The sequence below is a fragment of the Oenanthe melanoleuca genome, unplaced genomic scaffold (genome assembly GCF_029582105.1).
Source record: "Oenanthe melanoleuca isolate GR-GAL-2019-014 unplaced genomic scaffold, OMel1.0 S008, whole genome shotgun sequence".
Classification (NCBI taxonomy): Eukaryota; Metazoa; Chordata; class Aves; order Passeriformes; family Muscicapidae; genus Oenanthe; species Oenanthe melanoleuca.
The window spans coordinates 92,309-156,411 of record NW_026612657.1 but is presented as its reverse complement, the minus strand read 5'-3'; the positions used below and the strand labels follow the sequence as shown (position 1 = coordinate 156,411).

Below are 64,103 nucleotides of genomic sequence, written 5' to 3'. Positions count from 1 at the left end.
GGCAGGGTGAGGAGTCAGTTAAAACACTAACTTAGGACATTTCACTTTTTATTTTATATTGTGATTATTGACACACGATTGGGATATACACTTATTAAACACAATATGAACATTTTTTTTGACTTGCTTAAACTTTTAACATTTACATATTTTTTTTGTTTCATTTTACAGTTAGATTTTTTTGAGGTACACAGCGGGTTGTTTTATTTTTTTGCATTATTTACTAAGTACATTTAGGTCTTTGAGCAAAGGCAATTTTTTGAATGGGTTTGCTTGTACTTGAGGCAGGATTAATTTATACTGTCTTTTTTAGCAATTTTTTGATATGGGCTGCTGGGACTTTGTTTTTATTTACTGTATTAAGGTACTTAGATTGGGCAGGACTTGTTTGGTTGGTGGAACTTCGAGTGTTGACTAACTAAGTGGCTTTTGCTAAATGCTGCTTTTAATTTTTAAAGGATTTTTTACTTAATGCTTTTAAGGTGGTTTTTAACAATTTATTGTACCTTTTTACTTTACTTGCAGCTGGTGCATGGTAAGGGATGTGGTACACTTACTTAATACTGTGTTTTTTAGCTTAGGTGTTGACAAGGTTATTTTTAAAATGAGTTTTATTGTTTGACTTGATTTTTTTAGGAGTACTATGCTTTTAAAGGACTTGTTTTTTTAGGCTTAGGATGGTGTTGCGGGCAGTGGCGTGAGACACAGGGTAAGTTTCTAACTATTTGGTGGTGGCTTTTACTATGGTTAGCACATAACGTTTGCCCTGGCGGGTTTGAGGCAGTGTGATGTAATTAATTTGCTAAACTTCCCCATACCTGTACTTGGACTACTGTTTTCCATACTAGAGGGGCTTTATTTGCTTGGCTTGCTTGATGGCAGCGCAAGTGTTACAATTATGAATAACTTGAGTAATGCTGTTTATGGTAAGATTTACTTTTTGGTTTCGTGCCTACTTATAGGTGGCATTTTTTTTTTGATGGCTTGAGGCATTATGGGCCTATTGAGCCAGGAACAACTTTTTTTTATGTTTCTAATTTAAATTTATTTTTAACTTTTTTATTTTTGCTGCTTGATTTACTCGATGGTTATTTTGCTGTTTTTTGTTAGCTTTACTTTTGGGGACATGGGCGTTTACATGGCGAACTTTTATGGGTAGCTTGTTTAACCGAGTAGCGATGTTTTTTTACTTTTTTGCAGCTTAGATTGGTTTTCCTCTGCGCTGCTAGCTTGTTTTTTTTTATTTTTGCAGCTATTTTTACAAAGCGTTGGCTACTATTTAGGAATTAGTGTAAAGATAGAGCTTTGGCTACCTTTTTTTTTTGGCAATATTTAAAGCTAGTTGGACAGCTTTGAGTTTAGCGAATTGACTAGACTTTTTTTTTTTTTTTTTTAGTAGCTTTTGCAACTTGTCGTGTAGGGCTTTATACAGCTGCTTTTTATTTTTGATTTGTCCTTACAATGCGACAGGAACTGTTGGTGAACAGGGTATAACGGATTTCCTCTGCCGGTAGCTGGTTGTAAGGTGGTGCTTTTTTAGCCCGGGTTACCGGTTTTTGTTTTTTGTTTGTCACACCAAAACTTTTTCCCTCTGGCCAGCTGGTAATTATTTTTAAGATTTTTGGGCGATTTAATTTTTTTATTTGGGCGCGCTGCGTAATGAGGGCTATCCACTTGCTTCATGTGGCACTGGTGGCATGGTGGGTGGAGGGAACTTTTTTACTGAACATTTACTTTAGCACTGGCAACCGGGGTGCCAGAAAGAGTTGTGCTTTTGTGCCAATTACTTTTGAAGCAGCTTGGACTTTTTTATAAGCAGCTAGGATTTTTTTTTTTGTTGGGGTATAATTACTTTTAGACTTTTTGTAACTTTTGCTTCAGAATTTTAGGGGTTGGCCTTGGGTTTCACCTGACACATTTTGCTACAGACTTTAAGACAGACTGTGGTTTTTAGCTGCAGAATAGAGCACATTTTTTACATTTGGCCTTGTCTTGACGGGACTAAGAGCTACTGCATGGGCGATTTTTTGTTTAATTTGGATGAAGGCTTGTTGTTGTTTTGGGCCTTAATGAAAATTTTTTTTTTTTCGAGTAACTTGGTAAAGAGGGCTTACAATTTGACTGTACTTGGGGATGTGCATTTTTTAAAAGCTTATAGCACTTAAGAAAGCTTGTGTCTTTTTTTTGTTAGTAGGTGGAGACATAGCTGTGATTTTATTAATAACATTAGTAGGAATTTGACGTTTTTTATTTTGCTACTTTACTTTTAGGAACTGGATTTCATGAGCAGGTCTTTTAACTTTATTTTTTTTTGATGGCAAAACCGGCTTTTAGGAGAATTTGGATAATTTCTTTTTTTTTTAAACACTTCTTTTGCTGTGTTTTTTTACACAATGATGTTATTGATGTACTGCAAATGTTTTGGAGCAGGACTGGTTCAAAACCCATTTGCTCAGCAAGAGTGCTGGTTTCCTGCCTTTAATGTAGTCCCATTTCAATTTCCCCCAGGATAAAAGCTGAGATTTTAGTGTCATTTGAAGGCTCAGTTTTCTTATCTGGACTGCAAAAGCTAGACACAACTTTCAGCAGTTAAAACAAATGCCGCCAGTCTGCAAATGAGATACAGCTATACATAAACTAAGCACCAATGTTTACTTTCTAATCTAATGTCGCTTCTATTCTAATTTTTTTTTTTTTTTTAATTTTTTTTGCCTAGGATCTGTATGAAAACCAGGAAAAACTTGGCCTGAAATATCATCAAAGCTTGAACGAAGACTGACCTGTTCATTAGCTGAGGCTGGAAAGAAATATGCGTGTGTAGTCCCGATCTGGAAGCCTTATTCATCAGCTGCACAAAGCCACACTGCAAAACTCGTATCGTCCTTTATAGGAAACATATTTGTTAGATGAGTGCACCCCGCAAACCCCTCAGCCCCTCCCGCGCAACCGGGATGCCAGCGGGGTGAGCCGGGGGGAAGCGGCCTCAGAGAGCGCACACACCGCTTCACGGCCCCAGGACCCCCGCCTCACAAACAGCGCAACCCCCGGGTGCCCCCCCCCGGCCCGGTGCGCCCCCCCCGGCCCGGCCCCGCTCGCTCACCGCCCGGCCGCGTCCGGCCGCGGCTTCTTTCCGAATGGGACCAATGGCAGAGCACGGCACCGCCTCGGCGCGGGGCCCGACGGGAAGTGTAGTCCGCGGGGGGGGGGGCCGCCCGGCCCGGTTTGCCCTCAGGCGGCGGCCGCGTCTCGCTGGTTCGGAGCGCCCGGGGCGGCTCGGTGGAGGCTGCGGTTGTGCAGAGCTGTGCTGCCACTGCCACACGGGGCAGCTCAGCATCTGCTGCTGGTACAACAAGGTGAGGGGGGTCCCCAAAAACCCCTGGGAAAAGGGGGACCCCAAATCCAAAAACACCCCAAAAATACACACAGAGCACCCCAAAAACACCTGGGAAAGGGGGGGGGACCCCAAATCCAAAAACAGCCCAAAAATAGAAACACAGAGCACTCCAAAAACCCCTGGGAAAGGGAGGGACCCCAAATCCAAAAACAGCCCAAAAACACCTGGGAAAGAGGAGGGACCCCAAAAAGAGACACAGAGCACCCCAAAAAATACCCTGGGAAAGGGGAAGGACCCCAAAATCCAAACACATCCCAAAAATAGACACAACTCACAAATAACCTCAGTCAGGTTCTATTACCCACAGATTGACAGACCTGTGAGGAATTGGCTGCCACAGCCTGTCACACACTCACCAGAGCTTAAGGATCAGTGAAAAAATAGGGACAAATATTGATGTGGTCACTCATCATGGAAATGAGAAGTGCCCCAAAGCCAATGTCAGTTTCAAAGGGAAATTTATCACAGATTGTTTCAACTGCCCTGCTTATATATGATGACCAATTTCAGTTCACAGATGGCTACAGAATGGCACAACTCTGCTGACTCTATAGATAAAGACAGAAATATCCATTTCAGTTCCCACAATCAAGTATGTTCCAAGTCACTAAGTACTGCCCACATATATTTCTATATATGTGCATATATGGATGTTTGTATATAAAGTACCAAATGGAATGATCTGGAAATCCACGGAGCAGGAGTTCTTCGCTCACTGGAGTCCCGGAGTTTTCTCAGCTGCCTTTGCCTGGCAGTTGTCAGCCAACGTGTGGCTCTGCTGCCATCCCAAATCTGCGCTTCCCTTGCCCAGCCTGAGTGCACGTGGGGCACGTGCTGGGCATGGCTGGAGATTTCCATGGCCAAAATCCCCCAGCACCATCACCTTTACATCTGCTCATTGCTTTGGATAGCACAGAGCACACAACACCCATCTCAGCTGGCAAATGTCATTTCTTGCAGATTGCGACAGCCCCACTGCTGGTCGACAAATGTAAGAGAATCCATTTCAGTTGAAAAATATAATTTACTACAAATTGCTACACCCGCGCTGACAATACAGAACTATACAAATCTCAGTTCAAGTTAAAAAAAGAAATTTATTACATGCGTACAACAATGCTATGCAAAAATAAATAAATATCCACTTGAGTTAACAAAAACTTAATTTATTGCCAAACTCTACAACAACTCACTATTACACAAACATCAATTAGGTATTAACAACTTAATTTATTACATATAAGCATAGAGCCTATATAGAAACACAGAAATATGCATTCCCTCTCTAAATAGCCCTACACTAAGAACTTGATAGTTATACATGACTTCATACATCTTTAAATAGAATTAAATACATATGTATGCACATATAAATAAATACATATACAACTGTAACAATCTATAAGTGTAAATATAGATTAAACATTACATATTATATGTAAGTAGATCTATAAACCAAACCTATCATTATACAAATATCACTGCACAAATCTAAATATTCATGCAACTGCATCAATACAAATATACAGCTATACATCTCCACACAACTGTTAATGCAGTCACACAGAGAAATTGATCAATATACATATAAAAATAGAAAAACAAAATACATATACCTATGGAAATACCAATATACGCATTTAAAATTACACACACACACACACACACACATATATATATATACACACAAATATACATATATATATTTATATATATATATATGTATATTTGTATATATACATAGCACATCCATAAATATAAAAGACATATGGAAATTCTCCTATGCAAATAACAATCTACACATATAAATATCCATCTAATTATCCCTCTCTATGTGCAGGTCCATATATCTTTAAAGAGAACTCTAAGCAGAAAATGGGATTCCAACAGCGCCATCTTCAAAGCTTCTCCCTCTGGCTCTTGGTCCTGTGCAGAGCAGCTCTCCTGGACAGGGACAGCAGATGGCACATCTGGGAAGCAAAGGGAACACTGAGTCAGGAGCAGGGCCTTTCCCCTGGCAGCACCTGCACTTCCCTCAGCACAGAGAAAATCTCAGCGCCTCCCCAGGAGGGCAGGAAAGGAAAAGCAGGCCGAGCGGGCCAGGGTGTGGCGAGCGCAGCGCGGCGGGACCGTCCCGCAGCCCCCGGCAGCCCGGCACAGGCGGCACAGCTCCCGGGCCCTGCCGGCACAGCTGCCTTGCCCCAGGACAGCCCCTGTGCCGGCCGGGGCAGCTGCGCTGAGCAGCCCCAGCACGGGCAGGGCCGCTCCTGCCCCTGTGCCGGGCACTGCCCACGGCCACTGCTGTGATTTGGTTGGTAATAAATTCCCTCCCTGTGCCCAGGCTGGGTCTGTTGTTCCCTGTCGGTGCTCGGGACGGGATCTCTCCTGTTCCTTCTCTCAACTCCCGGGCCTCTCCTCAGCCAATCAGACAATGCGATGGAGAAGTTTCAGCCAATCAGAGAGAGCAGCTCTGATGACTCACCGGTTGCCGGGCAGACCCGCAGCACCCAGTGTTCCCCACCTGGACCCCGCCCTCCCCGCGCAACCACGATCCCCCCGCGGGGTCCCCCCAAGTCCCTCCCCAGTCCCGCCCCACAATAAACGGGACCGGGGCGCACTGGGAAGCTTTATTGGGAACACTGGGAGCAGCTGGGCGGGGGCAGAGTGACAGTTGGGCTGGAGGGGACACTCGACCTCCTCCAAAATCAGCGCGGGGACAGAGCCGGGGATCCTGGCTGGATTCGAGGCCACGGGAAGAGGCTGCAGCCATTGTTGATTCAGGAGCTCTCTGGGCATAGGAAGGTGAGTGACACCGAGCTGGGGGCCCCAGGGGGAGCACACATGCTCTGGGACCCCCCTCACCTTCTTGCACAGGTGGAAGCCGAGCCTGAGCACCAGGAAAACAAAGCCTAACACCCATCAGCACCTGGCTGCGGGCAGCGTCCAGCAGCACCTCTGGGAGTCCACAGGGCAGGACCCCTCAAAACCTCTCACAGACACTCCAAGCCCCTCCAAGCACCCTCCCGTTCATCTCCAGCCCACCCAGGAGCCCCCAAAGCTCCTCCCAGTCTCTTCCCAGCCTCCCCAGGACCCACCAAAGACACTCCTGTCTCTCTCAGGATCCCATAACCCCTTCCCCGTTGCTACCTACTACCCCAGGACCCCCAAACCCTCTCCCAGTCCCTTCCCAGCACCACCAGGATTCACCAAGATCCCCCCAGTCTCTTCCCAGCACAACCAACCTCATTCCAACCCCTGATCTCCAATCCCTGGTGTTTTTCCATCCCCTCCAGGCTCACTCAAATCCCTTCCAGTTACACCCAGCACCCCCAAACTCCCTCCCAGTGCCCACCAGGACCCCTCGAACCCCATCCCACTCTCCCCAACATGCATACAACCCTTTCTCAGCCCTTCCAGACCCCTGAACCCCTCTCCCAGTTTGAACCAGGCTCTGTCAAACTCCCTCCCAGTTACTCCCAGCACACTCCAACCCCTCTCCCAGCCCCCCAGTGCCTCCCCCACTCCCTCCTGTACTGTGGGATCCAGGCCATGCCCCAGTGCCAGCTGAGGAGGTGTTCCAGGCTGACGTGCTCCACCTGGCAGCTGGAGGTGACCCCACGCTGAGGGGTTAGTGTTTCCAGCAGCACCAGGAGCTGGTGGGTCCAGCCCCACTGGGGACCAGGTCGGTGGCCACCACATGCCCTGAGAGTTCCTGCTGGCCCTGGAATCACCTCATCTGGATCTTGGCAGGGTAGAAATCCATCACAGAGCAGAGCTTGCAGCCAAGGCCGCAGGGCTGGTGCTCACAGCCAGCTTGGCCCCATCCCATCCCATCCCATCCCATCCCATCCCATCCCATCCCATCCCATCCCATCCCATCCCATCCCATCCCATCCCATCCCACCCCCTGCGGACATGCTCCCCCTGCGTCTCCCCTGGGGCTTGCCACACGGACACCTCAGCACTGAGCGCTGCCTCGGGGTGCTCTGTCTTTTGCAGGAAACTCTGGTGCTGTGAGTGACTGTCCACGTGCCCGAGTGGCACCACACAATGGTCTCTTATTCTGCCTGTGTGTTCGTGGCTCTGCTCTTCCAAATTTTCAGCACCACAGAGCAGATGCCACAGGATGCTGAGAACTTCTGGACAGTGTGCTGGGAGGAGCACCGCCTTCCCAGCAACCCCAACAGGTGCCAGTCACCCTGTCCTTCCCATGCCCTTGTGGCCAGGGCCAGAGCTCCCAGCGTGACCTGGCCTTTGCTCTGCACACAGGTTTGCAGTGCAGACCATGAAGGCTCTGCTTGCCTACTGGGCTGTGACAAGAAGCTGGTGGTTCTGGAGTGCAGGCAGGTCTGGGACACCCTGCTCTGTGCTGACACCCAGCACTGTGCAGTGGGGCTGCTGGCCAGGTGAGACCCCCTTCTCCCCGCTGCCAGCATTGGTGCCCTGAGCCCAGAGTGCCCCACACAGTCCCCGTGGTTGTGGCCAGAGAGCTTTGGCACCGAGAGACGGCTGAGCAGACTGGAAAAGGCTGGGAGAGGAGGAATCCCAGGAGCAGCCGCCTCCCCAAGGGCCCACGTCCCCTCAGAGAGTGCTGGGCAAAGGTCACTCTCCTCTGTGAGTCAGTCCTGGCAGAGGTTTGCCCGCCTGGCTCACGGCCTCGGTGCCTTTGTCCCCCTGCCAGGGAGATGTGCCATGGCTTGAGCCCCTTGTGTTCCTGCATCGCCACGCACCTGCTCAGCCTGCCCATCTGGGGGCAGCCTCGCTGGGATCTGCCGGCCCTGGCGCTCTTTGTGGAGCTGAGCCTGAGGGCCAGCGCTGCCTGGCTGAGCTGCCTTCCAGCTCTCTGGCCTCTGGGAGCCGCAGCCGCCTGGCACGGTGCGCACCCGGTGCCGCTGCCTGGGCCTGGCCCTGGGCGGTTCCGCGCTCCTGCCGGCGGGTCCCTGTCACTGCCCTGTGCCTTTCAGGTCCTGCAGTGTCTGCACTTGAGCAAACACGGGCACAGTGCCCTGTCGGTCATGTCCAGGCAGCTGCCGAGCGAGAGCAGGGACGGGCTGTGCCTGGAGCTCAGAGGCCTCATGGTGCTCAGCAAGGAGCCCTCACTGGTGAGAAGGCAGCAGTGGCTGAAGCTGCACTGGCAGCTTGGGGCTGGGCAACACAGTCCCTTGCACTTGCTTCGGATTCGGCAGCTGAGGCAGCTGCTCCCAGCTCTCCTGCCTCCTGCTTCAGCTGCCCGAGTGCCTTGGCACAGGCCTCTGGCCTCTGAGCCCTGAGGCAGCTGGGTGGGGGTGCAGGGCCAGGGCCCTGTTGGTGCTGCAGCCCTCCAGGGCTTCACAGCACAGCCTTGTGTTGCACACAGAGCGGAGGAATATGCGGCCTGTATCAACACCTGGTGGAGCAGCTGGCTGATCCAGATCGAGAGATGGTTGGGATGACCCTCTCTGTGCTCGCCCATATGCTCCAGGAGAAAGACCTCAAGATACCCAGCGCCACTGCCCCCAAAGCTGGCTGAGCCACTCCTGCCACACTTTGAGAAAGTAAGGCTCTGTGCCCACGGGCACTGGACACTGCCCGGAAACTTTGTGCCCTGGGCAGTTTTGGGCCTTTGCCCCCCTGAGCCTGGACTAGTCAGTGCTGAGCTCTTCTCCTTTCCTAACTTTATCTACCAACAGATTTACAATTTATTTGTAAAGACAAATGTAACATTCTTCTCAGAAAGAAGGAGGAGCTGCAGGCCCTCAGTGAGAGTGAGTGAGAGCAGCCGCCCTCGGGGCAGCGGGGGCCGCCAGGGGCAGCTGCAGGTGCCGGGCACGGAGCTGCAATCGCTGCCCGGGCTGCAGAGGGCTCTGCTCCCTGTGCGGACGAGGGGAGATGGAGCTGAGTGAGCACAAATGCCATCAGCCCCTGGGGCCAGCAAGGGCTGGGGATGGGAGGGAAACCACTCAGATTTGTCGTGGCCTCTGCAGTCAGCCAGAAAGTTTGTTCCTATAAGCTGTGAGTTTCCTGTCCCCCTGCAGACATCATTCCTTAGAGCCAGAGCTGCCTGGCAGCCACCCTCAAACTTCTCTGAGCATTTTCCTTGTGTTCACCTTTGCTTTCTTTACTTTTCCCTCGTCCAGATTTCTTCCTATTTCCCATCTCTGTTCCGTCCCCTTCAAACAGCCCATCCCTGCTTGCCCTTTCCTCTTTAGCCCCACTCCCCATTTCATTTCCTGAACTGGCACCATGGGAATGTGCCTTAGGGAGCAGGATCATGCTACAAGTGCTTCAGGAATTGTCTGCAGGCTCCTGCAGTGCCTCGTGCTGCTCCCTTGCCAGAGGCACCACAGGCCATGGGGGCACATCTGGGCTGGTGTGTCTGGGTGTGGGGTTCTCTGTTCTGGGCAGTGAGGAGGGGCTGGAGAGGCTCTGCAGGACTGACAGGATGGGCTTTGGGGCCTGTGTGGAGAAGCTGAGGGACCTGGGCTGCTGGACCTCTTGAAGAGGAGGCCCAGGGCTCATCCTGCAGCTGCTCCAGGGCTGGTTTCAGAGAATCCCAGAATCAAGCAGGCTAGAAAAGTCCTTGGAGATCATCAAGTACAACCTGTGCCCTGATGCTATCTTGTCTCTCTTGAGCCTCTTCCATGACAAACAACCCCAGCTCCCTCAGCTACTCGTCAAAGGATTCGTGTTCCATAACCCTCACCAGCTTTTTTAACCTTCTCTGGACACACCCCAGCACCTCCATGTCTTCCTTAAATTGTGGAGGCCCAGAACAGAATGAAGAATCAAGGTCCAGCCTCAGCCATGCTGAACACAGGGGAAGAACGACTGCCCTGGTCCTGCTGGCCACACCATTCCTGATCCAGGCCAGGTGCCATTGGCCTTCTTGGCCACCTGGGCACACTGCTGGCTCATGTCCAGCCTGCTGTCCATCAGTGTCCCCAGGTCCCTTTCTGCCTGGCCACTCTCCAGCCACTCTGTCCCCGGCCTGGAGCTCTGCAGGGGTTGTTGGCCAAAGTTCATGACCCAGCACCTGGTCTTGTTAAACCTCACCTTGTTGGATTTGGGCCCTGGATCCAGCCTGTCCAGGTCCCTCTATTCGATCCACACTCACAGCCAGCTTGGTGTCATCACAGTTCTGTATGGCCCTGGAGTGTCATAATGGTCTCCATGATTCCATGAGGCCGCACAAATTCATGAGGTGTCACAGTGTCCCTCTGGTTCCATGGGACCCCGTGGTGTTACAAAGTCCCTTGTATCCTTGGGCCCTGCAGTGCCACAGTGCATCCCTGGTTCCATGATGTCTTGCAGGGCAGCAATGCTCTCCTTCGTTCCACAGTCTTTCCTGAAATACTTCCAGTCATGGTGACTCACCCACTTCTCTGGGCAGCCCATTCCAATGCCCAATCACACTTTCAGTGAAGAATATTTCCAGGTGTCCAGCCTAATTGTCCCCTGGTGTAGCTTAAGGCTGTGTCCTCTTATCCTGTGACTGCTCCCTGGAAAAAGAGCTCGACCTCCACCTGCCTGCATCCTCCTGTCAGGGAGTTGTAGAGAGTGATGAGGTCTCTCCTGAGCCTCCTCTTCTCCAGGATAAACATCCCCAGCTCCCTCAGCTGATCCTCACAGCACTTGTGTTCCAGACCCCTCACCAGCCTTGTTGCCCTTCTCTGGACACGCTCCAGCCCCTCCATGTCCTTCCTAAATTGGGGGCCCAGAACTGGACACAACACTCGAGGTGCTGCCCAAACAGTGCTGAGCACAGGGGAAGAATCACTGTCCTGGTCCTGCTGGCCACACCATTCCTGATCCATAGGAGTCCCAGGGCTGGGATGAGGGAAATGCTGGAAAGGGGATGGGGACAAAGTGTTATTGATTGTCAGCCATGAAGGGTCTTAATTTTCATATCCATTCAGACTGCATTAAAAGATTCTAGGGGTCAATATCATTTGGACATGGCTGATATCCTTCTATAAACAGGAAAAGACAACAATACAAAAGTTGTCTCCGCATTGTTTCCAATAAAATATATTCACTTGCAATACACATCTGACGTCTTCCTAATTAACCACAGAACCGCCTCGGGCAGAACTGCGGCCAGGGCCGCCCAAAGCACTTCTGTTTCCCTCTCACAGCACCAATCGGCCTTCAACCGCGTTCAAATACCTGCATTACCGAAAGATCATCCCAAAAATATTCTGCTCATTTTTCCACTTTAACTGCTCTTCATCAGCTCTCTGATCAAATGGTGCCACTCTTCCTCCTTGATTTAAAGGCTCTATGAAGTAGCATCCTCATATTTCTCTTCTAGAAGCCTTTACTTTGTAACTGGAGTGCCATAAGGATGATGAAACAACAATAAAAAAAAGCATTCAGCAAAAAAGAGCTGAGGTTGAGGCAAGCGATTTTTCGAATATCTTAGAAGCATTTAAGGATATACAAGTATCAATGTGCAGTCATTTCTTTTCACTCAAAGTCAAGGTAGATAGGCTGTCTGAAAAAAAGAAATTTAAACCATTCCATGCAGGCATAGCTCTTACTGAACAATAAGTAAGCTATGAACGCTTCCAAAGGCACTGCTCCTACTAAACAAAAAGTTTCACACACAAGGTTTTTTGAACTTCTCAATTTTATTGGAAACAGAATAATCGTATAAAATTATATACAGATTTTAAAACACAATTTAAGCATTTATTGCTTCCTATATAAAAGCAGCCGGAAAAATAGAAGGGTAATATCTCCGAGCTCGGTAATATGAACACAAGTTTTGCAAGTTTATTTTGGCAGCCTTGGTCGCAAAAAATACTTGATTGTATGATCACTTTCTTTCTTTTTTGGTTCTACAGAGATCTGAAAAAGATGGATTAAAAGACAATTATTCAGCATTTCTTCAGAAACAAATGACATTCACTTTACAGACCTGTGTGCTCAACAGAATAGTTTTTCCCAGAATCTGTTTCCAGAGTTTACTTGAATCACTCTGGTGAAATGTAGTCATTCACTGAGAGGGTGGTCAGTCAGTGGGACAGATTAGCCAGGGAAGTGGTGAAAACACCATCCCTGGAAGTGTTCAAAAAATGTGTGGATGTGGCCTTTGGGAATATGGTTTTGTAGAGTTAACTCAGTGGTGTTGGGTTAACAGTTGGCTCAACGGCCTTGGAGACTTTTCCTTAATAATTCTATGATTCTATAACTCTTTTTTGTCAGGGGTATCCAGGATAGACAGACAATCTTAGTGCATCATAATAAGCAACACGTTCCATAAATATACAAAATCCCATTTTTGCTGGAACAAATATCAAAGTCCAAAGAAAAATATCATCTGAATGCAGCTCTCACTTCTAGTCTCTAATATCCATTTTGTGATACAGGAAGAGTTCAGAAAACATTTAAGCTTAGATTTCTCTAGCTTTCTCTGACTTCCACAGGATTCAGTCATTCACCCTTTCTTTCACTTCCAAGCTTCATAGCTCATTTTTTTGCTCAGCACTTCTGTCATTTTCTTCTTCCTCCTATGGACAGCATTTTGGGTTCTGCTGCATCCATTCATACAATTTACAGGAAATTCAATAGGCTACTTTAGTATGGGCAAATGCTTATCATAGCAGAGGGAAGAAAGGATGAACAGAACAAAGAGATGTACTTCCAACAGAGCAGAAGAATGCTCAGCACTACAGTTACTGCCTAAACCATAAAGCTGGATTTCTGAAACAATACATGAAAACCTGGCCTGCAAGACTCTTAGACTGGTTTAGAAAGAGAAGTAAAACACATCCAGAAGGCTAATAGACTGTGCTTTGAAAAGCATGGATGTATCCACATGCTATTATGCCCAAATATCACCTGGGCATAAATGGAATCGAAAAATACCTTTTGTGCTCACCTGTAAAGTTAATTGTATGTGCAGACCTTTACTGTGTTTCAGTCATGCAATTCCAAATCTGTAGTTGCCTTACTGGTCTCTATTTCTATTTCTCCCTTTATGCTAAACTTAATTGAAGTGCAACTACTGGAAAAACAAATTAGGACTTCACTGCTGTAGCCGAGAAAAAGCTGCAGACACCACAACTAAGGTATCTGTGAACCCAGATGTGAAGGTATGTCCAAAGAAAACAGTAGAAAGAAAAGACCAAGAGGAATGGTTAAGTAGAATAAATATATAAGTCGGTATTTTCAAACCTCTTCTGCAACTCAATTAGACCTTCAGATTTGTCTTTTTTCCCCTAATAGTTAATTTTAGGATTACAGCAAAACATTAGTGTGGAGAAGAAGGGAATCTTCATCACTTACTGAAGAACCAGGGCTATCCAGAGGGCAAGAAATGTCAGTTGTACGCAGCCTTCTTTTAGCTCGTTTTGGCCTGAGAACATTTTCATTCTCTTTGACATTTTCTGGTTCTGTAGACTTGGGAGAGCTTATTGTCTCAATAAGCTTCTTGGCTAGAAGACAAATTTTATTATAAATACATGTGATAGTTTTGTGAGCCTCAAAATTAAAGATCAAAGTAGGCTTTATTAAAACAGTTTAAAAATTAAACTAGTGTAGACCAAAGTCCAAATAGAACAATTCAGAAGTGGTATTTGATTACCAGTTTCCTGTAGCTGGAAGCAGTTTTCTATATCTTCAGGTGCAAAAGCTTAAAGGACACATTAAATATTTAAATTAATGTGCTTTTATACTATTTAAATTAAATGATGTGCTACTTAAATAGCACATTAAAAATCAATTAGGATTCAGATCTCACCGAAATCTCACCTAAAGACTACTAAGTTGAACAACAGGCTTAACTTTTGTGCTGACAGAAGCACAGTGTACAGTCAATTTTTTCTATACCTTTTTATAGTTTTATGAAACTAGTACTAGCTCTATAAAGAAAAGAGTATGTGCACTAGAAAAAAATTTTAAAATAAGAAACAAGCAATACTATTATCCAAAGAGTGAAACCATACAGGACATGGTAATGAAGGTTACAAAGCAGAACTCATCTGCTCAAATTAAGTATTCAACTTTTAAGTGGTCTGACTTTGGCTTCCATTGATAATAATAAGTACTGTCCTCCTGGAACCAATATGACAAACATAGAAATGTTAAAACATTTCACACAGTTATTATCTAAACTGTATTATGTCAGATAATTTAAAATGTACTCTGTAGCAGGACAAGCTTTCAAGTTGGTACAGGAGTTTATTTTAACTGTCCACCAAAATGACCAACTTTGTTTTAAACAAATAATGTCTTTCAGAATTAAATACTGGTGAATCCTGTGCTAATTTTAATTTTTTTTAAAAGCACAGTCACAGTAACCCAGAGATCACTCTTACTGTAGGAAAGAATAAAAAACATATCCTTCAATGGAAAGTCCAAGTAATTAATCTTCCCCAAGGCTATACCTAAACTTAACAAAATCCATTAATTGCTCTATATTCAGTTTAATGAAGCCTTCCAAGTATTTTCATTAGTCACCGGCTTTCACATTCCATAGAATTAATGTACATCAAAAAACGTTAACCAAGTTTCCACAGCAACAAGGGATTGCTGTGAACAAGGTAAGATTTGGAGTTTGGATTCAACCCTTGAATTTTTTAGAGCAGCATGACAAGTTTCTAATACTGCCTTCAGATGTAAGTACGTACAGAGTAACAACATTTTGGGTTTAACAGTTATTATTGCTTTTACGATAAATATGCATATATTTCACACTTCATCTTTCATTCCACCTGGTTTATATTTCACACTTAACCTAAGTTTTAGAATAATGTGGTCCTCACAACCAATATAATCTTTTCTTCTCTGCCATTCTAAAACGGCCAGAGAACAGGAAATAAGCCTTATTTAGAGTGTACAAAACTTTAGAGTAAATAACAGTACTGGAACTTTGGAAAAAATCACCAATTTTCTGTAGTCTCCCTTGTTTCTTCTTAGCTGACTTTTTATTTCGAGAATCTTGCCTTCTTGAGGGGTATTCTTTTGTAACAGATTGTGAAGCAGCCATCTGTACAGAAATACAGGATCATTGTTTAAGCTGAAAATTGACTTAATCCTCAAGTTTCATTTAATTTTATTGTACTTCAATGTTATTTTCAAGCTGACACATGGAGTTTCACTACAGACACCTTTGTTCAATTTAGTAATGATATCACTATACCAATCACAACAGTTAGTTACTAAAAGGGATATTTAGGGCAGACATAAAAATACCAGAGATGCAGCTTGATCACTGCAAGGCCCATCTTGTGATTCACTTCTTTCATCTGCATTTTCAGTGGAACTACTTGCATGCTTCTTGAAGATTTCCAGATGTTCTTCAGAATTTTCTTCAAGATGTGCTCGTTCTTGAGCAAGGCACTCTCTAGAGTAGAAAAAAATCAAGTCAGCTAAAAGCTAGCCATGACAGAGGCTAAAAAGTTATTAGCACAGTTGCCTATAAACAAAGATTCTTGCTTCTTTATTTTGGCACAACAAAACAATACACTAAACAATGCTCCTTCCCTAAACCAGAAGTATATTTCACACATGCCAGAAGAATAAGAGGGATACAAGTACACATTATGGAAAGCACTTAACCAAAAATATTTTTTCTAAGCTGCTTGAGACAGTATGTTTGGAGTATCACTAAAACAGAAATGAACCGAAGAATTTGTACATGTCACTCTTTCTACAACTTACCAAAGCAACTCTTCCCTTAGAAAGACTTCTACAAGAAAAAAACATTGCTTGCAAATTAAACACACACTCCTACCCATCCCACATGAAAACCAAAGTTTTCTAAAGAGCATTTTTCCTGCACTCATAATCCAAACAGAAACCAACATATTAACTGATGCAGTAGAAGATCAGATCCCACAGAAGATTGTGGTCTCTTACAACCACGAGAGATTTGAGAAATAAGTAAATTTACTCTCACTTTCCTAACAAGTAACTTTAAAACTACTTAAAGCCAGCTTACTTGAAATCCACTTCCTGCTGAAGAAAATAATGCATGTATTCTTGAACCACTTCTTCACGAATTTTCATTTCCAGCAGTAGATTATTTTGCTTTTCAGTAATAAGTTCGTTCCTCAGCTCTTCTACCAGATTCACCAGCATCTAGAATTACAATTAGTATTATGCTTTTCACAAAGAAATACTTTCCCACAAGTGAGATTTTTTTCCCATTTCTCAAACACTACGACACTTTACTCTGCAGCTGCAAAAAGTTTTTCTAGGTCTTTTATTAGCTTATTCATAAACAGAAGGATTTATGAGTAGATTGCACTACCTCTTTGGTACTAACAGAGCAATTTAGGTTTGCACAGAGTGGCTATTTCCAAAGAGCACAAAGTTTATAACAAAATTCCTAATGTTATCTTTAATGACAGGCTTAAGAGCCACAGAATTTGGCCTTTTATTTTCCATATGTCCCTTTTCGGGTATTAATGAAACCTCCAGGAAATGGTCTCCTAGTCCTCTGTTCTCCTACTCCTTCTCTTCTCCAGAAATGACTAAAACTGCTGTTTCTTAAAGAACAGTGTCCAGAGTTTTCTTGTGCATAAAATAACAAAGGAACAATCTTGTGTTGCTCAAAAACAAGTAAAGTCTTCTGTATATTGACCATAGGATGCCAAAAAAAAAAAAAAAAAAAAAAAAAAAAAAAGCAAGATGGAGGAAACCAGAAGAATACATTGTTTCAAGGCCCCATGCTATACTAATTCGTAAAGTAGCAGCCCTGGCACATACCATGTATTTTTCTTTTGACATAACAACGTTATGTTCTTGCACTGCTTCTTCTTTTGACATATTGCACTGTTCCTCCATCTCTTCATCACATTCATACACATCTTCCAAGATAGTATCTCTTTTCCTTGGGATTTGCATTCTACGGACATTAAGCAGTGATGAGTCTCCTGCTGATTTCTGGCAAAATGACAGATCTTGAGGAAGAACAGGTGTTTCCATAACTAAAACCTACCCAGAAAAAAATCAAGAACAAAAAGTTATTGGTATTTTTTAAGCTCCACTGGCACTTTGAAGACCTGCTGCACTCTCCTGTAGGTCTCTTGAGCAGAGCACTCTCCCAGCTTATCTATCTATCCTCTGTTCAGAGTCACTACTTAGACCAGTATCCAGCTAGAGTAGAATTTGTCACCTTATAGCCTAACCCTTCTTTGGATCCCAAGAACACCAAGTTTCATTAACTGATAACCTACAAGGGGCAGATTGTTAATTTCCTATACTTTGAGTTTCCAGTTATATTACACAAACAACATACTACAAAATCTATTTCTTTAACAACTCTATAACCATTACAGCCTGCTCCTTTTGGTATTGCACTTAACCTGCCCAAACTCCAAAGGCATGGACTTAACTGTCAACAAAACTTTTCCATGGCTTCCATTAAAGCTACAGCATCGATCCTCCACACACTTACATCTTCCAACTTTGCCAAAGTTACATCACTGCACTTACTCCTCCTCTGCTTCCACCTTCCCACTGAAACCTCTGTGAATGTAAAGACTTTTCACACTCTTTAGTGCTTAATCTATTTTATCAGTACTTCAGATGAGCAATATTCCAAGCTAAGATAGCAGTAGTATATGGGACAGCTAGAAGTGAGAGCATGTTGTATCTGCAGCAGAAATTTACCCAGATCTCAGGGAAATTCTTCCAAATATAGTAAGTCTCTTATTACACTGGATGTTTCATAGGAATCACAAATTTTCAGTAGATGCTTCCACCCCCACACTCCAAAGAAAAAAAAAGTCCCAATAAAGTATTTTTAAAAGCTCTAGGAGATAAAGCTCAGTCTGTTGTAATTAGAAATATGATTACAGTATAAAACAAAAATCCAGTAACTAAATTCATATTTCTAAAAGTGAGAGAATCTGTTCTTTTTAATGCAAATCAAAATTACTGATCAACAAGATAGACTAAACCACACTTACTTTTTGTGCCATGGCCGAGAACTTTAGCACATTGAGTGTTTCCTCATATGATGATGAACATTTGCTGATGTTCACTATCATATAGACCTTCCCTTTTCCACTGAAAAAGCCTTGAAGGAAATGCGTTAGCTTGCTTTCCCGAAAGGGTATTTGCCGCTGCAACCTTTAAAAGACAAAAGAACAGATGATCAGAAGTTTAGTAAATTTCAGTCAGCCTGAAGACTTAAAGTTTCACTCTTACTATGGCACTAGTGGCAAGGGTGCTTTAAACATAAATTTAAAATTTAAATTTTTTCCAAAGCTTCTTTGATAAGCCAAGCTCAGAACAAGTAAGTAAAATCACTAACTCTGTGATAGCATGTTTAAAGGATGTTATAATTTAAATGATTTAATTAAAAAGCAAAACAAGGCAAGTTTAAAGATAACTTCACTACATCAACAAGACCACAGTATAGACATCAGAAATCTCTATTTTTTTCCTACCAAAAACTTAAATGTTACTATATATATTTTAAACAACAGCTTTTAATCACTGTAGGCAATATCTAAAAACCACAACCAGCTGGTAGCTCATAAAAGGACTTACTTTGACTGCTGCCTGTTCTTGAGTGCATTAAGACACTTGCCTAGAGTCAGGAGAGAGGTATTTATATTTCCACTCTCTTTCAATCTGTCACCCTCATTGCAGGTCTTGGTATATCTTTCAGAACCAGCAAGATCACACAACGACAATCTGAAAGCAGACAAAGAAATATCACTGTAATTACCTTAAAGAGGCACAAATTATCCACTTTTAAAAATTATCACTTTTCCTCATCCTTCTCAAGTTTGCTTCCCTAATCAAATTTCCCACTATTTTCTGCTAAATATTTGCTCTACATGCTTCCTACCCCACCCCACCCACTGTTCATCCTCTTCCTTCTGGGGACTTGCACAGTTCAGGAGTAAAGAAGTCTGGCAGAACCTTGTGCTGAGCAGAGGTGACAAGACAGAACAGCACTGACATCTGATGCCTCGAGGGAGAGGGCCAAGTACTGTATGAGGCTGGAAGTGGGGAGCCACCATACATGCAGGAGGCTCTGCCAGTGAGCACTGGGTGCAGTACCAACACATCAAAATGGAAGGTCATTAACAACTGCATCACATGAGACAGACTGTTCTGAACTTACTCATTGACTCGGGTCACCCTTGGTGTTCCTCCTGAATCTTCAATTTTTAGTACTTTAATTGTGAATATTCTGTGACTAAAAGGAGAAATTGAAATCAGCAGAGAAATGATAAAGTAGATCAATACTTTCAATATATTTTTAGGCTCCACAACATCTGTTCAAAATGTTGCTTGTTCTGTCACTATATCTAAGCATTACACAATCAGATACAAACTTTTAAAGAGATCTTTATGTAGCATGTATTTTGCTTTTTCCTCTGATATTTAGATGGAATAAAGTTAAGTATGTTTGTACAGTATTTGATAAAATACTGTGAGCTTTAGTACATGTTCATCCTACTAAAGGATTGAATCCCTTTGGCTTAAACCATTGTGTCACACACTGCTAAAGGACACCAAAACTGAAACCTAAAAATCTAGACCTTGTAAAAGCTTCTTCTCTTCTCTTCCTAAAAACCATAAGCCATGTTTTGGTTTCTCCTTCCTCCCACTCACCATCCTATGCCCAATGCTATTCAAAATGCTTCTTACCTTCTGCTGGAGCAATTATTTAATTTCGTGCTTGCAATACTCTGGTGTTTCAACCCCAGTTTTAGAAGTCGAAAAGCTTCTTTAGAGTCTGAAATCTGAACCCACCGCAGATCTTCAGGAAGAGCAAACATGATAATTTTTAAGATAACATTACCAAAATAAGTATTATGGGGATAACATAGCAAGGACACTACATTTCCTTGAGGCATAGAAACATTTTACTACTCCTGCTTCAGACAGATGTGATGACAAATCAGATCAAAATGCCTCCTCTCATAGGAAAGGAAGGGTAAGTAGATAACATTTCATTATTCTGTTAGCACATTAAATATGTTTCATTCAAATTTAGCAAGCAACCTTAGCCTGAGCACAGACAAGTCAAAAAAGTAAGGTGTAATATGAGTAGAAAGCCCTGTAGTCATATTCAGCAAGGCAGAACCCTACCTTCTAAATCCTAAAATTAAGAACAGTTTATTCAATTTATACCACAGTCAAGGAGGGAAAGGGAGGAAGGGGAAGTCATATGGATCTCTTTCAGGGCCATCAACTTAACTGAAAAAAACCCAGCAAAATTTTGCCTGCAATATGATAACCATATGTCTGAAATATGCTTCTCTACAGAGAATACTGAAAAAATCCCAGAAACGACAATTTAAAAACCTGTTGAGCCAATTATAAGAACAGTTAAGAACTACAGGCCTCTTTTTTTAAGAAAATAGAAAAAAGCAAAACTCTAAAAAAAGTCCATTTTTTCCAGTATTTCTTCCATTTCAAAGAAAAATCAAGGCAGTGAAGTGCAGAGGCTTTTAACAGTTCCAGTCAATAGTAAAGAAAAAACAAGATTAAAGGTAGAGATACTTCTATTTATGTAGATTATTGTAGTAATTTGTTATTGAGTCTAATTTAAACATCATTACAGGCAGACCAAATTTTTCAAATTACATTTGGCAATTTGCAATGTATTCTATTCACCTTTTACAAAAGGACATCCCTTGATGTCTTGAGCGAGGCGCAGTGTTTTTCTTTTCTTCTCATTTGATGTAGGAATTAAGAGATCATAAAAGCGTTCATTGTAAATCTCAAAAAATGAAATCCAAACAGAAAACTTGATGTAATTTGTTGCAGCTGTGATAGATTGCTCTGAGTGTTTTGAGATATCTTCCAAATCTGCCAAGAACAAAAATATTACAAACCAATATAAACCTAGTAAAGTGAGTTTGGTTAAAAAAAATTAGTAAGTAAAAATTGATATAACAAACCACCCAAGAACCACTCAAAATCTAAAATTCATTAAAAAAAAAAATCCATTGAAAGTCCCACCCAATTTCCTAAATATCTGGAAGTCATATGGTTAACATATCTGCAAGAGAAAACTCACTACTACTTCCTTTTCTACTTTTAAATTCTATCAACCACATAAAGCTTGGTTAGAATTAGTCAAATCTGTGAAACATCTTTAGAAGAAAAAACTAAACTGACAAGATACTTCATTTTCACTTTTTAAAGTAAACCTAGTATTCAGGTAGCTTTTTAAATGCTAGCATCAAGTTTAGATAATTACATAGAAGTACTCTAAAAGTCTGTCAAGATATCACTAGGACCCACAGGATATAACTTCAGCCCATTTAATGCCAGATATTCTAACGATTTCATCCTTCTGTTTTCTGCCCAGATTATTTGCTCACTATCCAATTCACAGGCATATAAAACTGATAGGAAGTAATTTTATTAACATAGGCCAGAAGTCAGTTATTGATCTTAAGAAGGCTTATTTGCCAGCTTTAACTGCAAAACTTTCATATAAAACATACCCTGAGAATCTATAGGTGCTTTGTTGCTAGTGTTAATCTGGTGGTCTACCTGCAAAAGAAAACAAACTTTAAGACATATTGTTGACAGTACAAGTTATTTCTAATACCTCCACTGTGTTACTAGAAGGGAATACAGAGGGTTGCGATACGCCAATGCAAAGATCCTGGTTACACACTTGGTCTAGTTCAGTGCACCTGTATGCTGCTATTGACAAGGCTGTTCTTACCTCATACTCACCCCTGCCACTTCCCTTACATCAGTATACAAGCATTTCAGCTTGCTGAATTGGAAACAGTCTAGCCACAGAAAACTAGAGAGGTAGAAACCCCTCACATAAACAGGGCAATTCAAGAAGATTTCAGGACTCCAGTTACAGTTTAAACATTAGTCTTAACCTGCTAAATCCAAGGAACTCTAAATTCTTTTATTATTGGTATTTTGCTAATACTGGATTTCATATTTTTCCAGCTTGCTTGGCTAACCCCTGGTAACAGAGGTAAATGTAGAACACTCATTCATTTAAAAACTGAAATAAGGAACCTATTGCTTCATGATACATGTTTGAAATAAATTACACAGTTGAAGAAAAGTCCAGGTTTTAGTAAGAGAAAGACAATTTTCTTCTGCTATTAAAAAAAAAAAAAGTAAACCAAATATCTATAGCTAGAGCTTAGAAGGTTCATACACACACTCCCTTCCCAAGTCGTAGTTTTGGTTAGTCATGTTTTTTCAGACACAGAACTGAAAGTGCAAGTGCCTGAAGACATGAAATCCATCTATTAAAAATGTATGCTTAAGAGAATTAACATGAAATAGGAAAACTGGTATGTTTTGGTTCAGGTTTTCTTTAGTGTTCTGCCAAGAGTCTAATTTAATAATAAATTTTTCAAATAAAAACTTTAGGTAATAGGTTTTACACATATAAAACACCTACACAAACCTCTGTTGCAGCAGATGCAAACTTAGCCAGCAAATTTGTAGCTTTAAGTGTTGTTCTTATATAAACAGTGTCAGAAACTAGAAGGTGCATTCAAAAACACACGAAAGGTTTTTCTGAAGTCCTTTCTGAAGGCAGACAGAGCTAGATTCAACTTACTCCTGTGCTTCTGAAGTGAGTCACAGAATTTTGCTGCCACCTACCTTCCACACTGGAGCCCAGTTAGCCAACAGATAAAAATCAAGGCAACAGATACATACATTCCTTTTTCCTTTCAACACTAGCTATTACAGCCTTGCATACCACAAGGTAAATGCTTACTTTTTATCACAAAAGGAATTATCTTACTAGTTCCAAATCCTTGTATATGCTCAGCTGTATTTTACATTATTTCACTCATTTCAGAATTAGAAGACAACAAGAAAAAGGTATGGTTATATAAAATACAGATTCCCCATAACTGTAACTGGACTAAACAGCTTCAGAATTTCAGTCAGCTCCTAAAACTGGAGTGTAATTCTGGACTGCTCATCAGTGAATTGGGTTTCTGCTAGGCTTTTTTCTGACATCTTTAATTCAAACCTGAAGTCCACTAGCTCTATAGTCCTGCTGCTTCAAACTGATCTTTACTTCCTTTAAGGATATTTGTCAAACTGAAAGGGCAATGACCTCAAAACTATAAATTTCTTTCAAGTATCCTGAAAGACAGTACCCTCTTTAAAGGATCAGACCTACTAGCATCCTCATAGGTAAAGAAAGGACTATTTACATTCAGTTCTTATTAAGCATCAGTTATCCCAGAGGATAAATTATAAAGCTACAAGATTAAAAAAAAAAAAAAAAAAAGCTTAGTTTATATGCCCATGAAGCATTAAGCCACAAGACAAAAATCCCCAGAAACAGGGTTCATCAGCACTATTGCTGACTTTGCTGCTAATCTGAATGCTTGGCTGCCAGCAAATAGACACATCCATGGTTAAATACAGCCAGTCTCTTCCAACTGCAAAGAACATGGAGCTATCTAAAGATGCATGTGCCCATCAATATAGAAAGAGGTGCTCCTCTACCTCTTTTATGAGACGAAGTAATGAAGTTTTAATAGCAGTTTCTTCTCTCGCTTGTTTTTCAGTGAGCTTTATATAATCTCTACACCGATGGGGTTTGAGATTCATTTCTGTGTACAGCCTTCCTTCAAAACTTTTAAACAACATAGCCAGAGTCCTTGGCAGAATTCCAACATTACCTTCTGTTCCTGAAAGAACATACAAAAGAAAAATCCAGTTATTACAAGGTATACGGATAAATGAGGACAGAAAGGTAACACATCTCAAAGTATACATGAAGAGTTTGAAGACAACATACAGCAAGAAGTGGAGTTTGCTTTGTATTCTCAAGGTAATAGAAATACCATCACAGAATTTTGAAAAGTATTTGGCTTTCAGGAACAGTTCATGCTCTCTATCAGTAATGGGTATGACAAAACAAAAACTGCTAGAGTATTTTGCGTAAGTTTAGCCTTAAGGGAAAACAAATAAAAAACCCATGGCCAACAGACATGTGATAGAGACTTGCAGTTTTTCAACAGTACTTCGTAAACAGCCTTCACTGTCTCAAAGTCATGAGATCTTAGCTGCTGTCCTGTACTAAAAGCCACAGAACCTCCAAAACAGTTTATGCACACCTTGCAAAGACTCTTGAAACCCCACACAATATACCCCCAAACTAGTCTGATGCCTGGAAATGCTGAGCTGGAACAGAGACCAGACAGAACCAAAAGAATAAAATATGTATTTATTGAAAGGATATGCCTTGGGCAGTGCAAGACCCCAGCTGGGGATACACCCAAATCAAATCCAATATGGATCCTGGCCACAAGTTTTTACACTTTGATAAGTTTTGGTTCATCTCCATGTTGGGGTCAATTATCTAACCACGGCCCGAGACCATGAAGTCTCAGCCCCCTGGCTTGCCCCCTTTTCCTCGTCGTTATTTCTCCTTTTTGTGTACCAGTTGTCCTTGATTCTCAGGCTAGAAAGGAATTGTTTTGTCAAACTACCCTGTGAAGAGACCTTACTAACATATAACATGAAGTTTCAGAGTTACACACTAAGCAGCAGAGAATCTGCTAACATAATACATAAAAGCTAAAATCCAAGGCATTGGTCAAGCACAGGAGACTGTACACATAAAGAATTGTCGGGTTTTTGTGATTCATCTTTATTTATTAGGAGAGAAAAGAATATCCCATTCTTGCCCCAGACAAATGATAAAGTACTGGAAGTAGTCTTTAATTATAATCCAACAGAAGATTGCTTAGAAAAGAATGTCACTTCAATAAAGATTAGTTTCAAGTGACACACAACTCACTGTCCTTCTACTATTTCTTTGCATAAAATAACTGGTATTGCATCCAGAAACTGTTTCAATGTGAATCAAATCACCTCATTTGTTAAAAGGCTTTTAAAACTAACAGAAGAATGACATCTTCTGACCAGAAAGGATATAGAGCTTTGACAAAACAGAAATAGTGCACCAGGAGACAAGGCGTCCTAGGATATTATTAAGCTTGGGAACTCAAGCTAAGGCAGAAATACATGAAAATAATCAAATAAGTTTCAAAACATTTATTCTCTGCCTATAACTGAAACACTCAAATATTATTTCTTATTTATGCATATAACCTTTATAATAATAATAAAACTTCAGAAAATGCTACTCTGGTGTAGAGTGACTTACACTTTTCAAAATCTGTTATATATAAGATGTATTTTTTCCAACTCCCCGGGGTACAAGATACTTGGAGAAAAATAGAAAGATCACATACACCTGGCTGAAATTATAGAGCCTTCCAAAGTAATAAGACTGTTTAGGTTAACTCAGGTAGTGACTGTCTGTTGGCTGTTAAATTTGTTATGGAAGGAGACCTTTTGAAGACTATTAGAGAAGCAAATGGATAGAGACTTCCTTTTAAATGAAGGAAGAAGTTATGTTTCTGCTAGAGCTAATTCTTACTTAAAAAAAAAAAAAAAAAAAAAAAAAAAAAAAAAAAGTCTTGCAAGAAGAACTCATTTCTACTTTTACCTTGAAAAGTGTAAGTTTTTCCAGAATTCGTAACACCATATGTAAAAACAACACGATTATATCCATCTAGGAAATCTTGTACTTGTTGGTTCATGGTACCTTCAAAGAATTCTGCTTGAGTTGTTTCAGGGCCAAACACCTAAGTATTACCAAGAAATATTTATACTTTGAGTAATTATTACAGACTTTTAAAGAACCTTTTAAATTCTCTTAGTTTATAATCTTAAAGACTATAAAGGTAAAAAAATACAGTGTGCTTGATATTCAATAATGTAATTTAAAACAACCTATACCAGAAATAATTTAAAAACATTTGAAGACAACTCATTTACTTGCGAAAATGTGAATCTCTGTAACATCGGTCCTGCAGTTTTCTCACTTGGGCGATTCAAAAAGTGTTGGGGGGTCTTAAGTATAATATTTGTCGAGTCTTCAAGTGAAACACAGTCCTATTAAAAGGAAACAAGAAATGGAGGCATGAAGAGATTTAAAAGGGCTCAGCTTACAGGAAAAACAAACAAACAAACCCCCCCACAAAACCAATGCTAAGTATTTTTAAACGAAATGAATGTCACACCTTTGATCCGTTTTCTCTTTCCAATGATGTAAATGGCCTGACGCGGAGGAAAACTTCTATGCATCCCTTAGACTCCAATCTGCTCCTCTTTAAAAAAAATATTAAAACAGTTAGAAATGTGGTTACTGTCTTGAAAATTAGCACATGAAACCAGTTTAATTTCATAAGGCTGTTTTAAACAGACTTATATATCAGCTTTTACAAGTGCTTAGGCCCATGCAGAAGCTTGCTATGGTAAGTTAATCTTGCAGCACATTTATACAAACACTGCATTCAGGCCAACAAAAACATTCCATCAACTGGCAATCAGCCTCATTCATAGAAAACTGAACTGCCCCACAGCGCATAAATGTAGTGCCAAACAACTTAGTCTAAATCCTATGCACCTCCTTCAAACTAAAAAATAACAAAGAAGCTTTTCATCTTCTCTGTAAAATTCTGACTATTCTTACCTATGAAAGGAATAAGATTATGCTTTGAAAAATAAATATCCAAACAGTGAAGTTTTCTTAACTGGCTTGTGTTCGAGCTTGAAGAAAATTCAGAGGAGAGGTCTGTTTCAGTATCTTCAAAACTTACTTGTCCTTCTGGAGGTGGTTCAACGCTAGCAATATAGGATGATCCATAAAACTGCTCAGGAACCAAAGCGGATTCCATTCTGCAGGATAAAATAGAACTATTTTGTGTCTATTTTTTTTTCACTCTATTAATTTTTCCTGTGATAGTATGGATGTGATGGGGCAGGGATTTTTTACAGATTAAGTTTAAAATAAATCACTGGGCAATTGCTATTAGACTGTGGCAGCAAGGGACCTGGCAATCAGACACCACAAAACTTGTATTTTAAAGCTTTGGACACAACAATTCAAGGGTCTTCTAGGGCTACATTGCCATGTCTAGGCTACAGCAAAACATATAAGTTGTTTTACTAAGTAATAGAGAGAATGCAGTGCTCATTGAAGCAACAGGCAGAGCAGATGTTTTAGTTTGGACAAACTTAGGGGAAAAAACTTTTAGAAGAGCTTTTTAGGGAATAAACTTTTAATTTTTTATTTTACTGGACTTAAGAAAAAATATTTTACTTAGGGGGGAAAAGTGGAAAAAACTTATTTATTGACACATACAAGGGAAACACTTTTTAGCACATATTTAGATGACAAAAAAAAATTTTTACTGAGAGAGAAAAAGAGACGTGGACGATTTGATTTTTACTAGAAGGACGAGATGCTTTTTTGGCCGGTGTTTAGAGGCAGGCTGCAGGGTTTCTTTGGAGCGAGCTGGTGCTGATTTTCGGGAGGTGGGGGAGGGGGGGAGAAGGGAGAGGGAGAGAGAGAGAAAGGAAAGAAAAAAACAGCTAGCAAGCTTTAAACAACAGCGAGCTAAAACAAATAATTTAAGCAATATAAAGCTAAAAAATTAAGAAGAAAACTAGCTAACTAACAAACTAGGCAACGAACTATTACTACAGCAGCAAGAGCTACAAGCAGCAGCAGCTAGAGCTAAGCGAGCCACGGCAAGAAGAGAAAAAAACTAAGGCCAGTTTACAGAGCTGAGCTCAGGCGGCCCCTTCCCCGGGAGCAGACAGCTTCATGGCCAAGGGGGGCAGGGTGAGGAGTCAGTTAAAACACTAACTTAGGACATTTCACTTTTTATTTTATATTGTGATTATTGACACACGATTGGGATATACACTTATTAAACACAATATGAACATTTTTTTTGACTTGCTTAAACTTTTAACATTTACATATTTTTTTTGTTTCATTTTACAGTTAGATTTTTTTGAGGTACACAGCGGGTTGTTTTATTTTTTTGCATTATTTACTAAGTACATTTAGGTCTTTGAGCAAAGGCAATTTTTTGAATGGGTTTGCTTGTACTTGAGGCAGGATTAATTTATACTGTCTTTTTTAGCAATTTTTTGATATGGGCTGCTGGGACTTTGTTTTTATTTACTGTATTAAGGTACTTAGATTGGGCAGGACTTGTTTGGTTGGTGGAACTTCGAGTGTTGACTAACTAAGTGGCTTTTGCTAAATGCTGCTTTTAATTTTTAAAGGATTTTTTACTTAATGCTTTTAAGGTGGTTTTTAACAATTTATTGTACCTTTTTACTTTACTTGCAGCTGGTGCATGGTAAGGGATGTGGTACACTTACTTAATACTGTGTTTTTTAGCTTAGGTGTTGATAAGGTTATTTTTAAAATGAGTTTTATTGTTTGACTTGATTTTTTTAGGAGTACTATGCTTTTAAAGGACTTGTTTTTTTAGGCTTAGGATGGTGTTGCGGGCAGTGGCGTGAGACACAGGGTAAGTTTCTAACTATTTGGTGGTGGCTTTTACTATGGTTAGCACATAACGTTTGCCCTGGCGGGTTTGAGGCAGTGTGATGTAATTAATTTGCTAAACTTCCCCATACCTGTACTTGGACTACTGTTTTCCATACTAGAGGGGCTTTATTTGCTTGGCTTGCTTGATGGCAGCGCAAGTGTTACAATTATGAATAACTTGAGTAATGCTGTTTATGGTAAGATTTACTTTTTGGTTTCGTGCCTACTTATAGGTGGCATTTTTTTTTTGATGGCTTGAGGCATTATGGGCCTATTGAGCCAGGAACAACTTTTTTTTATGTTTCTAATTTAAATTTATTTTTAACTTTTTTATTTTTGCTGCTTGATTTACTCGATGGTTATTTTGCTGTTTTTTGTTAGCTTTACTTTTGGGGACATGGGCGTTTACATGGCGAACTTTTATGGGTAGCTTGTTTAACCGAGTAGCGATGTTTTTTTACTTTTTTGCAGCTTAGATTGGTTTTCCTCTGCGCTGCTAGCTTGTTTTTTTTTATTTTTGCAGCTATTTTTACAAAGCGTTGGCTACTATTTAGGAATTAGTGTAAAGATAGAGCTTTGGCTACCTTTTTTTTTTGGCAATATTTAAAGCTAGTTGGACAGCTTTGAGTTTAGCGAATTGACTAGACTTTTTTTTTTTTTTTTTTAGTAGCTTTTGCAACTTGTCGTGTAGGGCTTTATACAGCTGCTTTTTATTTTTGATTTGTCCTTACAATGCGACAGGAACTGTTGGTGAACAGGGTATAACGGATTTCCTCTGCCGGTAGCTGGTTGTAAGGTGGTGCTTTTTTAGCCCGGGTTACCGGTTTTTGTTTTTTGTTTGTCACACCAAAACTTTTTCCCTCTGGCCAGCTGGTAATTATTTTTAAGATTTTTGGGCGATTTAATTTTTTTATTTGGGCGCGCTGCGTAATGAGGGCTATCCACTTGCTTCATGTGGCACTGGTGGCATGGTGGGTGGAGGGAACTTTTTTACTGAACATTTACTTTAGCACTGGCAACCGGGGTGCCAGAAAGAGTTGTGCTTTTGTGCCAATTACTTTTGAAGCAGCTTGGACTTTTTTATAAGCAGCTAGGATTTTTTTTTTTGTTGGGGTATAATTACTTTTAGACTTTTTGTAACTTTTGCTTCAGAATTTTAGGGGTTGGCCTTGGGTTTCACCTGACACATTTTGCTACAGACTTTAAGACAGACTGTGGTTTTTAGCTGCAGAATAGAGCACATTTTTTACATTTGGCCTTGTCTTGACGGGACTAAGAGCTACTGCATGGGCGATTTTTTGTTTAATTTGGATGAAGGCTTGTTGTTGTTTTGGGCCTTAATGAAAATTTTTTTTTTTTCGAGTAACTTGGTAAAGAGGGCTTACAATTTGACTGTACTTGGGGATGTGCATTTTTTAAAAGCTTATAGCACTTAAGAAAGCTTGTGTCTTTTTTTTGTTAGTAGGTGGAGACATAGCTGTGATTTTATTAATAACATTAGTAGGAATTTGACGTTTTTTATTTTGCTACTTTACTTTTAGGAACTGGATTTCATGAGCAGGTCTTTTAACTTTATTTTTTTTGATGGCAAAACCGGCTTTTAGGAGAATTTGGATAATTTCTTTTTTTTTTAAACACTTCTTTTGCTGTGTTTTTTTACACAATGATGTTATTGATGTACTGCAAATGTTTTGGAGCAGGACTGGTTCAAAACCCATTTGCTCAGCAAGAGTGCTGGTTTCCTGCCTTTAATGTAGTCCCATTTCAATTTCCCCCAGGATAAAAGCTGAGATTTTAGTGTCATTTGAAGGCTCAGTTTTCTTATCTGGACTGCAAAAGCTAGACACAACTTTCAGCAGTTAAAACAAATGCCGCCAGTCTGCAAATGAGATACAGCTATACATAAACTAAGCACCAATGTTTACTTTCTAATCTAATGTCGCTTCTATTCTAATTTTTTTTTTTTTTTTTTATTTTTTTTGCCTAGGATCTGTATGAAAACCAGGAAAAACTTGGCCTGAAATATCATCAAAGCTTGAACGAAGACTGACCTGTTCATTAGCTGAGGCTGGAAAGAAATATGCGTGTGTAGTCCCGATCTGGAAGCCTTATTCATCAGCTGCACAAAGCCACACTGCAAAACTCGTATCGTCCTTTATAGGAAACATATTTGTTAGATGAGTGCACCCCCAAACCCCTCAGCCCCTCCCGCGCAACCGGGATGCCAGCGGGGTGAGCCGGGGGGAAGCGGCCTCAGAGAGCGCACACACCGCTTCACGGCCCCAGGACCCCCGCCTCACAAACAGCGCAACCCCCGGGTGCCCCCCCCCGGCCCGGTGCGCCCCCCCCGGCCCGGCCCCGCTCGCTCACCGCCCGGCCGCGTCCGGCCGCGGCTTCTTTCCGAATGGGACCAATGGCAGAGCACGGCACCGCCTCGGCGCGGGGCCCGACGGGAAGTGTAGTCCGCGGGGGGGGGGGGCCGCCCGGCCCGGTTTGCCCTCAGGCGGCGGCCACGTCTCGCTGGTTCGGAGCGCCCGGGGCGGCTCGGTGGAGGCTGCGGTTGTGCAGAGCTGTGCTGCCACTGCCACACGGGGCAGCTCAGCATCTGCTGCTGGTACAACAAGGTGAGGGGGGTCCCCAAAAACCCCTGGGAAAAGGGGGACCCCAAATCCAAAAACACCCCAAAAATACACACAGAGCACCCCAAAAACACCTGGGAAAGGGGGGGGACCCCAAATCCAAAAACAGCCCAAAAATAGAAACACAGAGCACTCCAAAAACCCCTGGGAAAGGGAGGGACCCCAAATCCAAAAACAGCCCAAAAACACCTGGGAAAGAGGAGGGACCCCAAAAAGAGACACAGAGCACCCCAAAAAATACCCTGGGAAAGGGGAAGGACCCCAAAATCCAAACACATCCCAAAAATAGACACAACTCACAAATAACCTCAGTCAGGTTCTATTACCCACAGATTGACAGACCTGTGAGGAATTGGCTGCCACAGCCTGTCACACACTCACCAGAGCTTAAGGATCAGTGAAAAAATAGGGACAAATATTGATGTGGTCACTCATCATGGAAATGAGAAGTGCCCCAAAGCCAATGTCAGTTTCAAAGGGAAATTTATCACAGATTGTTTCAACTGCCCTGCTTATATATGATGACCAATTTCAGTTCACAGATGGCTACAGAATGGCACAACTCTGCTGACTCTATAGATAAAGACAGAAATATCCATTTCAGTTCCCACAATCAAGTATGTTCCAAGTCACTAAGTACTGCCCACATATATTTCTATATATGTGCATATATGGATGTTTGTATATAAAGTACCAAATGGAATGATCTGGAAATCCACGGAGCAGGAGTTCTTCGCTCACTGGAGTCCCGGAGTTTTCTCAGCTGCCTTTGCCTGGCAGTTGTCAGCCAACGTGTGGCTCTGCTGCCATCCCAAATCTGCGCTTCCCTTGCCCAGCCTGAGTGCACGTGGGGCACGTGCTGGGCATGGCTGGAGATTTCCATGGCCAAAATCCCCCAGCACCATCACCTTTACATCTGCTCATTGCTTTGGATAGCACAGAGCACACAACACCCATCTCAGCTGGCAAATGTCATTTCTTGCAGATTGCGACAGCCCCACTGCTGGTCGACAAATGTAAGAGAATCCATTTCAGTTGAAAAATATAATTTACTACAAATTGCTACACCCGCGCTGACAATACAGAACTATACAAATCTCAGTTCAAGTTAAAAAAAGAAATTTATTACATGCGTACAACAATGCTATGCAAAAATAAATAAATATCCACTTGAGTTAACAAAAACTTAATTTATTGCCAAACTCTACAACAACTCACTATTACACAAACATCAATTAGGTATTAACAACTTAATTTATTACATATAAGCATAGAGCCTATATAGAAACACAGAAATATGCATTCCCTCTCTAAATAGCCCTACACTAAGAACTTGATAGTTATACATGACTTCATACATCTTTAAATAGAATTAAATACATATGTATGCACATATAAATAAATACATATACAACTATAACAATCTATAAGTGTAAATATAGATTAAACATTACATATTATATGTAAGTAGATCTATAAACCAAACCTATCATTATACAAATATCACTGCACAAATCTAAATATTCATGCAACTGCATCAATACAAATATACAGCTATACATCTCCACACAACTGTTAATGCAGTCACACAGAGAAATTGATCAATATACATATAAAAATAGAAAAACAAAATACATATACCTATGGAAATACCAATATACGCATTTAAAATTACACACACACACACACACATATATATATATACACACAAATATACATATATATATTTATATATATATATGTGTATATTTGTATATATACATAGCACATCCATAAATATAAAAGACATATGGAAATTCTCCTATGCAAATAACAATCTACACATATAAATATCCATCTAATTATCCCTCTCTATGTGCAGGTCCATATATCTTTAAAGAGAACTCTAAGCAGAAAATGGGATTCCAACAGCGCCATCTTCAAAGCTTCTCCCTCTGGCTCTTGGTCCTGTGCAGAGCAGCTCTCCTGGACAGGGACAGCAGATGGCACATCTGGGAAGCAAAGGGAACACTGAGTCAGGAGCAGGGCCTTTCCCCTGGCAGCACCTGCACTTCCCTCAGCACAGAGAAAATCTCAGCGCCTCCCCAGGAGGGCAGGAAAGGAAAAGCAGGCCGAGCGGGCCAGGGTGTGGCGAGCGCAGCGCGGCGGGACCGTCCCGCAGCCCCCGGCAGCCCGGCACAGGCGGCACAGCTCCCGGGCCCTGCCGGCACAGCTGCCTTGCCCCAGGACAGCCCCTGTGCCGGCCGGGGCAGCTGCGCTGAGCAGCCCCAGCACGGGCAGGGCCGCTCCTGCCCCTGTGCCGGGCACTGCCCACGGCCACTGCTGTGATTTGGTTGGTAATAAATTCCCTCCCTGTGCCCAGGCTGGGTCTGTTGTTCCCTGTCGGTGCTCGGGACGGGATCTCTCCTGTTCCTTCTCTCAACTCCCGGGCCTCTCCTCAGCCAATCAGACAATGCGATGGAGAAGTTTCAGCCAATCAGAGAGAGCAGCTCTGATGACTCACCGGTTGCCGGGCAGACCCGCAGCACCCAGTGTTCCCCACCTGGACCCCGCCCTCCCCGCGCAACCACGATCCCCCCGCGGGGTCCCCCCAAGTCCCTCCCCAGTCCCGCCCCACAATAAACGGGACCGGGGCGCACTGGGAAGCTTCCCAGTCCCTTAAAGGCATCCCACCTTGATAACTTTACTGTATCTGTCCAACAAGGTACTTTATTTGCTTTCTGGCACTCAATTTCCAAAATTACCGTCCTGCAATTTAGCTTTCCCCTAATCCCGTGTTGGTACAAGTGAAACCACTGGATCAACTCCGGTACAATATTATTCAATTTGGTGGCAAGTATTAGAATTCGGTCAGTCAGAGACAGCTCTTTCTCAAGGCACTTAGTACAGAGACCTCTAGGCCTGATTCTCCATATACAATGTGTGACCCAAACCTCACGACAAATCTGGCACCTGAAATGAACAAAAGGAAAAACAGCTGCACCCAGGAACTGAACACCTTATCTGATCTAAGGTGCTCATTTACTTGTCCGACGCAATTTTAGCTTGAGGTTTCCAGGGTGGGAGATCACTTTCCACTCGGGTGTCTCCTCTCTTGTCTCGATCTTTTTTGCTCTGGAGGCGTGTGTCCAGCCCTTTTCTGCTGTCCGGACTGCTGTGTCTGTGGTCAAAAGGACAAGAAAAGGACCCTCCCAGTGAGGAGAGAGAGAAACCTCTTTCCAGGTTTTTATGAGAACGTAATCCCCAGGTTGGATTTTGTGTATGGCGAACCCTAGAGGAACATTTTGTGTGATAATTCCCTGCTTTCGAAGATCCTGTAAATTTTTATTTATGGTTATTAGGTATGGTTGTATTTGTCCATCTTCTATTTTTGGGTGTCCCACGGGCATGCCATGATCATAGGGCATACCGTATAACATTTCAAAAGGAGATAACCCTGTCTCAGAATGAGGCATAGTCCTGATATTTAATAATGCTAAGGGGAGGCATTTTGGCCAGGACATTTTAGTTTCTATCATTAATTTTGATAACTGGGCCTTCAATGTCTGATTCATCCTTTCAACTTGTCCAGAACTCTGAGGATGCCATGGGGTATGGTATTCCCACCGAATTCCCAGAGCCTCCGCTAATTGTTTAATAATTTTTGAGGTGAAGTGTGTTCCTTGGTCCGAGTCTATATGATTGATTATACCATATTGAGGGATGAGTTCTTCCAGAAGGACTTTAGATACTGTCTGGGCAGTAGCCCTAGAGCTTGGGTAAGCTTCCACCCAATGAGTTAATTTGTCCACTAATACTAGTAAAAACTTATACCTCCCAACCTTGGGTAATTCAGTGAAATCCACTTGAATTCTTTCAAAGGGATGATAGGCTATAGGGCGACTACCCCAGATTACCTGTCGTGTCCTGGCTTTGTTTACTTTCTTGCATGTTAGGCACCCTTGCACCTCTTGTTTAGCCAGCTCATAAATCCCTTTACACCCAAAGAATCTCAGGAACTGTTCTGCCGGAGCCTGGGATCCCCAATGAGTTTGCATATGCAATCTCCTCATATGCTCCATGGTGTTGTAGGATTTGTTGTGGTGTTTGTTCATCTTTTCCACATTTTTGGGAGCTCCTTCCATCCAGGGCTGCATCAATTGACCAGTTTTATCTAATTAAATCAATTACTTGGATTCCCAACTGATTTCTCTGGACTAGCAAAAACACCCCAGTGCTCTAATATACCCTATATAACCTAGACAGTGACAGCACATGTTGGAGTGAGGAGAGGGATGATTCCCCCCCAGTTTTTTTAGTAAAGTTTTCACAACATTCTCTGTTTGCTGTTTCCCTTTGCAGCTTAACCAATTTCTGTTGCAGTCAGGTATCCTCACTGTGGGCTCTGCCTTTAGCTGTGCAAATTCCATCTGTGCAAGCAGGCAGAGCTTGGGGTGAGGGCCAGAGGGAAGCAGCCCAAATCCTCCGCCAGGCAAGGAGACCCTGGTGGCTTGCCCACACTTTACCCCAGCAGTGTTAATTTGCATTTCTAAAGCTCCTCTCCTGGCTGTCTGGAACCCTGCTTCTCTTGTAGAGCAGCCATTGGATGACTCATATGTGGCTGCCCCACAATCTGCTTTTTTTTTTTTTCTTATTAACAATACTCTATTAACTTTTTATCTGTTAAAGTATCACCTTTAAGGCTCTTCCAGTTTTGCAAAATCCATCCTAAATGTGAACATTGAAAAACCCATACCAAAATTTTGCCATCACTAAGAACCGCACACATATATACAGAAAAAATCCCAATGCAAATGGTCAAACCATTCATGTGGGAGGAAAAGGTGGGATTATGCAGGAGAAGGAGTAATAGGAGGAGGAAGATGAATGTGAGGAAGGGTAGGGACACAGGAGGAGGAGGAACAGAAACAGGAAGGAGCACAAAGTTCCATCCCTCCCTGTACCTGCAGCCTCTGCCCAAGCCCAGGAGCGTTGTCCCCATCACATGTAGCAGGTGACCAGAGAGGGGGATCCAGGATTTTCACAGGGGTCAATCTTGGTGTTTCTGAGCTTTATTGGGCTAAATGTTGGTGTTTTTTGTGTTTTCTTCTAGGTGCTGAATTTTTATATTTTGGAGGGGGTTTTGGCCAAATCTTGTTTTTTGGTGGGTTTTTCATCTGTGTTGTGATTTTTGGAGAATTTTTGGGCTGAATCTTGGTGTTTGGGATGTTCTTATACATGCAAGACGCCCAATGTCTTCCTGAGTTGCACTTGGGCGAGGAGGAACCCCCAGCCCAAGGCCCTCTCCTCTTGTTTTTTTTCTTCCAAACCAGGAGTTTTCATTCCCAAGGCGCGGGCAGATGGAGGAAGAGGAAAAGCCCCGGAGATCCCTCCCAAGGAGGGGCTGCAAACCCAGCCCAGGGAGCTGCAATGAGGAGGAAAGACCCTCCCTGAGCCGGGAAGGCGGCCGGAGATGCAGGCAGAGCTCAGAGCTGGTGGAGAAGCCTCATGGAGGGGAGAAGCCCCACAAGTGCTTGAAATATGGGAAGGGCTTCAGCTGGAGCTGCCATCTGATCCAGCGCCAGAGGATCCACACTGGGGAGAAGCCCTATGAGTGTGGGAAAGGAGGGAAGGGATTCAGAGAGAGCCACTACCTGATGTAGCACCAGGTGATCCACACTGAGAACAGCCCTACACCTGCTTGGAATGTGGGAAGAGCTTTGGGCTGAGCTCTCAACTGAGGAGCCACCAGCGCATCCACACTGGGGAGAGGTCCTACGAGTGTCCTGAGTGTGGGAAGAGCTTCTCACACAGCTCTCACTTGACCCAACACCAACGGAGCCATCACTAAGGGAAGCCCTGTGAGTGCCCCGAGTGTGGGAAGAGCTTCGTGCTCTGCACCAGCTCCATCCCCCATGGGAGGATCGGTGTTGGATGATCCCCAGTGACCCCTGTTGGGCAGAGCCCTGGTGATCCGTGGCCGTGGTGATCCCCGTTGTGTGGCGGGACGGGGTTGCCGAGATTTCTCTCTCTTCTCCTTGTCCTGCTGTGATTTGGTTGGTAATAAATTCCCTCCCTGTGCCCAGGCTGGGTCTGTTGTTCCCTGTCGGTGCTCGGGACGGGATCTCTCCTGTTCCTTCTCTCAACTCCCGGGCCTCTCCTCAGCCAATCAGACAATGCGATGGAGAAGTTTCAGCCAATCAGAGAGAGCAGCTCTGATGACTCACCGGTTGCCGGGCAGACCCGCAGCACCCAGTGTTCCCCACCTGGACCCCGCCCTCCCCGCGCAACCACGATCCCCCCGCGGGGTCCCCCCAAGTCCCTCCCCAGTCCCGCCCCACAATAAACGGGACCGGGGCGCACTGGGAAGCTTTATTGGGAACACTGGGAGCAGCTGGGCGGGGGCAGAGTGACAGTTGGGCTGGAGGGGACACTCGACCTCCTCCAAAATCAGCGCGGGGACAGAGCCGGGGATCCTGGCTGGATTCGAGGCCACGGGAAGAGGCTGCAGCCATTGTTGATTCAGGAGCTCTCTGGGCATAGGAAGGTGAGTGACACCGAGCTGGGGGCCCCAGGGGGAGCACACATGCTCTGGGACCCCCCTCACCTTCTTGCACAGGTGGAAGCCGAGCCTGAGCACCAGGAAAACAAAGCCTAACACCCATCAGCACCTGGCTGCGGGCAGCGTCCAGCAGCACCTCTGGGAGTCCACAGGGCAGGACCCCTCAAAACCTCTCACAGACACTCCAAGCCCCTCCAAGCACCCTCCCGTTCATCTCCAGCCCACCCAGGAGCCCCCAAAGCTCCTCCCAGTCTCTTCCCAGCCTCCCCAGGACCCACCAAAGACACTCCTGTCTCTCTCAGGATCCCATAACCCCTTCCCCGTTGCTACCTACTACCCCAGGACCCCCAAACCCTCTCCCAGTCCCTTCCCAGCACCACCAGGATTCACCAAGATCCCCCCAGTCTCTTCCCAGCACAACCAACCTCATTCCAACCCCTGATCTCCAATCCCTGGTGTTTTTCCATCCCCTCCAGGCTCACTCAAATCCCTTCCAGTTACACCCAGCACCCCCAAACTCCCTCCCAGTGCCCACCAGGACCCCTCGAACCCCATCCCACTCTCCCCAACATGCATACAACCCTTTCTCAGCCCTTCCAGACCCCTGAACCCCTCTCCCAGTTTGAACCAGGCTCTGTCAAACTCCCTCCCAGTTACTCCCAGCACACTCCAACCCCTCTCCCAGCCCCCCAGTGCCTCCCCCACTCCCTCCTGTACTGTGGGATCCAGGCCATGCCCCAGTGCCAGCTGAGGAGGTGTTCCAGGCTGATGTGCTCCACCTGGCAGCTGGAGGTGACCCCACGCTGAGGGGTTAGTGTTTCCAGCAGCACCAGGAGCTGGTGGGTCCAGCCCCACTGGGGACCAGGTCGGTGGCCACCACATGCCCTGAGAGTTCCTGCTGGCCCTGGAATCACCTCATCTGGATCTTGGCAGGGTAGAAATCCATCACAGAGCAGAGCTTGCAGCCAAGGCCGCAGGGCTGGTGCTCACAGCCAGCTTGGCCCCATCCCATCCCATCCCATCCCATCCCATCCATCCATCCCATCCCATCCCATCCCATCCCATCCCCCCTGCGGACATGCTCCCCCTGCGTCTCCCCTGGGGCTTGCCACACGGACACCTCAGCACTGAGCGCTGCCTCGGGGTGCTCTGTCTTTTGCAGGAAACTCTGGTGCTGTGAGTGACTGTCCACGTGCCCGAGTGGCACCACACAATGGTCTCTTATTCTGCCTGTGTGTTCGTGGCTCTGCTCTTCCAAATTTTCAGCACCACAGAGCAGATGCCACAGGATGCTGAGAACTTCTGGACAGTGTGCTGGGAGGAGCACCGCCTTCCCAGCAACCCCAACAGGTGCCAGTCACCCTGTCCTTCCCATGCCCTTGTGGCCAGGGCCAGAGCTCCCAGCGTGACCTGGCCTTTGCTCTGCACACAGGTTTGCAGTGCAGACCATGAAGGCTCTGCTTGCCTACTGGGCTGTGACAAGAAGCTGGTGGTTCTGGAGTGCAGGCAGGTCTGGGACACCCTGCTCTGTGCTGACACCCAGCACTGTGCAGTGGGGCTGCTGGCCAGGTGAGACCCCCTTCTCCCCGCTGCCAGCATTGGTGCCCTGAGCCCAGAGTGCCCCACACAGTCCCCGTGGTTGTGGCCAGAGAGCTTTGGCACCGAGAGACGGCTGAGCAGACTGGAAAAGGCTGGGAGAGGAGGAATCCCAGGAGCAGCCGCCTCCCCAAGGGCCCACGTCCCCTCAGAGAGTGCTGGGCAAAGGTCACTCTCCTCTGTGAGTCAGTCCTGGCAGAGGTTTGCCCGCCTGGCTCACGGCCTCGGTGCCTTTGTCCCCCTGCCAGGGAGATGTGCCATGGCTTGAGCCCCTTGTGTTCCTGCATCGCCACGCACCTGCTCAGCCTGCCCATCTGGGGGCAGCCTCGCTGGGATCTGCCGGCCCTGGCGCTCTTTGTGGAGCTGAGCCTGAGGGCCAGCGCTGCCTGGCTGAGCTGCCTTCCAGCTCTCTGGCCTCTGGGAGCCGCAGCCGCCTGGCACGGTGCGCACCCGGTGCCGCTGCCTGGGCCTGGCCCTGGGCGGTTCCGCGCTCCTGCCGGCGGGTCCCTGTCACTGCCCTGTGCCTTTCAGGTCCTGCAGTGTCTGCACTTGAGCAAACACGGGCACAGTGCCCTGTCGGTCATGTCCAGGCAGCTGCCGAGCGAGAGCAGGGACGGGCTGTGCCTGGAGCTCAGAGGCCTCATGGTGCTCAGCAAGGAGCCCTCACTGGTGAGAAGGCAGCAGTGGCTGAAGCTGCACTGGCAGCTTGGGGCTGGGCAACACAGTCCCTTGCACTTGCTTCGGATTCGGCAGCTGAGGCAGCTGCTCCCAGCTCTCCTGCCTCCTGCTTCAGCTGCCCGAGTGCCTTGGCACAGGCCTCTGGCCTCTGAGCCCTGAGGCAGCTGGGTGGGGGTGCAGGGCCAGGGCCCTGTTGGTGCTGCAGCCCTCCAGGGCTTCACAGCACAGCCTTGTGTTGCACACAGAGCGGAGGAATATGCGGCCTGTATCAACACCTGGTGGAGCAGCTGGCTGATCCAGATCGAGAGATGGTTGGGATGACCCTCTCTGTGCTCGCCCATATGCTCCAGGAGAAAGACCTCAAGATACCCAGCGCCACTGCCCCCAAAGCTGGCTGAGCCACTCCTGCCACACTTTGAGAAAGTAAGGCTCTGTGCCCACGGGCACTGGACACTGCCCGGAAACTTTGTGCCCTGGGCAGTTTTGGGCCTTTGCCCCCCTGAGCCTGGACTAGTCAGTGCTGAGCTCTTCTCCTTTCCTAACTTTATCTACCAACAGATTTACAATTTATTTGTAAAGACAAATGTAACATTCTTCTCAGAAAGAAGGAGGAGCTGCAGGCCCTCAGTGAGAGTGAGTGAGAGCAGCCGCCCTCGGGGCAGCGGGGGCCGCCAGGGGCAGCTGCAGGTGCCGGGCACGGAGCTGCAATCGCTGCCCGGGCTGCAGAGGGCTCTGCTCCCTGTGCGGACGAGGGGAGATGGAGCTGAGTGAGCACAAATGCCATCAGCCCCTGGGGCCAGCAAGGGCTGGGGATGGGAGGGAAACCACTCAGATTTGTCGTGGCCTCTGCAGTCAGCCAGAAAGTTTGTTCCTATAAGCTGTGAGTTTCCTGTCCCCCTGCAGACATCATTCCTTAGAGCCAGAGCTGCCTGGCAGCCACCCTCAAACTTCTCTGAGCATTTTCCTTGTGTTCACCTTTGCTTTCTTTACTTTTCCCTCGTCCAGATTTCTTCCTATTTCCCATCTCTGTTCCGTCCCCTTCAAACAGCCCATCCCTGCTTGCCCTTTCCTCTTTAGCCCCACTCCCCATTTCATTTCCTGAACTGGCACCATGGGAATGTGCCTTAGGGAGCAGGATCATGCTACAAGTGCTTCAGGAATTGTCTGCAGGCTCCTGCAGTGCCTCGTGCTGCTCCCTTGCCAGAGGCACCACAGGCCATGGGGGCACATCTGGGCTGGTGTGTCTGGGTGTGGGGTTCTCTGTTCTGGGCAGTGAGGAGGGGCTGGAGAGGCTCTGCAGGACTGACAGGATGGGCTTTGGGGCCTGTGTGGAGAAGCTGAGGGACCTGGGCTGCTGGACCTCTTGAAGAGGAGGCCCAGGGCTCATCCTGCAGCTGCTCCAGGGCTGGTTTCAGAGAATCCCAGAATCAAGCAGGCTAGAAAAGTCCTTGGAGATCATCAAGTACAACCTGTGCCCTGATGCTATCTTGTCTCTCTTGAGCCTCTTCCATGACAAACAACCCCAGCTCCCTCAGCTACTCGTCAAAGGATTCGTGTTCCATAACCCTCACCAGCTTTTTTAACCTTCTCTGGACACACCCCAGCACCTCCATGTCTTCCTTAAATTGTGGAGGCCCAGAACAGAATGAAGAATCAAGGTCCAGCCTCAGCCATGCTGAACACAGGGGAAGAACGACTGCCCTGGTCCTGCTGGCCACACCATTCCTGATCCAGGCCAGGTGCCATTGGCCTTCTTGGCCACCTGGGCACACTGCTGGCTCATGTCCAGCCTGCTGTCCATCAGTGTCCCCAGGTCCCTTTCTGCCTGGCCACTCTCCAGCCACTCTGTCCCCGGCCTGGAGCTCTGCAGGGGTTGTTGGCCAAAGTTCATGACCCAGCACCTGGTCTTGTTAAACCTCACCTTGTTGGATTTGGGCCCTGGATCCAGCCTGTCCAGGTCCCTCTATTCGATCCACACTCACAGCCAGCTTGGTGTCATCACAGTTCTGTATGGCCCTGGAGTGTCATAATGGTCTCCATGATTCCATGAGGCCGCACAAATTCATGAGGTGTCACAGTGTCCCTCTGGTTCCATGGGACCCCGTGGTGTTACAAAGTCCCTTGTATCCTTGGGCCCTGCAGTGCCACAGTGCATCCCTGGTTCCATGAGGTCTTGCAGGGCAGCAATGCTCTCCTTCGTTCCACAGTCTTTCCTGAAATACTTCCAGTCATGGTGACTCACCCACTTCTCTGGGCAGCCCATTCCAATGCCCAATCACACTTTCAGTGAAGAATATTTCCAGGTGTCCAGCCTAATTGTCCCCTGGTGTAGCTTAAGGCTGTGTCCTCTTATCCTGTGACTGCTCCCTGGAAAAAGAGCTCGACCTCCACCTGCCTGCATCCTCCTGTCAGGGAGTTGTAGAGAGTGATGAGGTCTCTCCTGAGCCTCCTCTTCTCCAGGATAAACATCCCCAGCTCCCTCAGCTGATCCTCACAGCACTTGTGTTCCAGACCCCTCACCAGCCTTGTTGCCCTTCTCTGGACACGCTCCAGCCCCTCCATGTCCTTCCTAAATTGGGGGCCCAGAACTGGACACAACACTCGAGGTGCTGCCCAAACAGTGCTGAGCACAGGGGAAGAATCACTGTCCTGGTCCTGCTGGCCACACCATTCCTGATCCATAGGAGTCCCAGGGCTGGGATGAGGGAAATGCTGGAAAGGGGATGGGGACAAAGTGTTATTGATTGTCAGCCATGAAGGGTCTTAATTTTCATATCCATTCAGACTGCATTAAAAGATTCTAGGGGTCAATATCATTTGGACATGGCTGATATCCTTCTATAAACAGGAAAAGACAACAATACAAAAGTTGTCTCCGCATTGTTTCCAATAAAATATATTCACTTGCAATACACATCTGACGTCTTCCTAATTAACCACAGAACCGCCTCGGGCAGAACTGCGGCCAGGGCCGCCCAAAGCACTTCTGTTTCCCTCTCACAGCACCAATCGGCCTTCAACCGCGTTCAAATACCTGCATTACCGAAAGATCATCCCAAAAATATTCTGCTCATTTTTCCACTTTAACTGCTCTTCATCAGCTCTCTGATCAAATGGTGCCACTCTTCCTCCTTGATTTAAAGGCTCTATGAAGTAGCATCCTCATATTTCTCTTCTAGAAGCCTTTACTTTGTAACTGGAGTGCCATAAGGATGATGAAACAACAATAAAAAAAAGCATTCAGCAAAAAAGAGCTGAGGTTGAGGCAAGCGATTTTTCGAATATCTTAGAAGCATTTAAGGATATACAAGTATCAATGTGCAGTCATTTCTTTTCACTCAAAGTCAAGGTAGATAGGCTGTCTGAAAAAAAGAAATTTAAACCATTCCATGCAGGCATAGCTCTTACTGAACAATAAGTAAGCTATGAACGCTTCCAAAGGCACTGCTCCTACTAAACAAAAAGTTTCACACACAAGGTTTTTTGAACTTCTCAATTTTATTGGAAACAGAATAATCGTATAAAATTATATACAGATTTTAAAACACAATTTAAGCATTTATTGCTTCCTATATAAAAGCAGCCGGAAAAATAGAAGGGTAATATCTCCGAGCTCGGTAATATGAACACAAGTTTTGCAAGTTTATTTTGGCAGCCTTGGTCGCAAAAAATACTTGATTGTATGATCACTTTCTTTCTTTTTTGGTTCTACAGAGATCTGAAAAAGATGGATTAAAAGACAATTATTCAGCATTTCTTCAGAAACAAATGACATTCACTTTACAGACCTGTGTGCTCAACAGAATAGTTTTTCCCAGAATCTGTTTCCAGAGTTTACTTGAATCACTCTGGTGAAATGTAGTCATTCACTGAGAGGGTGGTCAGTCAGTGGGACAGATTAGCCAGGGAAGTGGTGAAAACACCATCCCTGGAAGTGTTCAAAAAATGTGTGGATGTGGCCTTTGGGAATATGGTTTTGTAGAGTTAACTCAGTGGTGTTGGGTTAACAGTTGGCTCAACGGCCTTGGAGACTTTTCCTTAATAATTCTATGATTCTATAACTCTTTTTTGTCAGGGGTATCCAGGATAGACAGACAATCTTAGTGCATCATAATAAGCAACACGTTCCATAAATATACAAAATCCCATTTTTGCTGGAACAAATATCAAAGTCCAAAGAAAAATATCATCTGAATGCAGCTCTCACTTCTAGTCTCTAATATCCATTTTGTGATACAGGAAGAGTTCAGAAAACATTTAAGCTTAGATTTCTCTAGCTTTCTCTGACTTCCACAGGATTCAGTCATTCACCCTTTCTTTCACTTCCAAGCTTCATAGCTCATTTTTTTGCTCAGCACTTCTGTCATTTTCTTCTTCCTCCTATGGACAGCATTTTGGGTTCTGCTGCATCCATTCATACAATTTACAGGAAATTCAATAGGCTACTTTAGTATGGGCAAATGCTTATCATAGCAGAGGGAAGAAAGGATGAACAGAACAAAGAGATGTACTTCCAACAGAGCAGAAGAATGCTCAGCACTACAGTTACTGCCTAAACCATAAAGCTGGATTTCTGAAACAATACATGAAAACCTGGCCTGCAAGACTCTTAGACTGGTTTAGAAAGAGAAGTAAAACACATCCAGAAGGCTAATAGACTGTGCTTTGAAAAGCATGGATGTATCCACATGCTATTATGCCCAAATATCACCTGGGCATAAATGGAATCGAAAAATACCTTTTGTGCTCACCTGTAAAGTTAATTGTATGTGCAGACCTTTACTGTGTTTCAGTCATGCAATTCCAAATCTGTAGTTGCCTTACTGGTCTCTATTTCTATTTCTCCCTTTATGCTAAACTTAATTGAAGTGCAACTACTGGAAAAACAAATTAGGACTTCACTGCTGTAGCCGAGAAAAAGCTGCAGACACCACAACTAAGGTATCTGTGAACCCAGATGTGAAGGTATGTCCAAAGAAAACAGTAGAAAGAAAAGACCAAGAGGAATGGTTAAGTAGAATAAATATATAAGTCGGTATTTTCAAACCTCTTCTGCAACTCAATTAGACCTTCAGATTTGTCTTTTTTCCCCTAATAGTTAATTTTAGGATTACAGCAAAACATTAGTGTGGAGAAGAAGGGAATCTTCATCACTTACTGAAGAACCAGGGCTATCCAGAGGGCAAGAAATGTCAGTTGTACGCAGCCTTCTTTTAGCTCGCTTTGGCCTGAGAACATTTTCATTCTCTTTGACATTTTCTGGTTCTGTAGACTTGGGAGAGCTTATTGTCTCAATAAGCTTCTTGGCTAGAAGACAAATTTTATTATAAATACATGTGATAGTTTTGTGAGCCTCAAAATTAAAGATCAAAGTAGGCTTTATTAAAACAGTTTAAAAATTAAACTAGTGTAGACCAAAGTCCAAATAGAACAATTCAGAAGTGGTATTTGATTACCAGTTTCCTGTAGCTGGAAGCAGTTTTCTATATCTTCAGGTGCAAAAGCTTAAAGGACACATTAAATATTTAAATTAATGTGCTTTTATACTATTTAAATTAAATGATGTGCTACTTAAATAGCACATTAAAAATCAATTAGGATTCAGATCTCACCGAAATCTCACCTAAAGACTACTAAGTTGAACAACAGGCTTAACTTTTGTGCTGACAGAAGCACAGTGTACAGTCAATTTTTTCTATACCTTTTTATAGTTTTATGAAACTAGTACTAGCTCTATAAAGAAAAGAGTATGTGCACTAGAAAAAAATTTTAAAATAAGAAACAAGCAATACTATTATCCAAAGAGTGAAACCATACAGGACATGGTAATGAAGGTTACAAAGCAGAACTCATCTGCTCAAATTAAGTATTCAACTTTTAAGTGGTCTGACTTTGGCTTCCATTGATAATAATAAGTACTGTCCTCCTGGAACCAATATGACAAACATAGAAATGTTAAAACATTTCACACAGTTATTATCTAAACTGTATTATGTCAGATAATTTAAAATGTACTCTGTAGCAGGACAAGCTTTCAAGTTGGTACAGGAGTTTATTTTAACTGTCCACCAAAATGACCAACTTTGTTTTAAACAAATAATGTCTTTCAGAATTAAATACTGGTGAATCCTGTGCTAATTTTAATTTTTTTTAAAAGCACAGTCACAGTAACCCAGAGATCACTCTTACTGTAGGAAAGAATAAAAAACATATCCTTCAATGGAAAGTCCAAGTAATTAATCTTCCCCAAGGCTATACCTAAACTTAACAAAATCCATTAATTGCTCTATATTCAGTTTAATGAAGCCTTCCAAGTATTTTCATTAGTCACCGGCTTTCACATTCCATAGAATTAATGTACATCAAAAAACGTTAACCAAGTTTCCACAGCAACAAGGGATTGCTGTGAACAAGGTAAGATTTGGAGTTTGGATTCAACCCTTGAATTTTTTAGAGCAGCATGACAAGTTTCTAATACTGCCTTCAGATGTAAGTACGTACAGAGTAACAACATTTTGGGTTTAACAGTTATTATTGCTTTTATGATAAATATGCATATATTTCACACTTCATCTTTCATTCCACCTGGTTTATATTTCACACTTAACCTAAGTTTTAGAATAATGTGGTCCTCACAACCAATATAATCTTTTCTTCTCTGCCATTCTAAAACGGCCAGAGAACAGGAAATAAGCCTTATTTAGAGTGTACAAAACTTTAGAGTAAATAACAGTACTGGAACTTTGGAAAAAATCACCAATTTTCTGTAGTCTCCCTTGTTTCTTCTTAGCTGACTTTTTATTTCGAGAATCTTGCCTTCTTGAGGGGTATTCTTTTGTAACAGATTGTGAAGCAGCCATCTGTACAGAAATACAGGATCATTGTTTAAGCTGAAAATTGACTTAATCCTCAAGTTTCATTTAATTTTATTGTACTTCAATGTTATTTTCAAGCTGACACATGGAGTTTCACTACAGACACCTTTGTTCAATTTAGTAATGATATCACTATACCAATCACAACAGTTAGTTACTAAAAGGGATATTTAGGGCAGACATAAAAATACCAGAGATGCAGCTTGATCACTGCAAGGCCCATCTTGTGATTCACTTCTTTCATCTGCATTTTCAGTGGAACTACTTGCATGCTTCTTGAAGATTTCCAGATGTTCTTCAGAATTTTCTTCAAGATGTGCTCGTTCTTGAGCAAGGCACTCTCTAGAGTAGAAAAAAATCAAGTCAGCTAAAAGCTAGCCATGACAGAGGCTAAAAAGTTATTAGCACAGTTGCCTATAAACAAAGATTCTTGCTTCTTTATTTTGGCACAACAAAACAATACACTAAACAATGCTCCTTCCCTAAACCAGAAGTATATTTCACACATGCCAGAAGAATAAGAGGGATACAAGTACACATTATGGAAAGCACTTAACCAAAAATATTTTTTCTAAGCTGCTTGAGACAGTATGTTTGGAGTATCACTAAAACAGAAATGAACCGAAGAATTTGTACATGTCACTCTTTCTACAACTTACCAAAGCAACTCTTCCCTTAGAAAGACTTCTACAAGAAAAAAACATTGCTTGCAAATTAAACACACACTCCTACCCATCCCACATGAAAACCAAAGTTTTCTAAAGAGCATTTTTCCTGCACTCATAATCCAAACAGAAACCAACATATTAACTGATGCAGTAGAAGATCAGATCCCACAGAAGATTGTGGTCTCTTACAACCACGAGAGATTTGAGAAATAAGTAAATTTACTCTCACTTTCCTAACAAGTAACTTTAAAACTACTTAAAGCCAGCTTACTTGAAATCCACTTCCTGCTGAAGAAAATAATGCATGTATTCTTGAACCACTTCTTCACGAATTTTCATTTCCAGCAGTAGATTATTTTGCTTTTCAGTAATAAGTTCGTTCCTCAGCTCTTCTACCAGATTCACCAGCATCTAGAATTACAATTAGTATTATGCTTTTCACAAAGAAATACTTTCCCACAAGTGAGATTTTTTTCCCATTTCTCAAACACTACGACACTTTACTCTGCAGCTGCAAAAAGTTTTTCTAGGTCTTTTATTAGCTTATTCATAAACAGAAGGATTTATGAGTAGATTGCACTACCTCTTTGGTACTAACAGAGCAATTTAGGTTTGCACAGAGTGGCTATTTCCAAAGAGCACAAAGTTTATAACAAAATTCCTAATGTTATCTTTAATGACAGGCTTAAGAGCCACAGAATTTGGCCTTTTATTTTCCATATGTCCCTTTTCGGGTATTAATGAAACCTCCAGGAAATGGTCTCCTAGTCCTCTGTTCTCCTACTCCTTCTCTTCTCCAGAAATGACTAAAACTGCTGTTTCTTAAAGAACAGTGTCCAGAGTTTTCTTGTGCATAAAATAACAAAGGAACAATCTTGTGTTGCTCAAAAACAAGTAAAGTCTTCTGTATATTGACCATAGGATGCCAAAAAAAAAAAAAAAAAAAAAAAAAAAAAAAAGCAAGATGGAGGAAACCAGAAGAATACATTGTTTCAAGGCCCCATGCTATACTAATTCGTAAAGTAGCAGCCCTGGCACATACCATGTATTTTTCTTTTGACATAACAACGTTATGTTCTTGCACTGCTTCTTCTTTTGACATATTGCACTGTTCCTCCATCTCTTCATCACATTCATACACATCTTCCAAGATAGTATCTCTTTTCCTTGGGATTTGCATTCTACGGACATTAAGCAGTGATGAGTCTCCTGCTGATTTCTGGCAAAATGACAGATCTTGAGGAAGAACAGGTGTTTCCATAACTAAAACCTACCCAGAAAAAAATCAAGAACAAAAAGTTATTGGTATTTTTTAAGCTCCACTGGCACTTTGAAGACCTGCTGCACTCTCCTGTAGGTCTCTTGAGCAGAGCACTCTCCCAGCTTATCTATCTATCCTCTGTTCAGAGTCACTACTTAGACCAGTATCCAGCTAGAGTAGAATTTGTCACCTTATAGCCTAACCCTTCTTTGGATCCCAAGAACACCAAGTTTCATTAACTGATAACCTACAAGGGGCAGATTGTTAATTTCCTATACTTTGAGTTTCCAGTTATATTACACAAACAACATACTACAAAATCTATTTCTTTAACAACTCTATAACCATTACAGCCTGCTCCTTTTGGTATTGCACTTAACCTGCCCAAACTCCAAAGGCATGGACTTAACTGTCAACAAAACTTTTCCATGGCTTCCATTAAAGCTACAGCATCGATCCTCCACACACTTACATCTTCCAACTTTGCCAAAGTTACATCACTGCACTTACTCCTCCTCTGCTTCCACCTTCCCACTGAAACCTCTGTGAATGTAAAGACTTTTCACACTCTTTAGTGCTTAATCTATTTTATCAGTACTTCAGATGAGCAATATTCCAAGCTAAGATAGCAGTAGTATATGGGACAGCTAGAAGTGAGAGCATGTTGTATCTGCAGCAGAAATTTACCCAGATCTCAGGGAAATTCTTCCAAATATAGTAAGTCTCTTATTACACTGGATGTTTCATAGGAATCACAAATTTTCAGTAGATGCTTCCACCCCCACACTCCAAAGAAAAAAAAAGTCCCAATAAAGTATTTTTAAAAGCTCTAGGAGATAAAGCTCAGTCTGTTGTAATTAGAAATATGATTACAGTATAAAACAAAAATCCAGTAACTAAATTCATATTTCTAAAAGTGAGAGAATCTGTTCTTTTTAATGCAAATCAAAATTACTGATCAACAAGATAGACTAAACCACACTTACTTTTTGTGCCATGGCTGAGAACTTTAGCACATTGAGTGTTTCCTCATATGATGATGAACATTTGCTGATGTTCACTATCATATAGACCTTCCCTTTTCCACTGAAAAAGCCTTGAAGGAAATGCGTTAGCTTGCTTTCCCGAAAGGGTATTTGCCGCTGCAACCTTTAAAAGACAAAAGAACAGATGATCAGAAGTTTAGTAAATTTCAGTCAGCCTGAAGACTTAAAGTTTCACTCTTACTATGGCACTAGTGGCAAGGGTGCTTTAAACATAAATTTAAAATTTAAATTTTTTCCAAAGCTTCTTTGATAAGCCAAGCTCAGAACAAGTAAGTAAAATCACTAACTCTGTGATAGCATGTTTAAAGGATGTTATAATTTAAATGATTTAATTAAAAAGCAAAACAAGGCAAGTTTAAAGATAACTTCACTACATCAACAAGACCACAGTATAGACATCAGAAATCTCTATTTTTTTCCTACCAAAAACTTAAATGTTACTATATATATTTTAAACAACAGCTTTTAATCACTGTAGGCAATATCTAAAAACCACAACCAGCTGGTAGCTCATAAAAGGACTTACTTTGACTGCTGCCTGTTCTTGAGTGCATTAAGACACTTGCCTAGAGTCAGGAGAGAGGTATTTATATTTCCACTCTCTTTCAATCTGTCACCCTCATTGCAGGTCTTGGTATATCTTTCAGAACCAGCAAGATCACACAACGACAATCTGAAAGCAGACAAAGAAATATCACTGTAATTACCTTAAAGAGGCACAAATTATCCACTTTTAAAAATTATCACTTTTCCTCATCCTTCTCAAGTTTGCTTCCCTAATCAAATTTCCCACTATTTTCTGCTAAATATTTGCTCTACATGCTTCCTACCCCACCCCACCCACTGTTCATCCTCTTCCTTCTGGGGACTTGCACAGTTCAGGAGTAAAGAAGTCTGGCAGAACCTTGTGCTGAGCAGAGGTGACAAGACAGAACAGCACTGACATCTGATGCCTCGAGGGAGAGGGCCAAGTACTGTATGAGGCTGGAAGTGGGGAGCCACCATACATGCAGGAGGCTCTGCCAGTGAGCACTGGGTGCAGTACCAACACATCAAAATGGAAGGTCATTAACAACTGCATCACATGAGACAGACTGTTCTGAACTTACTCATTGACTCGGGTCACCCTTGGTGTTCCTCCTGAATCTTCAATTTTTAGTACTTTAATTGTGAATATTCTGTGACTAAAAGGAGAAATTGAAATCAGCAGAGAAATGATAAAGTAGATCAATACTTTCAATATATTTTTAGGCTCCACAACATCTGTTCAAAATGTTGCTTGTTCTGTCACTATATCTAAGCATTACACAATCAGATACAAACTTTTAAAGAGATCTTTATGTAGCATGTATTTTGCTTTTTCCTCTGATATTTAGATGGAATAAAGTTAAGTATGTTTGTACAGTATTTGATAAAATACTGTGAGCTTTAGTACATGTTCATCCTACTAAAGGATTGAATCCCTTTGGCTTAAACCATTGTGTCACACACTGCTAAAGGACACCAAAACTGAAACCTAAAAATCTAGACCTTGTAAAAGCTTCTTCTCTTCTCTTCCTAAAAACCATAAGCCATGTTTTAGGTTTCTCCTTCCTCCCACTCACCATCCTATGCCCAATGCTATTCAAAATGCTTCTTACCTTCTGCTGGAGCAATTATTTAATTTCGTGCTTGCAATACTCTGGTGTTTCAACCCCAGTTTTAGAAGTCGAAAAGCTTCTTTAGAGTCTGAAATCTGAACCCACCGCAGATCTTCAGGAAGAGCAAACATGATAATTTTTAAGATAACATTACCAAAATAAGTATTATGGGGATAACATAGCAAGGACACTACATTTCCTTGAGGCATAGAAACATTTTACTACTCCTGCTTCAGACAGATGTGATGACAAATCAGATCAAAATGCCTCCTCTCATAGGAAAGGAAGGGTAAGTAGATAACATTTCATTATTCTGTTAGCACATTAAATATGTTTCATTCAAATTTAGCAAGCAACCTTAGCCTGAGCACAGACAAGTCAAAAAAGTAAGCTGTAATATGAGTAGAAAGCCCTGTAGTCATATTCAGCAAGGCAGAACCCTACCTTCTAAATCCTAAAATTAAGAACAGTTTATTCAATTTATACCACAGTCAAGGAGGGAAAGGGAGGAAGGGGAAGTCATATGGATCTCTTTCAGGGCCATCAACTTAACTGAAAAAAACCCAGCAAAATTTTGCCTGCAATATGATAACCATATGTCTGAAATATGCTTCTCTACAGAGAATACTGAAAAAATCCCAGAAACGACAATTTAAAAACCTGTTGAGCCAATTATAAGAACAGTTAAGAACTACAGGCCTCTTTTTTTAAGAAAATAGAAAAAAGCAAAACTCTAAAAAAAGTCCATTTTTTCCAGTATTTCTTCCATTTCAAAGAAAAATCAAGGCAGTGAAGTGCAGAGGCTTTTAACAGTTCCAGTCAATAGTAAAGAAAAAACAAGATTAAAGGTAGAGATACTTCTATTTATGTAGATTATTGTAGTAATTTGTTATTGAGTCTAATTTAAACATCATTACAGGCAGACCAAATTTTTCAAATTACATTTGGCAATTTGCAATGTATTCTATTCACCTTTTACAAAAGGACATCCCTTGATGTCTTGAGCGAGGCGCAGTGTTTTTCTTTTCTTCTCATTTGATGTAGGAATTAAGAGATCATAAAAGCGTTCATTGTAAATCTCAAAAAATGAAATCCAAACAGAAAACTTGATGTAATTTGTTGCAGCTGTGATAGATTGCTCTGAGTGTTTTGAGATATCTTCCAAATCTGCCAAGAACAAAAATATTACAAACCAATATAAACCTAGTAAAGTGAGTTTGGTTAAAAAAAATTAGTAAGTAAAAATTGATATAACAAACCACCCAAGAACCACTCAAAATCTAAAATTCATTAAAAAAAAAAATCCATTGAAAGTCCCACCCAATTTCCTAAATATCTGGAAGTCATATGGTTAACATATCTGCAAGAGAAAACTCACTACTACTTCCTTTTCTACTTTTAAATTCTATCAACCACATAAAGCTTGGTTAGAATTAGTCAAATCTGTGAAACATCTTTAGAAGAAAAAACTAAACTGACAAGATACTTCATTTTCACTTTTTAAAGTAAACCTAGTATTCAGGTAGCTTTTTAAATGCTAGCATCAAGTTTAGATAATTACATAGAAGTACTCTAAAAGTCTGTCAAGATATCACTAGGACCCACAGGATATAACTTCAGCCCATTTAATGCCAGATATTCTAACGATTTCATCCTTCTGTTTTCTGCCCAGATTATTTGCTCACTATCCAATTCACAGGCATATAAAACTGATAGGAAGTAATTTTATTAACATAGGCCAGAAGTCAGTTATTGATCTTAAGAAGGCTTATTTGCCAGCTTTAACTGCAAAACTTTCATATAAAACATACCCTGAGAATCTATAGGTGCTTTGTTGCTAGTGTTAATCTGGTGGTCTACCTGCAAAAGAAAACAAACTTTAAGACATATTGTTGACAGTACAAGTTATTTCTAATACCTCCACTGTGTTACTAGAAGGGAATACAGAGGGTTGCGATACGCCAATGCAAAGATCCTGGTTACACACTTGGTCTAGTTCAGTGCACCTGTATGCTGCTATTGACAAGGCTGTTCTTACCTCATACTCACCCCTGCCACTTCCCTTACATCAGTATACAAGCATTTCAGCTTGCTGAATTGGAAACAGTCTAGCCACAGAAAACTAGAGAGGTAGAAACCCCTCACATAAACAGGGCAATTCAAGAAGATTTCAGGACTCCAGTTACAGTTTAAACATTAGTCTTAACCTGCTAAATCCAAGGAACTCTAAATTCTTTTATTATTGGTATTTTGCTAATACTGGATTTCATATTTTTCCAGCTTGCTTGGCTAACCCCTGGTAACAGAGGTAAATGTAGAACACTCATTCATTTAAAAACTGAAATAAGGAACCTATTGCTTCATGATACATGTTTGAAATAAATTACACAGTTGAAGAAAAGTCCAGGTTTTAGTAAGAGAAAGACAATTTTCTTCTGCTATTAAAAAAAAAAAAAGTAAACCAAATATCTATAGCTAGAGCTTAGAAGGTTCATACACACACTCCCTTCCCAAGTCGTAGTTTTGGTTAGTCATGTTTTTTCAGACACAGAACTGAAAGTGCAAGTGCCTGAAGACATGAAATCCATCTATTAAAAATGTATGCTTAAGAGAATTAACATGAAATAGGAAAACTGGTATGTTTTGGTTCAGGTTTTCTTTAGTGTTCTGCCAAGAGTCTAATTTAATAATAAATTTTTCAAATAAAAACTTTAGGTAATAGGTTTTACACATATAAAACACCTACACAAACCTCTGTTGCAGCAGATGCAAACTTAGCCAGCAAATTTGTAGCTTTAAGTGTTGTTCTTATATAAACAGTGTCAGAAACTAGAAGGTGCATTCAAAAACACACGAAAGGTTTTTCTGAAGTCCTTTCTGAAGGCAGACAGAGCTAGATTCAACTTACTCCTGTGCTTCTGAAGTGAGTCACAGAATTTTGCTGCCACCTACCTTCCACACTGGAGCCCAGTTAGCCAACAGATAAAAATCAAGGCAACAGATACATACATTCCTTTTTCCTTTCAACACTAGCTATTACAGCCTTGCATACCACAAGGTAAATGCTTACTTTTTATCACAAAAGGAATTATCTTACTAGTTCCAAATCCTTGTATATGCTCAGCTGTATTTTACATTATTTCACTCATTTCAGAATTAGAAGACAACAAGAAAAAGGTATGGTTATATAAAATACAGATTCCCCATAACTGTAACTGGACTAAACAGCTTCAGAATTTCAGTCAGCTCCTAAAACTGGAGTGTAATTCTGGACTGCTCATCAGTGAATTGGGTTTCTGCTAGGCTTTTTTCTGACATCTTTAATTCAAACCTGAAGTCCACTAGCTCTATAGTCCTGCTGCTTCAAACTGATCTTTACTTCCTTTAAGGATATTTGTCAAACTGAAAGGGCAATGACCTCAAAACTATAAATTTCTTTCAAGTATCCTGAAAGACAGTACCCTCTTTAAAGGATCAGACCTACTAGCATCCTCATAGGTAAAGAAAGGACTATTTACATTCAGTTCTTATTAAGCATCAGTTATCCCAGAGGATAAATTATAAAGCTACAAGATTAAAAAAAAAAAAAAAAAAAGCTTAGTTTATATGCCCATGAAGCATTAAGCCACAAGACAAAAATCCCCAGAAACAGGGTTCATCAGCACTATTGCTGACTTTGCTGCTAATCTGAATGCTTGGCTGCCAGCAAATAGACACATCCATGGTTAAATACAGCCAGTCTCTTCCAACTGCAAAGAACATGGAGCTATCTAAAGATGCATGTGCCCATCAATATAGAAAGAGGTGCTCCTCTACCTCTTTTATGAGACGAAGTAATGAAGTTTTAATAGCAGTTTCTTCTCTCGCTTGTTTTTCAGTGAGCTTTATATAATCTCTACACCGATGGGGTTTGAGATTCATTTCTGTGTACAGCCTTCCTTCAAAACTTTTAAACAACATAGCCAGAGTCCTTGGCAGAATTCCAACATTACCTTCTGTTCCTGAAAGAACATACAAAAGAAAAATCCAGTTATTACAAGGTATACGGATAAATGAGGACAGAAAGGTAACACATCTCAAAGTATACATGAAGAGTTTGAAGACAACATACAGCAAGAAGTGGAGTTTGCTTTGTATTCTCAAGGTAATAGAAATACCATCACAGAATTTTGAAAAGTATTTGGCTTTCAGGAACAGTTCATGCTCTCTATCAGTAATGGGTATGACAAAACAAAAACTGCTAGAGTATTTTGCGTAAGTTTAGCCTTAAGGGAAAACAAATAAAAAACCCATGGCCAACAGACATGTGATAGAGACTTGCAGTTTTTCAACAGTACTTCGTAAACAGCCTTCACTGTCTCAAAGTCATGAGATCTTAGCTGCTGTCCTGTACTAAAAGCCACAGAACCTCCAAAACAGTTTATGCACACCTTGCAAAGACTCTTGAAACCCCACACAATATACCCCCAAACTAGTCTGATGCCTGGAAATGCTGAGCTGGAACAGAGACCAGACAGAACCAAAAGAATAAAATATGTATTTATTGAAAGGATATGCCTTGGGCAGTGCAAGACCCCAGCTGGGGATACACCCAAATCAAATCCAATATGGATCCTGGCCACAAGTTTTTACACTTTGATAAGTTTTGGTTCATCTCCATGTTGGGGTCAATTATCTAACCACGGCCCGAGACCATGAAGTCTCAGCCCCCTGGCTTGCCCCCTTTTCCTCGTCGTTATTTCTCCTTTTTGTGTACCAGTTGTCCTTGATTCTCAGGCTAGAAAGGAATTGTTTTGTCAAACTACCCTGTGAAGAGACCTTACTAACATATAACATGAAGTTTCAGAGTTACACACTAAGCAGCAGAGAATCTGCTAACATAATACATAAAAGCTAAAATCCAAGGCATTGGTCAAGCACAGGAGACTGTACACATAAAGAATTGTCGGGTTTTTGTGATTCATCTTTATTTATTAGGAGAGAAAAGAATATCCCATTCTTGCCCCAGACAAATGATGAAGTACTGGAAGTAGTCTTTAATTATAATCCAACAGAAGATTGCTTAGAAAAGAATGTCACTTCAATAAAGATTAGTTTCAAGTGACACACAACTCACTGTCCTTCTACTATTTCTTTGCATAAAATAACTGGTATTGCATCCAGAAACTGTTTCAATGTGAATCAAATCACCTCATTTGTTAAAAGGCTTTTAAAACTAACAGAAGAATGACATCTTCTGACCAGAAAGGATATAGAGCTTTGACAAAACAGAAATAGTGCACCAGGAGACAAGGCGTCCTAGGATATTATTAAGCTTGGGAACTCAAGCTAAGGCAGAAATACATGAAAATAATCAAATAAGTTTCAAAACATTTATTCTCTGCCTATAACTGAAACACTCAAATATTATTTCTTATTTATGCATATAACCTTTATAATAATAATAAAACTTCAGAAAATGCTACTCTGGTGTAGAGTGACTTACACTTTTCAAAATCTGTTATATATAAGATGTATTTTTTCCAACTCCCCGGGGTACAAGATACTTGGAGAAAAATAGAAAGATCACATACACCTGGCTGAAATTATAGAGCCTTCCAAAGTAATAAGACTGTTTAGGTTAACTCAGGTAGTGACTGTCTGTTGGCTGTTAAATTTGTTATGGAAGGAGACCTTTTGAAGACTATTAGAGAAGCAAATGGATAGAGACTTCCTTTTAAATGAAGGAAGAAGTTATGTTTCTGCTAGAGCTAATTCTTACTTAAAAAAAAAAAAAAAAAAAAAAAAAAAAAGTCTTGCAAGAAGAACTCATTTCTACTTTTACCTTGAAAAGTGTAAGTTTTTCCAGAATTCGTAACACCATATGTAAAAACAACACGATTATATCCATCTAGGAAATCTTGTACTTGTTGGTTCATGGTACCTTCAAAGAATTCTGCTTGAGTTGTTTCAGGGCCAAACACCTAAGTATTACCAAGAAATATTTATACTTTGAGTAATTATTACAGACTTTTAAAGAACCTTTTAAATTCTCTTAGTTTATAATCTTAAAGACTATAAAGGTAAAAAAATACAGTGTGCTTGATATTCAATAATGTAATTTAAAACAACCTATACCAGAAATAATTTAAAAACATTTGAAGACAACTCATTTACTTGCGAAAATGTGAATCTCTGTAACATCGGTCCTGCAGTTTTCTCACTTGGGCGATTCAAAAAGTGTTGGGGGGTCTTAAGTATAATATTTGTCGAGTCTTCAAGTGAAACACAGTCCTATTAAAAGGAAACAAGAAATGGAGGCATGAAGAGATTTAAAAGGGCTCAGCTTACAGGAAAAACAAACAAACAAACCCCCCCACAAAACCAATGCTAAGTATTTTTAAACGAAATGAATGTCACACCTTTGATCCGTTTTCTCTTTCCAATGATGTAAATGGCCTGACGCGGAGGAAAACTTCTATGCATCCCTTAGACTCCAATCTGCTCCTCTTTAAAAAAAATATTAAAACAGTTAGAAATGTGGTTACTGTCTTGAAAATTAGCACATGAAACCAGTTTAATTTCATAAGGCTGTTTTAAACAGACTTATATATCAGCTTTTACAAGTGCTTAGGCCCATGCAGAAGCTTGCTATGGTAAGTTAATCTTGCAGCACATTTATACAAACACTGCATTCAGGCCAACAAAAACATTCCATCAACTGGCAATCAGCCTCATTCATAGAAAACTGAACTGCCCCACAGCGCATAAATGTAGTGCCAAACAACTTAGTCTAAATCCTATGCACCTCCTTCAAACTAAAAAATAACAAAGAAGCTTTTCATCTTCTCTGTAAAATTCTGACTATTCTTACCTATGAAAGGAATAAGATTATGCTTTGAAAAATAAATATCCAAACAGTGAAGTTTTCTTAACTGGCTTGTGTTCGAGCTTGAAGAAAATTCAGAGGAGAGGTCTGTTTCAGTATCTTCAAAACTTACTTGTCCTTCTGGAGGTGGTTCAACGCTAGCAATATAGGATGATCCATAAAACTGCTCAGGAACCAAAGCGGATTCCATTCTGCAGGATAAAATAGAACTATTTTGTGTCTATTTTTTTTTCACTCTATTAATTTTTCCTGTGATAGTATGGATGTGATGGGGCAGGGATTTTTTACAGATTAAGTTTAAAATAAATCACTGGGCAATTGCTATTAGACTGTGGCAGCAAGGGACCTGGCAATCAGACACCACAAAACTTGTATTTTAAAGCTTTGGACACAACAATTCAAGGGTCTTCTAGGGCTACATTGCCATGTCTAGGCTACAGCAAAACATATAAGTTGTTTTACTAAGTAATAGAGAGAATGCAGTGCTCATTGAAGCAACAGGCAGAGCAGATGTTTTAGTTTGGACAAACTTAGGGGAAAAAACTTTTAGAAGAGCTTTTTAGGGAATAAACTTTTAATTTTTTATTTTACTGGACTTAAGAAAAAATATTTTACTTAGGGGGGAAAAGTGGAAAAAACTTATTTATTGACACATACAAGGGAAACACTTTTTAGCACATATTTAGATGACAAAAAAAAATTTTTACTGAGAGAGAAAAAGAGACGTGGACGATTTGATTTTTACTAGAAGGACGAGATGCTTTTTTGGCCGGTGTTTAGAGGCAGGCTGCAGGGTTTCTTTGGAGCGAGCTGGTGCTGATTTTCGGGAGGTGGGGGAGGGGGGGAGAAGGGAGAGGGAGAGAGAGAGAAAGGAAAGAAAAAAACAGCTAGCAAGCTTTAAACAACAGCGAGCTAAAACAAATAATTTAAGCAATATAAAGCTAAAAAATTAAGAAGAAAACTAGCTAACTAACAAACTAGGCAACGAACTATTACTACAGCAGCAAGAGCTACAAGCAGCAGCAGCTAGAGCTAAGCGAGCCACGGCAAGAAGAGAAAAAAACTAAGGCCAGTTTACAGAGCTGAGCTCAGGCGGCCCCTTCCCCGGGAGCAGACAGCTTCATGGCCAAGGGGGGCAGGGTGAGGAGTCAGTTAAAACACTAACTTAGGACATTTCACTTTTTATTTTATATTGTGATTATTGACACACGATTGGGATATACACTTATTAAACACAATATGAACATTTTTTTTGACTTGCTTAAACTTTTAACATTTACATATTTTTTTTGTTTCATTTTACAGTTAGATTTTTTTGAGGTACACAGCGGGTTGTTTTATTTTTTTGCATTATTTACTAAGTACATTTAGGTCTTTGAGCAAAGGCAATTTTTTGAATGGGTTTGCTTGTACTTGAGGCAGGATTAATTTATACTGTCTTTTTTAGCAATTTTTTGATATGGGCTGCTGGGACTTTGTTTTTATTTACTGTATTAAGGTACTTAGATTGGGCAGGACTTGTTTGGTTGGTGGAACTTCGAGTGTTGACTAACTAAGTGGCTTTTGCTAAATGCTGCTTTTAATTTTTAAAGGATTTTTTACTTAATGCTTTTAAGGTGGTTTTTAACAATTTATTGTACCTTTTTACTTTACTTGCAGCTGGTGCATGGTAAGGGATGTGGTACACTTACTTAATACTGTGTTTTTTAGCTTAGGTGTTGACAAGGTTATTTTTAAAATGAGTTTTATTGTTTGACTTGATTTTTTTAGGAGTACTATGCTTTTAAAGGACTTGTTTTTTTAGGCTTAGGATGGTGTTGCGGGCAGTGGCGTGAGACACAGGGTAAGTTTCTAACTATTTGGTGGTGGCTTTTACTATGGTTAGCACATAACGTTTGCCCTGGCGGGTTTGAGGCAGTGTGATGTAATTAATTTGCTAAACTTCCCCATACCTGTACTTGGACTACTGTTTTCCATACTAGAGGGGCTTTATTTGCTTGGCTTGCTTGATGGCAGCGCAAGTGTTACAATTATGAATAACTTGAGTAATGCTGTTTATGGTAAGATTTACTTTTTGGTTTCGTGCCTACTTATAGGTGGCATTTTTTTTTTGATGGCTTGAGGCATTATGGGCCTATTGAGCCAGGAACAACTTTTTTTTATGTTTCTAATTTAAATTTATTTTTAACTTTTTTATTTTTGCTGCTTGATTTACTCGATGGTTATTTTGCTGTTTTTTGTTAGCTTTACTTTTGGGGACATGGGCGTTTACATGGCGAACTTTTATGGGTAGCTTGTTTAACCGAGTAGCGATGTTTTTTTACTTTTTTGCAGCTTAGATTGGTTTTCCTCTGCGCTGCTAGTTTGTTTTTTTTTATTTTTGCAGCTATTTTTACAAAGCGTTGGCTACTATTTAGGAATTAGTGTAAAGATAGAGCTTTGGCTACCTTTTTTTTTTGGCAATATTTAAAGCTAGTTGGACAGCTTTGAGTTTAGCGAATTGACTAGACTTTTTTTTTTTTTTTTTTAGTAGCTTTTGCAACTTGTCGTGTAGGGCTTTATACAGCTGCTTTTTATTTTTGATTTGTCCTTACAATGCGACAGGAACTGTTGGTGAACAGGGTATAACGGATTTCCTCTGCCGGTAGCTGGTTGTAAGGTGGTGCTTTTTTAGCCCGGGTTACCGGTTTTTGTTTTTTGTTTGTCACACCAAAACTTTTTCCCTCTGGCCAGCTGGTAATTATTTTTAAGATTTTTGGGCGATTTAATTTTTTTATTTGGGCGCGCTGCGTAATGAGGGCTATCCACTTGCTTCATGTGGCACTGGTGGCATGGTGGGTGGAGGGAACTTTTTTACTGAACATTTACTTTAGCACTGGCAACCGGGGTGCCAGAAAGAGTTGTGCTTTTGTGCCAATTACTTTTGAAGCAGCTTGGACTTTTTTATAAGCAGCTAGGATTTTTTTTTTTGTTGGGGTATAATTACTTTTAGACTTTTTGTAACTTTTGCTTCAGAATTTTAGGGGTTGGCCTTGGGTTTCACCTGACACATTTTGCTACAGACTTTAAGACAGACTGTGGTTTTTAGCTGCAGAATAGAGCACATTTTTTACATTTGGCCTTGTCTTGACGGGACTAAGAGCTACTGCATGGGCGATTTTTTGTTTAATTTGGATGAAGGCTTGTTGTTGTTTTGGGCCTTAATGAAAATTTTTTTTTTTTCGAGTAACTTGGTAAAGAGGGCTTACAATTTGACTGTACTTGGGGATGTGCATTTTTTAAAAGCTTATAGCACTTAAGAAAGCTTGTGTCTTTTTTTTGTTAGTAGGTGGAGACATAGCTGTGATTTTATTAATAACATTAGTAGGAATTTGACGTTTTTTATTTTGCTACTTTACTTTTAGGAACTGGATTTCATGAGCAGGTCTTTTAACTTTATTTTTTTTGATGGCAAAACCGGCTTTTAGGAGAATTTGGATAATTTCTTTTTTTTTTAAACACTTCTTTTGCTGTGTTTTTTTACACAATGATGTTATTGATGTACTGCAAATGTTTTGGAGCAGGACTGGTTCAAAACCCATTTGCTCAGCAAGAGTGCTGGTTTCCTGCCTTTAATGTAGTCCCATTTCAATTTCCCCCAGGATAAAAGCTGAGATTTTAGTGTCATTTGAAGGCTCAGTTTTCTTATCTGGACTGCAAAAGCTAGACACAACTTTCAGCAGTTAAAACAAATGCCGCCAGTCTGCAAATGAGATACAGCTATACATAAACTAAGCACCAATGTTTACTTTCTAATCTAATGTCGCTTCTATTCTAATTTTTTTTTTTTTTTTTATTTTTTTTGCCTAGGATCTGTATGAAAACCAGGAAAAACTTGGCCTGAAATATCATCAAAGCTTGAACGAAGACTGACCTGTTCATTAGCTGAGGCTGGAAAGAAATATGCGTGTGTAGTCCCGATCTGGAAGCCTTATTCATCAGCTGCACAAAGCCACACTGCAAAACTCGTATCGTCCTTTATAGGAAACATATTTGTTAGATGAGTGCACCCCGCAAACCCCTCAGCCCCTCCCGCGCAACCGGGATGCCAGCGGGGTGAGCCGGGGGGAAGCGGCCTCAGAGAGCGCACACACCGCTTCACGGCCCCAGGACCCCCGCCTCACAAACAGCGCAACCCCCGGGTGCCCCCCCCCGGCCCGGTGCGCCCCCCCCGGCCCGGCCCCGCTCGCTCACCGCCCGGCCGCACGCTCCGTCCGGCCGCGGCTTCTTTCCGAATGGGACCAATGGCAGAGCACGGCACCGCCTCGGCGCGGGGCCCGACGGGAAGTGTAGTCCGCGGGGGGGGGGGCCGCCCGGCCCGGTTTGCCCTCAGGCGGCGGCCGCGTCTCGCTGGTTCGGAGCGCCCGGGGCGGCTCGGTGGAGGCTGCGGTTGTGCAGAGCTGTGCTGCCACTGCCACACGGGGCAGCTCAGCATCTGCTGCTGGTACAACAAGGTGAGGGGGGTCCCCAAAAACCCCTGGGAAAAGGGGGACCCCAAATCCAAAAACACCCCAAAAATACACACAGAGCACCCCAAAAACACCTGGGAAAGGGGGGGGGACCCCAAATCCAAAAACAGCCCAAAAATAGAAACACAGAGCACTCCAAAAACCCCTGGGAAAGGGAGGGACCCCAAATCCAAAAACAGCCCAAAAACACCTGGGAAAGAGGAGGGACCCCAAAAAGAGACACAGAGCACCCCAAAAAATACCCTGGGAAAGGGGAAGGACCCCAAAATCCAAACACATCCCAAAAATAGACACAACTCACAAATAACCTCAGTCAGGTTCTATTACCCACAGATTGACAGACCTGTGAGGAATTGGCTGCCACAGCCTGTCACACACTCACCAGAGCTTAAGGATCAGTGAAAAAATAGGGACAAATATTGATGTGGTCACTCATCATGGAAATGAGAAGTGCCCCAAAGCCAATGTCAGTTTCAAAGGGAAATTTATCACAGATTGTTTCAACTGCCCTGCTTATATATGATGACCAATTTCAGTTCACAGATGGCTACAGAATGGCACAACTCTGCTGACTCTATAGATAAAGACAGAAATATCCATTTCAGTTCCCACAATCAAGTATGTTCCAAGTCACTAAGTACTGCCCACATATATTTCTATATATGTGCATATATGGATGTTTGTATATAAAGTACCAAATGGAATGATCTGGAAATCCACGGAGCAGGAGTTCTTCGCTCACTGGAGTCCCGGAGTTTTCTCAGCTGCCTTTGCCTGGCAGTTGTCAGCCAACGTGTGGCTCTGCTGCCATCCCAAATCTGCGCTTCCCTTGCCCAGCCTGAGTGCACGTGGGGCACGTGCTGGGCATGGCTGGAGATTTCCATGGCCAAAATCCCCCAGCACCATCACCTTTACATCTGCTCATTGCTTTGGATAGCACAGAGCACACAACACCCATCTCAGCTGGCAAATGTCATTTCTTGCAGATTGCGACAGCCCCACTGCTGGTCGACAAATGTAAGAGAATCCATTTCAGTTGAAAAATATAATTTA

The 64,103-nt window shown here is 42.2% G+C and overlaps 2 protein-coding genes and 2 long non-coding RNA genes across 4 annotated transcripts; all 4 read right to left on the bottom strand.

The window, feature by feature from the left end:
* Nucleotides 1-6,007: 6,007 nt before the first annotated feature.
* Nucleotides 6,008-7,207, bottom strand: LOC130266276 (uncharacterized). Its single transcript, XR_008842807.1, has 2 exons — nucleotides 6,257-7,207; nucleotides 6,008-6,182 (listed from the first exon to the last, which is right to left on the bottom strand). It is a non-coding gene; the product is annotated as an uncharacterized LOC130266276 (long non-coding RNA).
* Nucleotides 7,208-9,129: 1,922 nt separating this feature from the next.
* On the bottom strand, nucleotides 9,130-31,149 carry LOC130266275 (kinesin-like protein KIF20B). The gene is made up of 16 exons (XM_056515592.1): nucleotides 31,101-31,149; nucleotides 30,782-30,883; nucleotides 26,980-27,058; nucleotides 26,401-26,487; nucleotides 26,156-26,272; nucleotides 25,824-25,962; nucleotides 23,810-23,994; nucleotides 21,805-21,853; nucleotides 20,966-21,160; nucleotides 19,994-20,105; nucleotides 19,464-19,538; nucleotides 18,881-19,027; nucleotides 18,295-18,457; nucleotides 17,023-17,317; nucleotides 15,572-15,722; nucleotides 9,130-9,244 (listed from the first exon to the last, which is right to left on the bottom strand). The coding sequence occupies exons 2-16, from the start codon at nucleotides 30,844-30,846 to the stop codon at nucleotides 9,130-9,132; spliced, it is 1,974 nt and encodes a 657-aa protein (XP_056371567.1). The 5' UTR covers nucleotides 30,847-30,883; nucleotides 31,101-31,149.
* Nucleotides 31,150-37,706: 6,557 nt separating this feature from the next.
* On the bottom strand, nucleotides 37,707-38,897 carry LOC130266279 (uncharacterized). Its single transcript, XR_008842809.1, has 2 exons — nucleotides 37,956-38,897; nucleotides 37,707-37,881 (listed from the first exon to the last, which is right to left on the bottom strand). It is a non-coding gene; the product is annotated as an uncharacterized LOC130266279 (long non-coding RNA).
* Nucleotides 38,898-47,093: 8,196 nt separating this feature from the next.
* On the bottom strand, nucleotides 47,094-58,732 carry LOC130266278 (kinesin-like protein KIF20B). Its single transcript, XM_056515594.1, has 15 exons — nucleotides 58,590-58,732; nucleotides 58,462-58,464; nucleotides 58,076-58,160; nucleotides 57,831-57,947; nucleotides 57,499-57,637; nucleotides 55,491-55,675; nucleotides 53,486-53,534; nucleotides 52,647-52,841; nucleotides 51,675-51,786; nucleotides 51,144-51,218; nucleotides 50,561-50,707; nucleotides 49,975-50,137; nucleotides 48,770-48,997; nucleotides 47,999-48,138; nucleotides 47,094-47,401 (listed from the first exon to the last, which is right to left on the bottom strand). The coding sequence occupies exons 1-15, from the start codon at nucleotides 58,730-58,732 to the stop codon at nucleotides 47,230-47,232; spliced, it is 1,953 nt and encodes a 650-aa protein (XP_056371569.1). The 3' UTR covers nucleotides 47,094-47,229.
* Nucleotides 58,733-64,103: the final 5,371 nt, after the last annotated feature.

What these genes read in the sequence shown, in the direction of transcription:
- LOC130266275 (XM_056515592.1), bottom strand. Translation starts at nt 30,846, where the DNA reads ATGAATAAGGCTTCCAGATCGGGACTACACACGCATATTTCTTTCCAG. An exon ending in AAAAACTTACACTTTTCAAG is followed by an intron (nt 23,995 to 25,823) that starts GTAAAAGTAGAA and finishes ATGTTCTTTCAG; the next exon opens with GAACAGAAGGTAATGTTGGA. An exon ending in AATAATTGCTCCAGCAGAAG is followed by an intron (nt 19,539 to 19,993) that starts GTAAGAAGCATT and finishes TTCTCCTTTTAG; the next exon opens with TCACAGAATATTCACAATTA.
- LOC130266278 (XM_056515594.1), bottom strand. Translation starts at nt 58,732, where the DNA reads ATGGAATCCGCTTTGGTTCCTGAGCAGTTTTATGGATCATCCTATATT. An exon ending in TCTCAGCCATGGCACAAAAA is followed by an intron (nt 48,998 to 49,974) that starts GTAAGTGTGGTT and finishes TTTTCTGGGTAG; the next exon opens with GTTTTAGTTATGGAAACACC. An exon ending in TGTCAAAAGAAAAATACATG is followed by an intron (nt 48,139 to 48,769) that starts GTATGTGCCAGG and finishes TTGTAATTCTAG; the next exon opens with ATGCTGGTGAATCTGGTAGA.